This window comes from Marmota monax, unplaced genomic scaffold, assembly GCF_021218885.2.
Source record: "Marmota monax isolate L192 unplaced genomic scaffold, Marmota_monax_Labrador192_F-V1.1 WCK01_AAM20220418_F8-fsc00020, whole genome shotgun sequence".
Lineage (NCBI taxonomy): Eukaryota > Metazoa > Chordata > Mammalia > Rodentia > Sciuridae > Marmota > Marmota monax.
Window position 1 is genome coordinate 21,606,337 of NW_026692912.1, and position 69,692 is coordinate 21,676,028.

General features: G+C 56.0%; 1 long non-coding RNA gene and 1 pseudogene across 8 annotated transcripts; one reads left to right on the forward strand and one right to left on the reverse strand.

The window, feature by feature from the left end:
- Nucleotides 1–1,075: 1,075 nt before the first annotated feature.
- LOC124097122 (small ribosomal subunit protein uS14-like) lies at nucleotides 1,076–1,246 on the reverse strand (annotated as a pseudogene).
- Nucleotides 1,247–25,617: 24,371 nt separating this feature from the next.
- Nucleotides 25,618–34,323, forward strand: LOC124097362 (uncharacterized). 8 transcript variants are annotated; one of them, XR_009227462.1, is made up of 4 exons: nucleotides 25,618–25,704; nucleotides 29,512–32,313; nucleotides 32,518–32,804; nucleotides 32,906–34,323. It is a non-coding gene; the product is annotated as an uncharacterized LOC124097362 (long non-coding RNA). The 8 variants fall into 8 exon arrangements; XR_009227461.1 differs by having other exon boundaries at nucleotides 25,651–25,704; nucleotides 29,029–32,313; XR_009227463.1 differs by lacking the exon at nucleotides 25,618–25,704 and having other exon boundaries at nucleotides 25,865–29,836; nucleotides 30,206–32,313.
- The last annotated feature ends 35,369 nt before the right edge of the window (nucleotides 34,324–69,692 follow it).

A 69,692-nucleotide genomic window follows, 5' to 3' on the forward strand; every position in this document is an offset into this window, starting at 1 on the left:
GTTGACTGCATTCTCTCGCTTCCCCTCCCCTCCCGCCCCAAACCCATCCCCAGAGGTAAGCTCTGCGGGGTCTGGTGTCGGGCCTGCCGGGGCCTGCCAGGTGCTGGGGAAGTGCGCTGGCGACTGGATGAGCCCCCAGCCTCCCCAGGCCTGGGCCAGGCCCCGGCCACGAGCTGCTCCACAGAGGTGACCAGGGAACAAGGAACCGCCCAGGACAAGGCAACCCAGCAAGTCCTTACTGAGCGCCACCTGCACAAAGGTCAAGCCCTGGGTCCGCGGTGGGTGAAAGGGTAAGGAAGACCCAGTGTGGCCAAGGGCCCCGCGCCCATGCTCTGCCCTTCTCACCTCCCCATGGCTCTCACGGAAGACTTCCCCGGGAGGTGACTGTGGGGTGGAGCTTGGGGAGGCTGGGCGCTGGGCGCTGGTCTTGAGAAGATCTTGGACGCAGCTGTCTTTGGGGTGATCTTTATACAGCGCAGGCCTCCTCCGGCCACTGCTGGCCTGTGTGTCTTTTCCAGCAGGTTCTGTATACTTAAGGGGCAGCTCTGACTGTGTTCCTCTAACCCTCCTTTCCTTTCCTCTTGGTATAATTGTTGTTAATGTCAGCATTTAATGGTTGGTAAAGCGAGTAAGATACACAAGACCAACTTTTCACAGTTAGAGTTAATAAGGAGCCACTCTACATCAAACGTAGGAACTCGGCAACTGCGTAGGTCCCCGACCCCACACCATCGTCCTTACACTACAGTCGTCATATGTGAAGGTGAGTTTTACTTTAGAAAGTCCTGTGTATTTTGTAGAAACTAGGAGGATCTTTTCTGTTGTTCAGATAGTTACGCCAGTCCCTTTCCTGAAGACCTTGATTTCCATCTTGTCTCCTTTCTCTTTGGCCCGAAGAAATTCCTTGGAGCATTTCTTGTAGTGCATGTCTTCTGGTGAAAGATTTCTGATTTAAAAAAAAAAAAAATCTGAAAATGAAACTTTCTTTCTTTTGGAATTTTATTTTATGCACAAAGAGCTAGCATGTTCTCCCTCATTGGGTGGCGTCTTGGGCAATCCATTTGAGGAAGACCACTTAGTCCAACTTAATGAAGCCTCTATTTTCAGCGTACTGATGGAAATACTGCTGGCACATGCCGAGGCTGTATATTCTGATGGGACCATGCAGGTTTGGGCTTATGAAGCAAGAGTAAGAACCCTGGCTGAATTTTTATGGGTGGCTCCAATAGAGCTGTTGGTGATCCATTTTGCTTTCAAGGGTGCAATGAGGCAAAAGGCACAACTTTTATTTGCAGAGGATATTTTAGCTGGGTATAAAATTCTTAGGTTGAAGTATTATTTTTCCTTCCTTTTTAAAAACTATTTTTCTTTCTGGTCCCAGGGATTGAACCCAGGGGCTTTTAACCACTGAGCCACATCCCCAGCCCTTTTTAAATATTTTTGTCTAGAGACAGGGTCTCCTTGAGGTGCTAAGTGCCTCACTAATTTGCTGAGGCTGGCTTTGAACTCTCAATCTTCCTGTCTCAGCCTCCTGAGCCGCTGGGATTACAGGTGTGTGCCACCATGCCTGGCTTAAAAAAATAATTACAGATTCACAGGAATTTCCAAAAATCAAACAGAATTCTGGGTTCCCTTGCTAGTTTCCGTCAGTGGTTGTATCTACATGATAGAACAGTATCAAAGCCAGGAAATGGACATTGGTATAGCATGTAGAGTTCTATCTGCTTTGTTATGTGTGCATATATTTCTGTCCCAATCATGATATGGAATTTCACCCTCATCACAAAGATCTCCTGCATGTTGCCCCAAACCCCTGACAACCAATCTTCTGCTCTCTATCTCTATGGTTCTGTCATTTCAAGAATGCTGTGTAAATGAAGGCATACAATATATGATCTTTCCAGAGTGGCCTTTTTACTCAATGTAATACCCTGGAGATCCATTAAAACTGTTGTATCAATGGTCCATTCCCTTTTATTGCCGAGTAATAATCCATGGTTTGTTTAACCACCCACCTATTGAAGGACATTTTGGTTATTTTCAGCTTTGGGCTATGACAAATAAAGTTGCTATGAACATTTACATTCCGGTTTTGGTGGGGATATGTTTTTCACTCTCAGGATAAATGTCCAGGAGCATGATGGCTGGTCATATGGTAAATATAAGTTTAATTTATTGAGAAACTACTAAATGATATTTTAAAGTGATTACAAATCTTTATTCCCAACAGTAATGTGTAAGCGACTCAGTTTCTCTGCATCCTCACAAGCATTTAATATTATTATTATTTTGGTTTTGGTTTTCTTGGTTTCACCTGTTCTAGTAGGTGAATGGCAATATCCCCCTGTGGCTTTAATTTGCATTTCCCTGATGGCTGGTTGAACATCTTACACATCTATTTGTCACCTGTATATCTTCTTTGATGAACTGTCTTTTCAAAAGCTTTGCCCATATCCTAATTGGACTGCTTTTTTTTTTTTCTTTTCACTGTTGAGTGTTGAGTTTTGAGGATTTTTACACTATGTAGACGTAAGTTCTTTGTTAGATGGTTTGTTAGGGGATTTGCAAATACTGGTGGCCTTTCCTATCTAGGGGCTCTGCATTTGCAAATTCAACCAATTGAGGAACAAAAATATCTTTAAACTGTGTCTGCACTGAATGTGTACAGGCTCATTGTTTCTTGTCATTATTCACTAAACAACACATTACAACAACTATTTACATAACATTGAATTAGGTATCATAAGTAACCTAAAGATGACTTAAACTATACAGAGGATGTTCATAAGTTCTATGCAAATACTACATCATTTTATAAAGGGACCTTATTGGTATCCTTGGGGGTCCTGAACCCCATCCCCTGAGGATACTGAGGGGCAGCTCCACTTCCTCCTGATCCATAGGTTGCTTTCCATCCCTTATCACCATTTTTGGTAGAATGAAAAAATCTAAATTTTGATGAAGTTCAGTTTGCTAATTTTTTTTCTATTATGGATTATGCTTTTGTGTTAAGTCTCAGAACTCTTTGCATAGCCCTGGATAATAATGATTTTCTTCTATTTTTTTTTCTAAAAAATTTATAATTTACATTGTATAGTTAAGATTGCATCCATCCTGAACTGATTTTGAACAAGGTGTAAGGCTCAGTCCAAGGCACCATCTCTTTTACCTGTAGCAGTACCATTGCTGTGTCACCATTTGTTCAAAGGGCTATTCTTGTGTTATTGATTTGAGTTTGTACCTTTATAAATGTGATATATATATATATATTTTTTTTTTTGAGGATCTTTTTTTGGTTCTCTGACACCAACACTACACAGTCTCTGCCACTGTAGCCGTATCATGTTTTAAAACTGAGTAGAATGATTCTTCCTACTTCATTATTAGTGTTCAAAATTATTTTAGGTAGTCTATTTCGATTTTTCCATATTTTTTATGGAAAAATTAATTTGGAATACTATTGTTTGTATCCTCAAAATATCTTGCTTGAGGACTGGCGCTGTGGCTCACTGGTAGAGTGCTTGCCTAGCAAGTGCGAGGCCCTGGGTTCAATCCTCAGCACCACATACAAACGAAATAAAACGTGTTGTGTCCAACTACAACTAAAAATTAAATATTAAAAAAATATATTGCTTGAATTTTGAGAGGAATTGCATTAAACTAATGTACTCATTTGGGAAGATTGACTTTTATACTGTTGATGCTTCCAATCCATGAATATAGTTCATCTCTCTGCTTATTTTTAATTTTTTTTCATCAGTGTTTTGTAGTTTTCAACATATAAGTCCTGTGCATCTTCTGTTACTGATCCCTAAATGTTTTGGCTTTTGAGTGATTGTGAATAGTATTATGTTTTTACTCTTAGTTTCCACATGTCCATTACTAGTACATACATACAATTTGATTTGGGTTTTTGTAGGTTAGTGCTGTGTCCTAGCCGGGCATGCCAGGCCTATAATCCCAGTGGCTTGGGAGGCTGAGGCAGGAGCATTGTAAGTTCAAAGCCAGCCTCAGTAAAAGTGAGGCGCTAAGCCACTCAGTGAGACGCTGTCTCTAAATAAAATACAAAATAGGGCTGGGATGTGGCTCTGTGGCTGAGTGCCCCTGAGTTCAATCCGCGGTATCGAAAAAAAAAAAAAATGTGTCCTTTGGCCCTGCTGAACTCATTTATGATTCTGGGAGATTTTTGTAGATTCCTGGAAATTCCCATACAGACCACCATGTCATCTGCAAAGAAGAACATTTTTATTTCTCCTTTTCTGGTTCGCCTGAATTTTATTTCCTTTTTTTTTTTTTGCCTTCTGCTCTTGCAATATCCTCCAACACACAGACAGATTGTGGGCGTGGTCCTCCTCACCTTATTTCCAATCACCCCTAAATGATGTGGATCATAGAGCTGTTGGGAGACGTTTACTATCAGGTGGAAGAAGTCCCCCGTCTTCTAAGTTTTCCTGATGCTTTTTCATTAAGGGGTGTGACATTTTGTCAAATGATTTTTTTCATCAATTACTATGATACGGTGGTTTTTCTTCAGCCTGTTTTGTGGTAGGTTATATTTGTTGATTTAGAAATATCACACTAGTCTAACATCTCTAGAGTAAAACCCACTGTGTTGTGACGTTTGATTCTTTTTACATATTGCCAAATTCTATTTGGTAGCATTTTGTTAAGGATTTGGTCGTCTATACTCATAAGGGATGAATAGAGTATATAGTGTGAGTATGATACGTGGTTTTCTTTAATGTACTGTCTTTGTTTGATTCTGGTACTAGAGTTAAGTAGCCCTCCTCAAATGAGGTGGAGAGTGTTCTTTTTCTCTCCTTATGAATTCAGATTCTTTATCAGCATTTATGTGATGTATTTCGTGTTGTCTGAGTTGAGTGTAATAGCTTGTGTTTTCTAAGGAGTTATCCATTTTACCTAAGCTATCGAATTTATGTAAAAACTTGTCTATAACATTCTCTTATAATCTTTTTGATGTCTTTAGGTCTATGCCGATGTCCCTTGATCCATCCCTGGTAACTTGTGTCTTCTCTCCCTTTTCTCTTCGTCGGTCTTGCTAGATCTTTCACCATTTTATTGATCTTTTTTTTCAAAGAACCAGATTTTTGTTTCATTGGTTTTCTTTATTTTCCTGAATTAGATTTTATTGATTTTGCTCTTATGTTGGTACTTTCTATTGTTTATGTTGGCTTCATTTATTTATTTATTTATTTTTGCTGCCTTTTTCTGGTTTCTTAAGGTGGAGATCAGAAGACGACTCAGGCTTTTTCTATGTGTGGGGCGGACGCGAGGGCTACAGATCTCCCTCTGGGCGCTGCTTTAGCTTCATCCCACAGAGGTCGACAAGCAGGCTTTGGTTTATCCCAGTTCTGTTTTTTGTTTTCGATTTTCTTCCAGACTTCTCCTCCGACCTATGGGTTATTTAGCCGTGTGTTGTTCAGTGTCCAAGTGTCTGGAGATCACCCTGTTATCTTCCTGTTATTGGTCTCTACGTTTATTCTCGTGTGTCTGAGAATGCACTCTGTATGATTTCAATTCTTTTAAATCTGTGGAGATGCACTTGAGGCCAGGATGATAGCATATCTTAGTAATGTTGTGTGAGCAGCTGAGCAGGTGTCCTGTGGTTGTTGGGGAGATGGTTCTAGGAATACCGACTGGATTCTGGTGGTTGATGCTGTTATTGTGCTGATTTGCATCTGGTAGTTCTGTCAGTTGTTGAGAGAGGGGTGTGGCCCCAGCTGGGTCTCCTTCCAGGTCTCTTTGTTTTGCTTCACATATTCAGATTGCTTCATACATTGTTTGATGCGGACTCATCAGAATGACTGTGTCTTCTTAGGACTTGACCTTCCATCCTTATTTACTGTCTCTCTTTGTTTCTGGAAGTCTCTTTGCTCTTTATCTAATATTAATATCGCCACATCTTTCTTTTGATTGATTTTGCAGAGGGTATATCTTCATCCATGCTCTGGCTTTCAGCCTACCTGGGTTACATGGACAGCCCTCGACTTACAATGGTTTGACTTACAAGTTTTGGACTTTACAATGCTGTGGAAGCAATGTGGACTTGATAGAAACCATACATTGAATGTTGATTCTTGATCCATAGGATGACACTTTCACAGTGATGGGCAGTGGCAGCAAACCACAGCTCCCAGTCAACTGCAGGGTCACAGAGTGAACCACCAATATTCTACAGTGTACCGTGTTGCCAAGCTCCAGTGTCAGGTAAGTTAGGTATTTTAAATGCTTTTCCCACTTATATTATTTTCAGTTTATAATGGGTTTATTGGACTATAATCCCACTGCAAATTAAAGAGAATCTGTATTTGAAGTAAATTTCTTACATTTATAGTTGGGTCATTTTAAAAATTCACCCTACTAGCCTGGCGCAGTGGTGCACCCCTATAATCCCAGTGGTTCAGAAGGTTGAAGCAAGAAGATCACAAGTTCAAAGCCAGCCTCAGTGACTTATTGAGGCCCTAAGCAACTTAATGAGACTCTGTCTTTAAATAAAACATTAAAAGGGCTGAAGATGTGGTCAGTGTTTAAGCACCCCTGGGTTCACTTCCTGGTACCAAATATAAATAAATAAATAAATGAATAAATGATTTAACCCTACTACTTCTCTATTTTGATTAATGAATTTAGGCCATTTGCATTTAATGTAATTATTGATTTATTAGGGCTTAGGTCTGCCATTATATTTTTTTGAATTTATTTTTAGTTATGCATGGACACAATATCTTTATTTTGTTTTATTTATTTTTATGTGGTGCTGAGGATCGAGCCCAGGACCTCACATGTGTGAGACATGCGCTCTGCCCCTGAGCCCTAACCCCAGCCCTGCCTTGTATTTTTTAGACTTATGTTTATTTCCTCTCTTGTTAAGTTCCCTCTTCTTTTTCCCTTGACTTCCTGTGGATTACTTAAATTGAAAAAAGCATCCCTTTCTCTAACATTTTAAGGGCTTCTTTAATTATTACCCTATACACACATAGCTTATTGCAATGTACTTGTGTTGATATTTTGCCAATTTGACTGACTATAGAAACCTTACCTCCATTTAGCTTTCTTTACCCTCTCTGTCTGGGCTTATCTTGTTTCTGGTTGGCTCAGCTTCGTGAATCTCTAGGGTTGTATCCTTTGGGCTCCCTAGACCAGCTCCATGGACACTAGTTTTGGAAATATTCATCTATAATTCCTTTTGCCCTTATTCAATCATGATCTCTTTATCTTCTCCTTCCCGAAGTTCTGGGATTCTTTTTTTTCTCTCTCTGTTCTGATTGGGTCATTTCTTCTATCTTCAAGTTTACAGATCTTTCCTTAGATACTCCATTCTACGTGGCTCTCATGGAGTCCATTTTAAATTTTAGTTATAGTTATTATATCTTCAGTTCCCAAATTTCTACTTTTTCTTATTTATATCTTCTGTTTTATTGTTGAGATGTTTTTCTCTCCATTTGTGTCAGGTGTATTTGTGATTGCTTGTTGAAGCATTTTGATGCTTTCCATTCCTGGTGAGATGATTCCAACACTCTGCCTCGTCTTAGTGTCAGCCCTTGTTTATCCTTTTTTTTCTCACTTCAGTTGAGATTTTCTTGATTTTTGGTAGGACAAGTGATTTCCCGTTGCATTCTGGACATTTTGGGTGTAACATTCTGGGACTGTGAGTTTTATTTACATCTTCTGTCTTAGCTCCTTTGACAACATATTGGTGGAGTGGAGAAAGGACTGTCTTAGCAGGTGGGGACGGAAACCCAGTGTTTCTCATCAGATTCTCTTGACACTCAGTGGAGATAAGAAATGCTCCTGTTGGGGTGGACATTTGGGCTCCCTAGACCAGCTCCATGGACACTGCCTGTCTGTGTGTGTGTGTGGGGGGGGCCCCTCATTGCTGCTTCCTCTGGGTTTCCATTGACACCCTGGGAGGTGGCAGGGTGAGTCCTGCTGGGAAGTGGTCAAAGTCCTGGCTCCTCCCCAGGCTTCCCCTGTGCCACTTCAAAGGTGAGAGGAAGGGTGCTGCATTGCCTCAGGGTGGGAGTGAGTCCCGGCTTCCCTCGTGACTTATTGTTTGGTTCGAAGTGACGTCCTGGTGAGAGAGAGGAAGGGAGAAGGGGACTTGGTTGGCCCTGGTGTCTAGCTCCCAGTGTCCTTCTGTTGACAGCAGCTGGCGTGGGGCTGTGGTTTCCCTGTGGTGCTGGTCCAGGTGGGGGTTTTGCTGTTGCTGTTGGAAAGTTCAACTTGCTGGTCTGCGCCCTTCCCGGTGTCTTGGCTGGAGAGCGCAGGGTTTCCTTGGGACTTTCGTGTGTGTCTGCCCGTGTTGGTTTTTCTGGGTTGCAGGTTCTTCAACTTCTATATCTCCAGAGAAATAGGGGGCAGGAGAAACATCCAGGCAGGCCTCCGTTTCCCCTCTCCCCTCCACTCAGGAGCCTCGTGTTGTTCTACAGTCAGGACCCTCAGGTGAGGGGAGGGGAAGGGCCTGCACCGCCCACCCCGGGGACGGGAGCTCTGCAGTGGACACTTTCCCCTTTCAGCGCTGGACGGGCGGCCCCTTTGTCTCCACTCCCATTATTTCTGATGGTGAATGAGTGGAATTTCAGATCGTTGTTTTCTGTTTGTAACGGGTCATTTTTCTCTGGCTTCTTTCAGGATTCTCTCTTTCACTTTTATTTTCGGCAGTTTTAACTGTCAGGTGACTGGGTGTGGTTTTATTTGTGTTTGTCCTGCTTGAGGTGGTCTGAGTCAAAAAGTTTGGATGATTTCTGTCCATTCTTTCTTTTTTCTTTTTCTTTTTATTAGTTATTGATGGACCTTTATTTATTTATTTATTTTTATGTGGTGCTGAGCCACAAACCAGCCCCTACCATTTCTTTTTGTTTTGTGTTTGTTTTTGTTTTGTACTTGGGATTGAACCCAGGGCCTAATGTATGATAGGCGAGTGCTCTACCACTAACCTACTTCCCCAGCCATTTTTTTTAAAAATACATTTTTAGTCGTAGGTGGACATAATACCTTTATTTTGTTTATTTATATGTGGTGCTTGAGGATGGAACCCAGTGCCTCACACACGTTAGGCGAGTGCTCTATTGCTGAGCCACAACCCCAGCCCTCCCCACTCATTTTTATGTTTTATTTTGAGAAGGAGCTGACCTCAAAATTGCAATCTTCCTGCCTCAGCTTCCTGGTTAGCTGGGATTACAGGCATGTGCTAACACACCCACCTGGCCATCACCTCTTGAATATTTTCTTCTGATCCATTTCATGTCGCTATTAAGAAAATTAAATTAGTAGTGGTTATGGTTTAGATATTAGAGTCCCCCCAAAAGCTCACGTTTGTGACAATGCAAGAAAGTTTAGAGGTAAAATTATGAGAGCTTTAACCTAATCAGTGCATTAGTCCCCAGATAGGTACTAACTGGGTGGTAGCCACAGGCAGGTAGGATATGTCTGGAGGAAACACACACCTGTAATCCCAGCATCTCGGGAGGCTGAGGCAGGAGGATCGAAAGTTCCAAGCCAGCCTCAGTAAAAGCAAGGTGCTAAGCAACTCAGTGAGATCCTGTCTCTAAATAAAATACACAATAGGGCTGGGGATGTGGCTCAGTGGTGGAGTGTCCCTGGGTTCAATCCCTAGTACCCTCCTCTCAAAAAAAAAAAATTGTTCTTCTTGGGTCTTTTGGTCACAGCAGTGGAAAAAGCTGATTAAAACAGAAATTAAACGCTTAAATTAGAAACCTCTACACCCAGATGGCTTCACTGGTAAATTCTGTCATCTATTAAGGCAGAACGACACATAAACACTTTCAGAAATCAGAGAGAGAAAAAGCACTGTTGCTTATTAGGTGAGGCCAGAGCAGCCCCGATGCCCAAACCTTCCAGACACGGAAAGAACGAAAACACAAAGACACTGAGCCCGCACCCCTCAGAACACAGAGGCAAACACATTTATAATTAGATATTAGCAAATTTTATCCAGCAAAACACTGTAAGGATGCTACATTTAGACCACGTGGTTTTATCTCAGGACTGTAATGTGTGACACTAAGAAATTCAATTGATGTTACACACTATGTTCACAAAATAAAGGAGAAAAACCATATGATCATTTCAAAAGATAAACTTTTATAGCACTCCATACTCATTCATAATAAAGACTGAGTTAGTCGTTTCACATCATTGTGACAAAATCCCTGAGAAGAACACCTGGTAGACGCGAAGGTTTGCTTTGGCCGTGGTTTCAGTCCACGCCTGTGAGCTCTGCTCTGGACCTGGGTGGGCAGACCTCAGGGTGGAAGGGTGCGGCCCGAGAGCCGCTCACTGCATGAGGCTGGGAACAGAATGGCGGGAGGAAGGGGCCTGACGAGGTATGACCTTCCAGGGCACGTCCCCTTCCTCCAACCAAGCCCACACCTACAGCTCAGCCCCCTCTCCGTAGTGCCATCGCGTTATGGAGCCACCAGCCGATCGGTCACCGTGAGCTCAGAGCCAGGATCCAATCAGTCCCTTCCCAGGGGTCCCACCTTGGACCACGCTGCACTGGGCACCACGCCTTCACCGTGTGAGCCTCTGGGGACATTCCAGGGCCCAGCCATAACATGTAAAACCGCTCGCTAACTAGAAATAAAAAGGACCTTTATCAAGTGAACGGGCATCTTGAAAGCCCCTCAGCTGACATTAGCTTAGGCACCCCTGCCCCGGCCAGGGTGGCGGCCTCTGCCTGTGATTGTCCTGAAGGCCAAGCAGGGCCACAAGAGCCAAGGGGCCAGGAGGGAAGAATGAAGGGCCCGAGGCCCAGCGAGAAGGCAGGAGCTGGCCAAGCTCACCCCACCTCAGCCAGACGCAGGAGCCACCAAGGACTCCAGGACGCTACTGTAACAACTTGAACTTGGCGAGACCCTGAGATCCCGTGTCCGAGGTGTCACTGAGGGTTGTGTATCTCTAGGGGAAACTTACAAACTTTAAATTACAGTGACACTAACAAACGAAAAATTAAACAAATTAGCTTTTAGTAATCAGTTTATTGTTGGAAATAAATGTAACAAAAGACAAAAGTGAATGAAGACCTAAGATCAATGGAGAGAGGTTATCCGATCGTGGATGGGACAACTCAGTGTCCTTAAGTGGTCAGTTGTTCCCGGATGGACGTCTGGTCAAGCCCCATTCCAGGGATAATCCCCGCAGCCTTGTGGAAGTGCACAAATATCAAGGTGGTCCTAATATTTGTGTGGAAATGCAGAGAAGCCAAGTTAGCCCTAAAAGTCTTGCCATAGGTTGGGGACTTGGGGCACCTGATTTCATGACGGAAGAAGAAGGTGAAAAGAACAGATCTGGTGCCGCTGACCCCAGCCACACCACACGCTGCGTTGACAGAAGGACCACAGTATCCCCACGGGAAGGGCCTTTTGAGCAAGTGCTTCTGGAGCAACTGGACCCTAAACTGACAAAGATGAGCCTTGACTCAAACTTCAAAATTTAACTCAAAAATGTATGCAAAATTTTAACTCAAGATGGCTCCAGATAGAAAAGCTAAAGCTACAGCCCTTCTGGAAGTACACGGGAAAGACCCTCAAGCCTGCGAGCAGACAGGTCCTTCAAGTGGCATGGAGAGCGATCAACACTAAAAATTGATAAACTGGGAGGGGGCTGTGGCTCAGTGGTAGAGCACTTGCCTAGCATGCATATGGGTTGATCCTCAGCACCACATAAAAATAAACAAATAAAATGAAGGTATTGTGTTCATCTACAACTAAAAAAAAAATTTTAAAAATTTGATAAAATGACTTCATCAAAATCCAAAACTTTGGCTGGGCGTGGTGGCCACACCTGTAATCCCAGTGACTTGGGAGGCTGAAGCAGGAGGATCATGAGGTTAAGGCCAGCCTCAGCAACTCAATGAGGCCTTAAGCAACTTAGTGAGACCCTGTCTCTAAATAAAATATATATATATATATATATATATATATATATATATATATATATATATATATAAAATGCTGGGGATGTGTGACTCAGTGGTTGAGTGCCCCTGGGTTCAATCCCTGGTAGAAGAAAGAAAGAAAGAGAGAGAGAGAAAGAAAGAAATCCCAAATTTTGCTTACTGTTAAGCAAAAGGTAAAACCGTGCACTTGAAGAAAATATTACAAAACATATTTGATAAAAGACTGGTGTTCAAGGCCGGGGCTATAGCTCAGTTGGTAGAGTGCTTGCCTCACATGCACAAGGCCCTGGGTTCAATCTCCCCCCACAAAAAAAAAAAAAAAAAAAGACTGGTGTTCGCAGTATATAGATAATTCTACACCTCAATAAAGGGACACATACCCAAATTAAAATGCTGAAAAAAAATCTGAACAGACACTTCATAGAGAAATGTATGTGAGAGGCCAATTAATACATTTAAGAGTTCTCAACATCATTAGACTCCAAATTAAAATCCATGAGATGCCACTACAGTCCCACTAGAATGATTAAAATTTTTAAAAAGATTGCTGGCACCAAATGTCGGCAAAGATGTGGAACAACTGGGGCTCTTGTAAATGGCTGGTGGGAACACAAATGGTCACAAACACTTTGGGAAGAGTTTCCTTGGCCACCCACAACGTAAGACGTACACCCCCCCACCCTCTGACCTACGATGCCACCTTTAGGTATTTTCTCTAAAGAAATCAGTGCATATGTCCCCAAAAGGCTTGTCCGAGTATTTTGATAGCTTCTTTACAATATCCTCCGCCTGGAGACCTCCCAGTGTTCACAAGCAGGAGCATGGAGAATGGTCCACACCCTGGGGCGCCCCGGGCCACGGGGGCTGCTCATTGATGAAATGGGGTGGACACTAACACGCAGCACAGCGCAGATGGACGGCGTAGATGGGAAACGCTAGACCCAGAGAGCAAGAATGCTGTGATTCCGTTTCTAGGAATTCTACAGCAGGCAAAGCTGATCAGTGGTGAAAAAAAAAAATCGGAAAAACACCTCTGGGGTGCAGGATTGTCAGGGAGACACAGAAGACATGTCCCAGGAGGTGGGACTCCAACGCGGGGCTCTGTGTCCTGCGGCACAGGGGTGTGGGTTGTGCAGCTCTGTGTCCCCGTCAGAATCCTGACACCTCACTGCCGTGGTTCGCATGTGTGCCCTGAGGGTCCCCCACTGGACTCTAGCTCCCTGCTACAGTGTCCGGAGATGGGACCTTCACGAGGTGGTGAGATCCCTCACGAATGGATGCACACCATTATTTGGAAAGTAAGTTTGTCATCTCAGGAGGCGTCCTGCCCGTGGCCCTCTCTTGCCCATCTGCCTTCCACCATGGGATGACACAGGAAAGAGGCTCTGGCAGGACACCAGTGCTAAGACCCTGGACTTTGCCTCCAGATCTGTGAGCCAGTAAATTTCAGCTCTTTAAAAATTACCCGGTCTCCATATTCTGTTATAGCAGCCTAAAGCGGACCAAGGCTCATAAAACTGGATGTGAAGTTGTGCATTTGTAAATAGGCCTTTGTGCCTGTGTGAATTTTACTTTTAAGAAAATCCCTGAGGGCTGGGGACATAGCCCAGTTGGTAGGGTGCTTGCCCCGTAGGCACAGGCCCTGGGTTCAATCCCCAGCACCACAGAACAAAGAAAAGAAGAAGATCCCTGAACAGCAAAACTAACCCGGGCTCCTCAGCCCTGCACAGGTGGGTCGTGGCACCACGGGACCTGAGGCTGAGAGCCCGTGGCTGGCTCCTCCCTTGGGCTGCCTGGGCCTGACCCTACTTGCCTGTGGTCAGGACCTGGAGACAGCAGCTCCCCGGGCACAGCCACCTGGGACTTTGCTTCCCAGTGGCCGGGCAGTGGCTCTTGCCCCCAGACAGCCACAACTGCTTCCCTGGGCTCTCCTCTGCTGATCCCGCATCACAGGGCCATCCTCGGTGAGCAGGAAGCTACGCCCCAGCCACGTCTCCTTGGGGACCTTCAGCCGCAGGTGAGAAGCCACTGGCTGCTCCCCTCCATTGGGTGCCTTGGTTCTGCCCCCAAGCTGTGAAGCTCCCCTGTGAACCCGCCTCTTGTTCCCATCTCTGTCTCCTTCACACATTCACCACATCGTCACTGAGGCCCTACTACATGCCGGATGCCACTCTAGGTTCCTGGTTCACACAGCAGGCAAAACGAGTGGAAGGACACAGATTATAGGTCCCCCAAAGGGGTCCACATTCTATTCCCCGGAGCCCTTGAGGATGGTGACTTGTGTGCCCAAAGGGACTCGGACAACAGGATTACACTAAGAGTCTCCAGGTGGGGAATGACTCTGGACCAGCTGGTTGGGCCAAATGTAAACACGAGGGTCTTCCTTAGAGGGGGAGAGGCCTGAGTTAGAGAAGGTCATGTGACCACAGAAGCAGAGGCTGCATTTGGCAGAGGGAGCCAAGGCCCAGGAGGGAAGGGACCTCCGGAGCCGGCAAGGCCAGCTGAGTGAACTCTTTCCTACAGACTCCAGAAGGAACCCAGAGCTGCCCACCCCTGGATTTCAGCCTCCTGGGGCTGAGTTTGGACTTCTGACGCCCAGGACTGCAGGATAAGGAGCTTGGTTGTTTCCAGTTTGTGGTGATTTGTTACAGCAGCTGCAGGAAACCGATACCGACTTAAAGGAGCACCTCCCATCTAAGCAGCTTCTCCATGGCATGTTAGAAGGTGGTGGCCAATAATTCCGGGCTCTTCTTTGCCTTAGGGAAAAGCAGCCACGGGGACAGTGTCTACCAGCCCTGTGGAAATTGGGCCTCTGAGTGGGACAGTCTTGAGGTCCTCTCTAGAGGAGAAGCCTTCTGCTCATTGAGAAGAGAGAGCCTGGCCACTGGGGTAAGGTGCCAGCACGGTTCTGACGGCCTCCTGGGACTCGGTTCTGACGGCCTCTGGGACCCGGTTCTGACGGCCTCTGGGACTCGGTTCTGACGGCCTCTGGGACTCCGCTGCTGGGACTCAGAAGACGGAGAATGCTGCTCGCCCGTCCCCACCCGGGGCTGCGGTGAGAGGAGCTTCTGCCACCGTGGGCAGCGGCCTGAGCCTGGCTTCCTGTCCACACCAGGATCAGGGCTCCTCACGCCCAGGGCGGCTGCTCCCACACCTCGGTGGCACTGAGCAGGAGGGAGAGGGCCACCCGCTGGCCCTGGGGCCTCAGCCTCCTGGTTCGGGTCTGGCTGCGTCTCCCAGCAGCGCACTTCCTGGCTACAATCCCAGCCCCCAGCACACGGCCCCCTGCCCCCTTCCTGGGAAGCCCCGCCCCCTGCCCCTTCCTGGGAAGCCCCGCCTCCTTCCCCTTCCTGGGAGGCCCCGCCCCCTGCCCCTTCCTGGGAGGCCCCGCCCCCTTCCCGGGAGGCCACGCCCAGCAGTAGTTTCCTCTTTGAGCAGCCGCCCCACCTCCCACTCCCTGAGAAGCCCGTGGGGGCTGGCGTGTGGGTGGCGTCGCCTTCATTACTTGAAAGCAAAGCTGGACTCAAGGCTGTTGTTTCCCCTGTACCGCAGGTCGGGGTACAGGGTTAGTTGCTGTAACAAAATCCATCACAGCATCATCCTGGACAAGACAGAGTTGGTGTCAGGGACCCAGACTCCTGCTAGCTCGCTGCTCGGCCCCCCTCTACACATGGCTTCCACCTGGTGATCAAAAACGGCTGCTGTGGCTCCTACCATCATGTCCCCACTCTAGCCAGCAGGAAGGGGCCGTGAGGAAGTGGGCTGGATGTTGCACAGGTCACTTCCACTCGTGTGCCTCTGGCCAGAGCCTGGCACATGGGTATCAGGAGTTTCAATAGAGGGTAGGAAATGGGGTTTTGGGTTTGGAGGTCAAGGACCCTGCAGAAATTTTTATTACCCTAGTAGAAAATAATAGATATTTTTTGCTACAGCCCTGGCTTCCACGATAGGCAGAAGCGCCCAAGAATGTTCTAGTCAAGCACTGAGTTTCCCTGGAGGCTGGGGGGGCGAGTATGACCCGGCAAAGACCCGGGAGTATAACGCATGGCTTTCCTCTCACGCAGTGCAGCGGAGACAGCATTCCCACCACCAAGGGTGGCTGCTGGATGCCGTCCAAGGACAGGGTGGGAGGCCCGCTGGGTGAGGGAGGGTCTGAGTGGCCCAGATGTGGACACTGTCTTAGGAGCCACTCCCTCCCGCAGGCCGCCCCTATGGCCCCTGTCCCACAGCAGGGTCCCTCATGCAGGGCTCCTCTCCCTGGACGCAGCTGTGCCAGACCGATATGTGCAGAATTCGGAAGATGCCGAGTCTTTCTCTTTCAAAGCACTCACAGTTACACAATTGTGTCACTTCTCTCTCTCAGAGAATCCCAGTCTTGTTTGAGCAGCACTGAGGCTAGCCCCAGGGGATCAGTCATGAATGGTCCATTCACAGCAATTCCGACAGGTGTGAGCATGTGCCACAAGCCTAGTCAATGACACAGAAAGGGAAGTCACCTGGGGGCTTTCAGGAAGATTGCCTACCCACCCAACAGGGAAAGATCTCTTTCAGATGTTGGTGTATGAGATGTAATGCCTGGAGCTGTGGCAGCCACTTTGTAACAACAAGATGACAAGGATTTCAGAGCAAAAGGGTGGAAGGCACAGAGGTTCTTGAGGCTCTGGGTTAACCCCAGGACTTCTCATCTCAGTAATTCTTCTTATTCTTAAACAAAATTTGTGGCTCAAGCCACTCAGAGTCAGTAATCTGTTCCTGATAGCAAAGCATTCAAACACAGCCACTCTTGTGCCGGAGCTTTTGGTGATTCTCCATTCTGCACAGCAGAAGAGCTGAAGGTCTTAACCTGGCTCACAGAGCCTGTGCCTCCCCTTGCGAGCTGGAACTGTGTCCCTCTCCCCTTTGCTCACTCTGTCCCCTCCACACCGACCGTCTTGAGTTTTCTCCTGACCCTCCAGGTCTCTCACCTGTTGGGGCCCTGGTGCGGGCTGTGCGTTCTGCCTGGAGTGCGTCTCCTGCACCTCTCAGTGTCACCTGGCTACTTCTACAGACCTGCTGGCCTTAATTCTTGCAGCCTCCAGCGAGGCCTTCCTGTGCCTTGGGGGGCTCTGGCTGAGGCAGAAGGAGGCCCTCACTCACGACTCCTAGCCGCTGTCTTCCGGCAGGAACTGAGCTCCCCCGGGCCTCCCGGGCTCTGCTTTCCCACGCAGTACTGAGCACAGTACTGGCCTGCAGCACAGGGGCGCTTCCTGTCTCCCCACCATGGCCAGCAATGAAGGTAGTAGCCCCCCTTTTCCATGGCCAACCACGGTCAAAAGGACTAAATGGGAAATTCAGAGATCGACTGTTCATGAACTTTCAGTAACTTGTATTACAATTTGCTGCTGTAATTGTTTGTATTATTAGTTGTTGTTGTTAATCTCTCGCAGTGTGTCTGATCCATAAGTTCAGCTGTGTTCCACGTACCCATGATGGGGAAACAGTGTTAGTTGCAGTTTGGGGCATCCCCTGGGGTCTGGGAAGGTAGCTGCTGTGGCTACGGGGCCCTGTGTCACAAAAGTCCCACCCTCCCCGTTCCCCTCCGTAGCTGTTAGGAATCTGCCTCTCACATGGCCCACACGCTGCTGTGTTTATCTCACGCAGAATAAAAGTCCCCAGAGGTAGCAGTTAAGACAGCAGAGGTGGCTTCCTGCACTGGTCAGTGATTGGGAGCAGCTGAGCTGGGCGGTCCAGGGCTGTGGTCATCCCTGGGTTTGCACGGGGCTGCAGGACCCGCCCCCAGCAGGACTCTCCAGAGCTGCTCGGGTGACCTATGGCATGGCAACTGACTTCCAAGGGGCAAGGCACAGGCCACAGTCCCCCTATGACCTTGCCCTCTAAGATGCATACTGTCATCTCCCTCCTACTCAGCTGGTCACAAGACCAGCCCTGATTCACTGTCGGAGGAGGCCACACAGGGACATGAATACTAGGAAGGGCCATCTGGGAAGCTGGTTGGGAGGCCTGCAGCTCCAAAGAGCAGGCCTCTGACTTCTGCACCTCTGAGTGTCCCCAGGGCTCTGCACAGGCCCCCGTGGGGGCTGGAGCTCATCTAGAAGAATTCAGAGATGCACTCGGGACCTTATGATAGTAGTGTACCTTCAGGGCCACTGTAAGTGGGAAAATACAAGACATTTGAGAATGGCAAGAGCTCTGTGCTGGACCTTGTTATTGTTTTTTTTTGTTTTTGTTTTTGGTACAGGGGTTGAACCCAGAGGCACTGAGCCACTGAGCCACATCCCCAGCCCTTCTTTGTATTAGAGACAAGGTCTCACTGAGTTGTTGCTTAGGGCCTCACTGAGTTGCTGAGGCCGGTTTTGAACTCATCATCTATCGGCCTCAGCCTCCTGAGAAGCTGGGATTACAGGCTGTGCCAAGACGCCGGCTGGTCCTTTTATTGTGGCTGAAGCTCCTGTCTAAGCAAATCTGACGCCCAGAGGTGGTGTTATATAGGCGGGTGATTCATTTCCTCTCATCCAGCCCAGCCCCTGCGAATTTGGGAGGCTCGGGGGTGGTCCCAGATGGTCTGGGGACTTGGGGAGGGGCGGCTGACTGCTCTTCAGGACACTCCGGGTGCCTGGCAGTGTCTGAGGGGATGCATGGATGGACGACTCCTTGCTTTTTAGTGAAATCCTCCTTCCCTTGACCTCAAGATGGTTCCTGGGGAGGAACTGTCCAGTGGGGCCCAGGAGGAGCAGGATGCGCATGAGCAGTACGAGCCCCGACTCTCCCGCCTGAGAAGTGTGCAGGGGGCGTGGACAGGCCCCCTGGCCTCTGTCCCTGTGGGGTTTTCCGCAGACCCTAGATCTCCTTGTTGATTCTAGTGGCTATTCTTGGGGGCCTCTCGGCCTCACAGGTGGTTTCCATGTTTCCTCTGAGGCCTGGGAGGCTCCCTCCCCCACAGTCGGTGGTCCCCAACTGAATCTAGATGTCATTGAGCTCCATGGAAACCGCCCAGACTCAGTTAATCCCGCTTCCCTTGCTTGGAGCAAACCGGTGTGTGGAAATCACTGGGATCGCAGTTGTAAAAATGCCGTTGAGCCTCGCGCCGGCCCCATGCATTAGGTGACATCGCCCGTGGTTGACTGAAGCGAGCGCTTGATGCTCAGGGCAGTCTTCCTCCCTTAGCACCGGGAGGAACCGAGAAGCCAGCCGCATCTCTCAGGGCTGGACAGAGTGACCACCAAGGCTCTGCCAAGACCCTGCCCATGGCACTGGGCGGAAGGCAGCGGCCGCTGGAAAGCGCCGAAGCTGAGCGGACAGACAGACATAGGCCCCTGGACGAATCGCCCGGCGACCTGAGCCTCAGTTTCTTCATCTGAAAAGTGGGGGTGGTGACGACAGCACTCGGGGCTGGACGTGGGCGCTGGCCTACCGCGCAGGCAGCAGCCGTGTCCCGAGGGAGGGCGGCAGGAGCTGGGTTAACCAACCCACGGTCTGCAAAGCTGCGGGGGCGGAGCCCGCCCCGCCGGCCCGGGCTGCACCCCCCCACCCACCCGCAGGCTGGGCCGCGGGTCTGGCGGGCGTGGGAACAGCGATTGCAGCGCAGTGAGGTCCCCGCGCTTTCCCAACTCTCCAGCACGAGTGTTTATTGCTTTGATAATGGGGGGGGTGGGACCCCAAAGACCAGACAGAGAGCTGGTGACAGAAAGGGAGGAAGGGAGGGGAGAGCCCTGGCGACGCCCAGACGGGAGACCGAACGAAGGCGACGCAGGGTCCGCTGAGCTCGGCGGACCTGGAGGTTTGGGGAGGTGGGCGTGGCCGGGGAGGTGGGCGTGGCTGGAGTGGCTTGAGCGGGTGGGGCCTGAGCGCAACTAAGCTGGGCCCGCCCTGGGCCGGCTGCGGGGCTTTGGGCCAGAAGTTGCCTTCTCTGAGCCTCGGTTTCCTCCTCTGTGAAACAGGAATGCTGGGGATAATGACAGCCCCGCACTCCCCCAAAGAGTGAGCAGCCACTGGTGCTGGGAGCAAAGCAGCAGGCTGTGCAGGTGTCCCATCAATAAATAAAAGCGGAGGTCGCACGCCCCTGTGGACGTCCCACCCAGAGGCCTGCAGGTGCAGCTGCGTGTGGGAACAGGCTGTGGTTGGACTGGGGACTCTCCCCTTCTGTCCCTTCCACCCCTCCTCCCAGCTTGCGTGGCGTGCCCCCTTGTCGCCCGGGAAGGACCCGCTCCCCTGAGGTCCCCCGCAGACAGGGTGGGAATGCGGCCAGTGGGCTGGGAGAGATTTCAGGAGGCCAGAAGCCTCTGCAGACTTGGCCTTGGAGGAGGGAGGCTGAAAGGCGAGGATCTCTCGCCCAGGGGCACAGTCCTCCCTGGGGTAATCAGTCGGTTAGGGTGTGTGTCCGTGGGTTGCGGGCTGGGAGTCCCCTTCACAGATCGGTCCACTGGTTATTGGCCCCACAGAACCGCTGTAGGGAAGCTCACGGTCTCATGGGCATCTTAGCCTCTGCCCTCAGCCCATTGGGAGAAGTGGGGCACAATGATCCCAGGACCCTCTCAGCCCCCTAGGCAGGTGAGCGACTCCAGTGGTCTCTTCAGCTGTCCAAGGGGAGCTGCTGCCTCCCTGCCCCTGATGTTCCGAAGATTCGGAGAAATAACAAGCACCAGGTCTGTGTAGCCCAAAGCTCCGCGATGTCTGCTAATGAGCAGGCTGCAGGGTGGGCCGCAGTGGGAGCCCAGGCCTGGGCCGGGCCTCCCCCGAACTAAGCCAAGCCCATGGGTCCTGCAGCCCCTGCAGGTGCGCTGCCCTTGCTTCCCAGCTGTGTGGGGGAACTTGACCTAGTTAGTGGTCCTCTGTAAAGGCATGGCTCCCAGTCCCTAGGGAGGCCTTGGAACCTGCTCTCTCCCCTCCCCACCTGTGTCAGTGCAGAAGCAGGGGAACCCCTGGGAGGTCTGAGTGGCTCATTTATTGCAAGGACTTGGCTTGTGCCATCGAGGCACGGCTGGGCAAAATCTGAAGGTGGCCACTGGAAAGGGGGGGGCTAGAAATGGCAGCTGACACTGCTGCCCACCAGCAGGATTTCTCCCCTCTGGCAGGGACGCCTCAGCCCTACTCCTAGGCCTTTCAAAGTCACTGCCTGAGTGTGGCCTACCCAGATGATCCAGAACAATCTCCATCCATGAAGCCCACTGATCATGAATTCTAATCACACCTCGAAACACCTTCTCTGCAACACGGAGACTGGGGTTGATTGGAGAACTGAGGACTGCAGGCTTGCCAAATTGTACAGGAAACTGACCATCACTCCGTCCTCCTCTCTGATGATTTCTAGATCCTTCCAGCTTCAACACTGAGTCAGTCAGTCTCAGCCTCTCGCCCCTGCTGGGGATTTGGTGAGGTCAGCAGCCCTCCCTGGCTCCCGGCCCTGCTGGGCTTGCTCCTGGCCCCTGGCCCTCCAGGAATGAATTCCCACCTGGACCTCAGCCTTGGCCCAGCTCCTTCCCCAGCTGTGTACCCCCGGCTTGTGAAATCTCCATTAACTGGCCTGGGGAAGGCCCCCCCGCGAACCAGCCTGGGACTGAACAAATGAGCAGCCTGCCTTGCGGCCCTCAGGGAGCTGCGAGCGTCCTGGGGGAGCTGCAGGGCCCAGGACCAGGTTCCAGGTTGGCAGAGCAGGTCTGCCCAGAGTCTGTGTTGTCTTGGATTCCTGGCCGGGCTCCGGCTGGATCCCCTGGACAGGCCACAGCTCTGGGCTGCAGGAAACCGGCCCATGGTTGTTTGGTTTCGATTGCACAACCCTGGTGCAGGGGCCAGAGCAGACATCTGGTGTTTTGGCGGCCCAGCACCCACACCTCCCCTTCTGGCAAGAGCCCCCCAGTTGCCTCATGGGGAGCTCCCCCAAGTGTGCAGCCGGGGGTGGGGTGGGGGGAGGCTGTCAGTCCAGATGCCCCCATCCTTCCTTGCCAAGGGCTGGGCCTGCAGCCCTGGCTTGGTCAAGGACTGTCCTTCCCTGGGAACAGAGCACATTCCTCATCCTGATGATCAGTCCCTGAGGTGGACACTAGGACCCCTCGCTCTGCTTGCTTCTCTTCCCCTCCTCTCTGAGCTCCCCACTGCCTGATGATAAACCTCTTTGCAGCTCAGGACCAACACAGCCCATTTCCTCGCACAGAAATCTGACTAGGGGGACACTGAATGTCAATCCTGGCTCCGCCCAGACTCTCTGTGTGGCCCTGGCCTCGGTTTCTCCATCTGTACATGTGAGCCCATCTCCAACACCACACCCTACGGCCCCATGGCTGCTCTTGGATCAGACAACAGACGTGGCTGATGAGTCCACTGTTGAGGACCAGCTGGGGCCTTCTCTGCCCTGACCCTAGAGATTATGGGTGTGTTTGGTGGAGAGAGGAGCCCACAGCAGGACAATCTTATTTCCACCTCCTGCCATGGGCAGTAGGGTCCAAGGATCAACACACTGCCTTCCAAGGCCTCTGAAACCGCCCTCCTCTCTGTAAGCCATTGTGCTCAAACGTTGGCGATTCCATGAACACTCTGCAGGTCTCCCTACACCAGCCCCCGCCCCATCTCTCTGTCACACACACAAACATGCACACTTTACAATCTCCAAAGGAGCCTTGGGACCAGCCTTCAGATGCCTCTCCTGACCCTAATGTGACAGTCCCTGAGTGCATATAACAAATGAGCCTGCACACACAAGTTCAGTGGTGGGGCCACCCGGCTGCTGGTGAGCACCAGCTCATTTCAGCCCAGCGGACAGTTGAGAGTGTTTACGTGTTCGCCAAGCCCTGGCTCAGGGTTTTCCTCTTGGCATGCAGTTGGACTGCATTTCCCAGCGTCTCTTGCAGCCAGGAGTGGCCACATGACTGAGCCCTGGCCAATGGACTGGGAGCGGCTATGGTGGGCCCCGCCCCCGGCCTTTTAGCCTGGTCCATAAACATCCTTCCAAGCTGGCCTCCAGTTCGCTCTCCCCTCCACCAGGGTATTGCAGAGGTAGAGAAGGCCCTGGAGAAGGACAGGGCCACAAAGCAAGGGCCCCAGAGTTGAGCAGGACCCGTCTCTCCTCCCCCCAGCCCACCGCAGACTGCAACGGGGATAGAAACTTATTTGGGGGCTGTTTGTCACATCGCTGTGACTCACCTGGCCCAGCGTCTGTATCGGATCCATCCAGGGAAGGAGCTTCTGTTTACAGGACCCCACCTCAGGGCCCCCTGGAGCTCGCAGGCTGCTCCACTACCTTTGGGCCGGAAGTCCTGAGCCGGGGCCTGGGCCCACCCAAACGCAAGGCGTCTTCTCCAGGGCCCTGATTTATGGCAGGTCTGGGCCTCCCCTCGCCCCCAGGCCCCACGGCTTCCCTGTGCTCCTGGCCTTCTTCCATTCTTTGGCCTCCCCTTTATTTGGCCATTGTCTGGGGGTCCCAGAGTTCAGGGGTCAGCTGCATTTTTTTTCCCTCCCCGACAAATAGCTCCCTGAGGGCAGCAGGGCTGGCTCAATGCGGAGGCTCCCCTGCCAGCAGACCAATGTCCACAGCGGCTGCAGAACTGCGCAGGCCCTGCGGCGAGGAAGGCCCTGACCTGGTGGTGCCCCAAGTCCCGCTTTCTTGGGACACCCGGATCCCAGCGGGATGGGGCAGCCTCCTGGCTGTTTCCCCACAGGAGCACCAGCAAGGCTCCAGGAAGGTGGAGGCCAGGGCCAGGGCTGGGCTCCTCCCTCCCTCTGGCCTCATTTCCCAGCCTCCTGTGCTGCCTTTGGTGGAGGCTGAGGCGGCAGTCTCCCTGTGGAACCCCTGTCCCTCAGAGGGAGCCCGGCCTCCCACCATGAAATAATTAAACTGTTTCTAAGCTACCAGTTACCAGCCCCTTAGCCTTTGGTTATCTTCCCAACAATAATATGAAGAACCCGACTACGGCTGCGGCCTACAGGGCCCACGCTCGGCCTTCCCGACCTAGACTTCACCGGTCCCTCAGCCCGTCCTGGGCATGGCGGCCGACGTTACCCCATGCTACAGATGAGGAAGCTGAGGTTCAAGAGCCTCCTCCACAGGCTCCAGGAGCACACGGAAGGAGTGGTGCCATGAGCCAGGAAGCAAGGGACACGGGGGCAGCCCGGGCTCCTGCTGCCATCCCGGGACAGAGAGCTGCTGGAGGGCCAGGAAGGTGAGGTCCCGCCGCCTCCTGCAGCCAGGATCCTGGGGCTCCCTCTCCCGCTCCCGCAGGCTCCCTGCCCTCTGCAGCCCCCCGCCTCCGGCTGGGCCCCCTCCCTCCCAGCTCCCAGCATCAAAAGCTGCTGCGGACTCTGCTGGGTTTCTCCTGAGCATAGCCAGCGAGCTCGGCTGCTCAGAGGTTGTGTGCTCACTTTGCAAAACAGCAGAAATTTATAGCCCAAGTAATTGATCACGGTGCTTCTGCCTCCCTCCATCTCGCTGGGTCTCCTAATTCCCTTCTCCCTTCGCTTTTTTCTCAGCGCGCCATCTGTAGTGTCAGAGAAAAGGAAGCCAAAAAGGGAGGGAGGGTTCTAGTCCCAGTTCTGCCAATTATGAGTCACATGAACCTCAGTTTCCCCAGAGGAGCTAATAATACCTGCTCACAGAGCACTCCACCTGCTGCCGGGGCGGGATGCCTCCACACAGCTGACCACTCTCTGCAGCCTTCCTATGAGGTGGGCGGTGGGACCGGGACCCACTTCTCTGGGCACTGGGGCCCACAGAGCTTGACTCATTCACCCAGAGTCACAGCTGGTAAACAGCAAAACCCAGGCCTGGGACCCCAAGTCCAGACCATTAGGTACACTGCCCCCACCGATTCCAGGACCAATAAGAAAAGAGGTGACACTTGCCCTGTCCGGACTGGCTGCCCTCAATTTCACTTCATCCTGGGTTGGCTGTGGGGATGCCACCGAGGTCACGGGGACAAGGGGAAGACTTTGCAAACCCCAGCATGCTGGGAAGGTAGAAGGAAAGGTCCCCACCATTTCTGTCACTGCTTAGTGCTGTCCCCTTCTTGCCATTAGCTGTGTGGACAGGGGTCTTCCATCAGTCAGGCCCCCACACCTGCCAGCTCCCTGGAAGGCCCATAGAACCTTCCAGAATGACCCACAAAAGGATTCCCAAAAGCACCAGATGCACCAGCCCGGTACCTGGTGGAGCCCTGCGGTCCTGGCTGGAACTCTCTAGGGAGCCCCCTCAGTGTTTTGCTGGTGACAATCCCAACCCTTCTGTTCAGTTCTGGGAGGAGGGTTCACAGGGGGCCACGGCTTGCCCGCTCCCTCTCCTCTCGGCCTAGCTCTGTCTCTGCCCCTGCACGGGCGCCCCTCCCTCTCGTGGCCTCCAGCCGCAGGTAGGACTTGCTTCGCGGGCCGAGGCCAAGGAGAGCTCCTCTCGGCTCGCTGTGCATCCAGGGGCTCAGTGTGCCGCGGCCCAGCCTCTCCCTTCCCCACCCCAACCCAGGGGCTGCGCCCGGAGGCTGGCCGCCGCTGGGGGCCGTGGGCACGTTCTGTCCCCCTTTTCGGGCGGGGACCCGGGCTCCAGCCCCGCGGCCGCCTGCTCGCGCCTGCCTGGCGGAGATGAGAGCCGGCGCAGGGCTCGAGCGAGGCGGCCGCACGCAGAACAAACAGAATTTTTTTTTGCAACTAGAGGGGGAAGCACAGAGCTAAAAATAAAACGAAAAGATCAGTATCTGTCAGCCCGACAGCTGATTGGCTGCTCGGAGATGCATATAATTACCAGCTCCCGGCGCCGGGGAGGCAAAGCCGGGAGAAACTGCTGAGACGAGGTTAGGATTTAACCTTTAAATTCTGGAGCCACCGAAAGCGAGGGGAGGACGACGGGCGTCGGTGCTAATGAGGCTGGGGGCGGGCGGGGGCGGGGGGCGCCGGGTCGGGGTCAGGTCCCGACTCCCGGGGGCCTGGGCCGCCGCCTCCGCCGTGGGACTGGGCAGCCTCCGATTGGGCGGCCCGGAGGCGGGGGCCTTCTCCCCGCCCCTGGAGGTGGTGCCTGCCGGGAAGCCGGGGTCTCACCTGGGCGGGAGCGAGGGGCTGCGGGCCGGGCCGGCGCACCATGAGGCCCACTCTGCCCCCACCCACATTCCTCCACCTGTCCCTGCCTGGTGTCAGTTTCTGCCTCCCGTGGGGGGGGGGGGCTCCTTCCTGCACCCCGAGTCACCCGTCCCTGGCTGTGTCCTGCCCCACCCGGGGAGTGGGGGCACTTCTGCACCTCTGGGTTATCCTGGGTCCCAGGGAATAGACCAGAACCGTGGGGCTGGAGGATGCTGTGCCCTCCCTGAACCCCAGTGACTTCACTTGTAAAATGGGGTGGCCATGGCAGGCCCTCCTGACCCTCCGCAGGCGCCGGGCGTGCTTTGGGCCTGTGGGGCCTTGATCCTCCTGCCCAGCCAGGAGCCAGGGCTCTGGGCTCTAGAAGAGCAGAGAGTTGCTGCCTCTGCTTTGGCACTGCCCTCCCCCAGGGGTCAGTGGGGACCCAGTGAGCTGGTGTCTGGGTTGCAGCCTAGTAAGTGGCACCTGCTGGGAAGGTGAAGGGAAGGTCTTGGGGCTCCTGGAATACCCCCTTTCTCCTGGCTAGGCCTTTGTCCAGCTGGGCCCAGCCTTGACTCTCCTGTGCCTTGGTGCTCTAACTTCCCTCCCATGTCTGGACCTCCGGAAGCGCTCCCTGGGTTTCTGACCCTCCTAGGCCCTGATTCTTGGCCCTGCCCACAGGACTTCGAGCCCCAGGAGGTCAGGAGCCATGTGTGTCCAGTGCCTGGCCCATGGTGCTTGGCAAGTGTGACATCAGAGCCTCTGCTCTGGGGCCTGGGAGCCAGCAGAGGCAAGAACCACGGTGGCCCCATTGCCCAGGCTTGAGGCAGACAGTGGCCTCAGTTGGCGGAGAGCCAGCTCTTGCCAGCACATCCCAGGCCCCAGATGCCACAGAAGGCCTGGCTTGCCCGGTGTCCTCTTAGGCAGGAAGGCGGTCCCAGCCCCTGTTGCCCATTTCTAGGAAGTTTCGGGGTGCGACTGCCCAGTCTTGGCCTCTCCCTGCTGGATGGGACAGTGGGTAGGGCTGCCACGGAGTGCTGGGACCTAGCCAGCCAGGCTGACCTGCAGGGGAACTGCCCTGAGCTCCTACTGGGGTCAGAAGCAAAAAGCAGGTGGGGAGGGGGGAGGAGGCAAAGACTCCTGGTCCACCCTAGCCTGGCCGTGTGTCTGTCCACCTTGAGCACTTGTCAGGGATCCCTTGAAGCCCCTCAACAACCCCTAGAAGGTGGGGCTGTGGTTACCTGCACTTTCAGATGAGGAAACTGAGGCACAGAGTTAAGCCAAGTGCCTGGGGCCCGAGGCCAGTGAGGACCGAGCCTGGATCCCCCCAGTCCATCCAGAGGACAGGCCCAGCAGCCCTGCCTGTCGGGTACAGATAAAGTGAGGCAGAGGGAGGAGGATGTTCGGGGACCTCCCTGTGACCTGGGCTCAGCATCTTGGGAATGTTTTAGTGTGTGGCGTGCAGGGGGTCCCCTCTGGCGCCTCTTTGAGGGGTCTCAGGAAGATTTAAACCTGCTTCTCTATGGTTCTGGACGTCAGGTTGGTGTTGGATGTGACTGGGATAAACTGGTTCCCAGGCAGCCAGGTTTCCTTGGGGTCATGGTGATAGAGATGGTAACAGAAGCAGCTCCCACAGGCTGAGCGCTCACCCAGTGCCTGGTGATGGACTCGGCCTCGGCTTGGACACTCATCTGGAGCCTCACCATCGCCCAGAGAGCACTCTGGGGCCTCTGCTGTTTCCTTATACCCTGTGTCTGAATCTGTTTGTCTCCACACTCATTGTCACCTCCTGTTAGGCATGAACCTGGAGAGAGTCCCAGTCTGGCCTCTCCCATTCATTGCTGAGTTCCCAGCACCCAGAGTCAGTCTGGTGTAGAGAAGCTGCATGATGCAGTTTTGTTAGATGCATTTCAGATGAAGAGACTAAGGGTCAGGGAGGACACATGGCTTGCTAAGAGGAAGCCCTGGATTTGTTTAGCTCAAGGAGCCAAATTTCTGACTAACCCCCTCACGTGGCCACTTGGGAGATCCCTCCCGTCCCCTGAGAGGTGCCTGCTGTCTTCTCAAGCCTCCCACTAAAACCAGTGAGGCAGACTGGATCTGCCCCCGGCCTCTTCCCTGTTTTCCTGGGTACTGAATGGCAGTTGGCCAGAGTCAGCTCGGTCTTGGGGACGTTCTCTCCTCCAGACTCACCCAGTTTGCCTTTTTTCGTGTGTGTGACCTGATTCAGATTTCCCATCTTTGTACCTTGGGTCCCCTCCTGCACCTGACCTTGCTGCATGATTTCCTGACCCAGGCAGATCATGCCTGAGGTTGGTCACTGTTGCTTTTCTCTCTCGTGGTTCTGGGGTGGCATCCAGGGTCTCGGTGAGGCCAGAGGTTATAAATCAGAGCCCTGATGGTTATGCTTAAGAGTCGGCTCTACCACTGAGTGACGCTGGAGGCCTCGTTGAACCTCTCTGAGCCTTGGCCGTCCTTTGTGAAATGGAGACAGGTTGCCGTTGAGTTGGTGTGTGGAGGCCGTCTCCCTCCGCCTGGCCGGAAGAGCGGTGCCGTCCCTTGTGCTTTGCCCAGTGACAGATGCATGTTCAGAGTAACATGTTCCTAGGCTATCTTACCTTTGTGAAAATATCGAGTTCACTTATGCAAACTTAAATGGCCTCTAGGCAATAGAATTTTTTTTTTTTTTTGGTACTGGGGATTGAACTCAGGGGCAATTTACCACTGAGCCACATCCCAGCACCACTCCCCCCCTTTTAAATTTTGAGACAGGGGTCTCGCTAAGTTGCTAAATTGCTGAGGCTGGCCTCAAATTAGTGATCCTCCTGCCTCAGCCTCCCGAGTTGCTGGGATTCCAGGTGTGGCCACTGCACCTGGCCAGGCAATATAATCTCATGGGCCCATGTCTTTCAGGTGGTCCATCGTTGACTGAAACACCGTTATGTGGCACATGGCTATCCCACTGTGCCCTGCCACAGGGGTATCCTGAACATGGACTTCAGAGTCTGCAATTTTTAATCTGTCTTACATGAATGTCCCATGTGTTTTGGTCAATGTCTCTGCAGATGAAAAGCCCCTAACAGGCTCTCTCGAAAGACCACGACCCTCTGTGGGCAGCTGACATCTGAATGGCTGGCCTGGCTGCCAGGTCCTGGGCTCGGCAGGAAGGCAGGACCCCTGGAGGTCACCCCCTCTTCACCTGGCCCTTTGGCAATCGGTTTTCAAATATCCTGAGTTCCTGGTCCAGGCCGTGCTGGCCCCGCCGTGCTGGCCCACTGAGGGGAGTTGGGCCGGTGTTGGTCCTGTCTTGCGCAGATGTCAAGTTTCCTTTTTAGGAAACAAACAAACAAACAAACATGTTTTCCATTACCAATGTCCCCCCATCCTCTTACTTTAAGAGTTGTTGGTTGTAAAAGAAATCCTGGTGAACACAGGAGCGCATGAGCACCTGCCGGCCCATGTTGTGCTCGGCTATCTCGGAAAGCCCCAGGCCCCAATGCCCCACTGTGGGCAGGTCTGTGATCTGGTGGTGCCCACCTTGCCCCCAGGGCATCCCCCAGGCCTCCTCGAGGCGCTGCTGGCCGGTGATCATTTCCTGTGCGAGAAGATGAACCGCTGAAGGTCCCGCAGGAAGGAGGGCCCTCTGTCACCCTGGGCTGGGCTGTGCTGGCCGCAGGCCCTGGCACAACCCGAGGAGCCACACGGCAGGCGGAGGCACGCGTCTCCTGGGGGAGGCGGAGTCTTCAAGGGAGCAGCGAAAACGGGGCAGAGCATGGGCCGTCACGCTGCAGGCCTCCGGGAGAGCCCAGGCCTCGCCTGATGGAGCGCCCTGGCCGCGTGGACACGAGAGCGGGGTCCTTCACTGTGAGCTCGGTGAGCCGGGTCGTCCCTCAGGGCAGGCTGTCTCAGGGTGCCCTGGAAATCCCGCGGCTGCCCTGGGTGGTCCCGCACCTCCCTGGCAGGGCTCTGGATCCGCCCTCCTGATACCCAGGCCCCAAGATACACCAGTCCCCAAATATGTGCCCAGAGGTGACCACGGCGAGCGGCAGTGTCCAGGGACTGCAAACTGCAGAGCCCTGTGCCCGCTGCTCTGGGCGCCCTCACCCCGGCCCCGGGCTCTCCGAGGTGGTGAGGTAGAGCCGGTGGGGGGGGGGCTGCGCCCCTTGGACGAGCCTGGCCGGATGGAGGGAGGCGCCCAGGGCTCCTGCAGCTTCCTGGCCGCAGGCCCCTCCTCTCCTGCAGGTTTCAGCAAGAGTGAGTGTGTCTGCGGCTGGCGTCGCAGACTTCCCCGCAAACCTGCCCACAGGAGCCCACATGCCGTCCCCAGGGACAGCCTGCGTGGAGGACGTGGGCGAGGATGTTTGCACCGGGCCCTTCCCACCCGCGGCCTGTGACCACCAGCCCTGTCCTCTGCGCTGCCCGCTGGCCCCCGGCGGGGGTGGGGAAGTCCTTACTATTTTTTTTTCTTTTTTCAGGGCTGGGGCTGGAACCCAGGGCCTGGCTGTGTTAGGCAAGGGCTGCGGGTGGGCCACATCCCAGCCTGTTTCTAGAGAAAGATAAGAAAGTAGAGGACCCCTCCGGCCAGTCTAAGGGAGCAGGGCCCCTCTACGGGGCAGATTGCTGAGGGCGTCCTCTCCTGGTTCCACCGCCCGGCTGCCGCCTGTTTGCTGAGCAGTGAGCTGCTGGGGTCATCCAGGGCCACTCAGCTCCCAGCTCCTGAGAGTGAACGGCCGGCCAGGCTGACATCCCTGCTCAAGACACCGTACCCCGTGTTGCCTGGGGCAGCCTGGCCTGCGTAAAGGTGCAGTGACCCCCGGGGACTTTGAGGGGCTGTACATATGTAGAGAGCCTTGGAGGGCCCCAGGATACCCAGGCTGAGAAGCACTGGCAAAGCCGGTTGTTGGGGGGCAGCTCTTTGACACCCCTTGGCCATTCTCACCTTCTGTCAGGGAAGTCCTCGCAAAGCTGGGTGCCCAGGGTCTTTCTGAGTGTCATTCACCCTGTGTGACCCTGGGGAGTTGGCTTCTGCTCTCTGACACCGGGTGCCACTGCACCTAGCTGGGCACTTGCAGCCTGGGCGTCTTGGCTGGTGCCACCCCAACCTCAGCGCCCAGCTCCCCCGCATCGGCCATGACCATCACACTGGATCTGGGTGATGAGAGGGAGGCCAGCAACCAAGACGGCTCTCAGGAGCTGCAGCTGGGGCCCCTCTGAGAAGCTGTCTGAGGGGGACAGGGAGCCTGGGAGGGGGACAGGGAGCCTGGGAGGGGGACCGGAAGGCACGCAGCCAGTGATGAGCAGCGGCTGAGGCTGCATTGAGAAAGCGGTTCCAGGGCACCCAGCTCCGTCTGCCCTGAGCCACCTCTGGATGCTGCTCATAGGGATTCTGCTGCGGTGGACCTGGGGGTGCTCCTGGTGATACAGGTGCTGGGCCGGGGCCGGGTGGGGACACTGGGCAGCAGTGTTATCATGGGTTCCCTCCCATCCCTGTGCCCACTGGGCTCTGGTCAGAGGGAGGTGGGCTGGTCACTGGTGTCTGGAAGAAATGATGGTTCTAGAAAAGCTAGAGAGCCCGCAGGTCCTTGCCAAGAAAGCCAACGCAACACGAGGGTAAAAATCATGTTTTTAACACAAGAAAGAGACCTCTGCCTTCCAGCAGGCGGGGCGCCTGCTCCCACCCACGCAGCCCAGGGGCCTGAGGAATGTGGCCTCAGCCCGCCTTCCACCCCGAAGGCCGGGGATTCGCTCTTAAAAAGTTCCCTACAAAATGAGTTTTCTCCATCCGCCTATTTCCAGGCTGTTTTAAGATCGTCGTAGTCACATCCCTCTGAGAAACACCCACCTCTGGGCCCTGGAGCTCAGCTGGCAGCAAACACCAGGGACAGAGAAGACCCCTGGGGGTGCTCAGCGGCCCCCGGGTCACCTGGCTGCTGAGCTCCTGAGAGCTAGGGCTTCCAAGATTGGGGATTCCGACTTGAACCCCCAAATGGACAGAGGTCCATGGCCAGTTGCCGGTGCAGAGCCCTGACCACGACCATTGGGTGAAGTGGGGGGACAGAGGTGGCCCAGGGCCAACCAGACCCTTTGCCTTAGCTGGAAAAGGAGCTGACAGAGGTCCCATCCTGGCAGACCAACCCTCTTGTCCTTTATCAGATGCCACCAGTCATACTCAAGTGCTCTAGGAACCAACCTCTGTGACACTTTGGGTATGTGTCCCAAAGAGGTCTCTGAGGCTCTGATACCGAGTTCCATGGCCAAAGACTCCTGAGAAATGGAGAGTCCACACAGCAGCCTCCTTGCTGGGCAGGCTCTGCCTTGATAGGTCCTCGGCCTGGGATCGCCAGCAGGAGGTGAGTCCCCGTCTGCCTGAGCTGACAGCGGCTTTCCAGAGCCTAGCCTGGGGTCTGTATGCCAGGGAACACACTCTGGGAACCCAGTCAATGGAAGGCCTTCACAACTAAAAAGTCTTTCTGTTTCTGTATTAGTCACCTCCTGCTGCGTAACAAATCACCCCAAACTTAGCAGTTTAAAACAATAAGCATTTATTATCTCAGTTTCTGCGGGTCAGGAATTCAGACGTGGTCCAACGGGCTAGTCCTACTGTGGTCTTTCCTGAGGTTGCAGTGAAGCTGTCAGCTGCTGCTGGAGTCGTCTGAAGGCTTCTTCATGACTCACTCACATGGCTGGTATGAAGGTCTCATCCCTTGCAACTTGGATTTCTCCATGTGGCTGCTCAAGTTTCCTCCCAAGAAGTTTCCTCCCCAGAGTGAGTGATGCAAGACAGCAAGACTGAAGCCCCAAGGCCTTTTATGACCCAGCCCTGGATGGCAATATGCATATGGTAATTTCCTCGAATCCTATTGGTCACACAGTCCAGCCCTGATCATTGTGGGAGGAGACTAGGCTGGCTGTGAATGTCAGGAGATTCCCATCTCCCTTCAGAGACCATCTTGGAAGCTGGCCACCATGGTAACCATCGCTTCGTCCCCACAGTTGGCTTGCTGCCATTCAGTGGACACAAGTGACCTGAGCGGAGCTGTTAACCTGTGGTGGGAAGAGAAGAGGAAGAGGCCAGGAATCCCCGGGCCTCATCCAGCTCAAGTAACAAGAGCTGGGGTAGCACAGCCCCGCTGTCGGGGCCTCAGTCTTGACCAGGTCAGGGCATCGTGCCCTGCGTGCCCCGAGCTCTCAAGCAGCCTGCTCCACCTTTATCTCTAGGTCAGCTCACTCGTTTCTACGAAGTGCATGAGGTGTGTAATATTTGGGTCATGCAGCTCCATCCACGAAGGCAGCTCTCTTCTGGAAGTTCTGAGACACGGTTGGTGACGGTGAGCCTTGTGGGGGCGATGAGCGCAGAGTGAACTCAGGATGGACAGATGCCAGCGATGAGCAAATAATAAATAGATGAAATACTCATCTCATCTCTAGGAGGGGGTTAAGTACATTAGCAAGGCGAGGAGTCGGCGAGCCAGGGGACCCTGGGGTGGCCGGAGCCTCACTGCTGCTGTGAAAACGGCCACATCTCTAGCTTGGGACAGAGAGGGCTCCCTGGCCGGGAGGCTGAGTGGTACTGAGCAAGCGCCTGGCACCCAAACGTGTGTGTCCCAGGCTGACCCTTGGTCATTGGCTGTGCTGCCCAGGCAGGTGACTCCACAGCCCTGTGTCCCTGCTGCAGAGTTGGGCAATGTGAAATGAGGATTCAGAGGGATCACCCCCATAGGGGCTCCAGAATGTGGGTCACCAGCTGCTGGCACCCCAAGTGTGAGGGAGCCTTATAAAAGGAGTCTTATTGCCTGAAGGGTACAATGACAGAGTAGATCCCCACTCTCAGGACAGACCTTCCGTGCTGCCTGGGCCTCCTGCAGTGGTGACCCCAGAGCCTGGAAGGAGCGCAGCCCCTCCTCGGCTGGGAGCATGTAGAAGCACGGAGCCTGCCCAGCCCCTTCCTGTCCTGTTGGGGCACGATTTTCAAGACAGGGAGCATCCTGGGTGTGTTTTGGCCTTGGGAGTCTCAACACGCTCCACAGGACTTAGGGCAACTCTGAGTTTGCTGTCCCAACAAAGGGACCAGGCACGGAGACAACACTCAGAGGACAGGGTGCAGGAGCCAGGGCCTGATCCTGCAGCCGGGCGGGGCCTGGGCATCAGCATGGAGGCCCTGAGGCTCCACCCCTCAGAGCTGTGTGACTGTGGGCAAATTCCTCAGCCTCCCTGGGCCTGAGTTTCCTCACACATCAACTTCCAAGTTGGGCTTGAGAACTGCTCCTCAGTCTGTTCTGGGGACTCGGAGCTGGCCATCAGACAGTCCCGTTTCATCTCCTTGGCTTGTTGGTATCCATTAATAAAGAGGCAGAGGAGGAGGAAGAGGAATCATTCCTACAGCAAAAACAACACAATCCAGACGTTCCCCAGTAACTTGTCTTTACCCCCTTCTCCAAGCTTTAAGGGGAAGAGTGGAGGGGGCTAGGGATGTGTCGGCCCTGGGGCTCAATCCCCAGCACTGGAGAGAGACGGGAGGGAGATTTGCAATTTCCAAATGGTTCTTGGTTCCCTGGACTTGAAGCTCTCTTCCTCTTGGCCTCTGCCCCTTGAGGAGACAGGAGCCTCATGAGCGGTGGGAAGGAGGGGGCTTCAAGTCCCCGCTGTGTGGCATGGAGGCCCCGGCAGGCGGCTCTCTCTAGAAGATGTGCTGTGGGCATCTTGGCTACACGCTCCCAGCTGCCACACCCAGGTCACATGTGGTGGGCAGCCTGGCCAGCCACACCGGCCTCCACAGTGGGATCCTGGGCCAGCTGCCCCTGGGCCTCAGGGTCCTCATCCGTAAAGTGAGGACACTGTGGGCCTAGGTGACCTCAGCTCTTCCCAACGTCGTGGACACTGTCCCCGGGGCTCCAGCTGTATGCAGGGGTGGTGTCGGGGCGGGGGCCTTGCTGACCCTCGTCGGCTGCCTCACGCTGGCCTGGCAGGGCCGGGCTCAGAGTGGCCTCAGGCTGCAGGAGAGCCCAGTGCCAGGCCCAGCTGCCAGGCTGCCATTTGAAACGTGTCCTGTTGGTGGCACTTTGGCGTGGCTCCGGTGTTCCGGTCTTGGATCATATTTGATCTGACCGTGAACGTGAGTTCTGTCTCTCTTCCTATTTGGTTCTCTTTTGCTTGAGGAACTCTCGGTGCTAAACTTGTCCTTGTCCTTCCCCACATGAACCCTTCTGCGGCTCTCACTGCCCTCAGAGGAGGTCCCCAGCTGGGAGTGGCCCCCAGGCCTTTCTGGGGCCTGGCACAGCCTGGTCCCCACCTGGGGCCTCCCTCTCCCCAGACAAAACAAGCTGACCTTTGTCTTCCTCAGGAGGGTCCCTGAGTGTCACTTCCTCCTGGAAGCCCCCCCCCCCAGTCTACCCCCTGACCTCAGTTCAGGCCCGCCCTCCTGGTCACTTCCTGGTCACTTCCTGGTGGGGATCCTCCTGTGCCCATCCCCACCCTGGAGACAGGATGCCTCAGGCACAGGGCAGGGTGGGGGGGCCTGGAAGTGTCTCCGAATGAGTCCAAGACTCAGACCAAAAACACCCTGTTGACTCTGGGACGGGGTTGCCACCAGGTCACTGGAGCCCGGGAAGGACCGGTGGCCGACACCACCTGCTTCCTCGGGCCTGCTGCTCGGGCAGTGAAGGGGTTAAGTGTTTCTGCGGCAGCTCCCTCTTCCGGGCCGCAGCAGCCCGGGCTGGCGAGGAATGTTTGCCATGCAGCGCTGGAGGGAGGGAGGGAGGAGCCGGCGGGGTGGGACCCGCAGGCCCCGGGCCAGGCTCCCCCATTGAGCAATAGGCCACCAGTTCCTGTAACGCCAACCCTCCCTCTTCCCGCCCTGCCGGCTTCCTCCTCCCCTAGTCACGGTGGGAGGTGGAGGGACAGAGGCCCCAGAGCCTGGAGGTCAGAGGTGAAGGAGAGGGACTCCCAGAGTCAGGGAAGGGGTTCAGGAAGCTCAGCCACCCGGCCCAGAGACGGCTGGGCCTTGCCCAAGGTCACACAGTAAGATGCCCGTGAGCTGGGCCCGAGCTGTAGGTTTGGCTTTTTTGTTCCCATAGCACCAGACTGCAACTCAGACACACCGCGGAGGTCACATAGCCACCAGCTGGGGAGCTCAGAACCACAGGAGACCTTCTCCCAACCCAAGGCAGAGACTGGGCCTGGCCTCTTCTCCCAAACCCCAGGATCCCGAGAGCCCAGAGGTTCCCACTGGGTGGGGAGAGCCCCCCAGCACTGCCACTGCCCAGCCAGCCTTGGGGACACTGGTCACCCCTGTCCCTTGCCTTCCGGGGTGTGAAGTACAGGCACCAGGGCCAAGCTTGAGCTGGTCCTCCAAAGCCCCTGGGTTCTCTCCCTCCTCCCTCCCTCTGTCCTTCCAGCCAGGACCTTCCTGGGTAAGGTGCCCCGGGGCCCTGGGGGGAGCTGTTTCTCTCCCCACCCGGCTCCACCCTCCCAGCTCTCCGGGCCTCAGTCTCTTCCTGTGGGGGGACTTCACGAGGTGGGTGGGTGGGCTCGGCCACCTTCAGGCTTTGCTGAGGCTCTGAGCCACCTGGTCCCACAGGTGCCCCGTCGGTGGGGACCTGCTCGGGGTCTCCCATGCTGGCCTGGCCTGGGCCTCAGCACCCAGGGAGGGTCTGCTGTTGGGAGGCCACAGGTAGCTGAGCCAGAGGGAGCTTCTGGGACCCCAGGGCAGTAGGCACTCATGGGCTGGTTGGGCCATCCCTGGGTGCTCAGAGTCACACTACCTGTGGGACAGAGAGAATCAGGTAAGTGGGAAAACCGTGCTCACAATACCCGGCTCCACCTACCTTCCACTCTGCCCCCATTTATTGAGCACTTACTGCATACCAGCAAAGAACTAAGTGCTTTCAAGACAGATCTACCTTAATCCAACAGCCACCCCTCAGGAATGGGGACCCAGATGCTGCGGCTGGGAAGGGCCCCCAAGGACAGATGGACAGAGGGCGATGCCTCCCCCTCCCAGGACCTGCGGGCTGTGTGGCATCCCACCTCCTCCCGAGCATGTTTCCTTTAAGAAACCAGAAGATTGATTTCCTGGCAGGCTGTGCCGAGGAGCCCGTCCAAATGGTTTGCATGTCTGCATTTTTTACTGCTCCGTTTAATATGTATGCAAATGCCGGCCGGCTGCGCCCGCCGCTGCAGTCACACGCGGCGCCCCATTAAAGCGGCCGTCCTGGGCGCGCGCCTCATTCGAGGCGACGGGCTCGGCGGCCCTGATAGATGGGGTGCGGGGACGGAGACAAATGACGGGCTTTGCAATTTCTTTCTCTCTTTTTCTTGGGGGGGGGAGCAGGGGGGTTGGAGCCTGGGAGCCACAGAGGAGATTTAAATATATGCAAATTTGTTTGTGGGTTTGGGGGGCGGGGTGTAGAGACCTGAGCCAGAGCGGACAGACGGGTTTCCTGGTGGCAGTGGCTGGGGGAGCCAGAGAGGCGCGGAGAGCAGGCTCGGCCCAGGGAAGGAAGGACTCGCTGCTTTCAGACCCCCCTCCCCACCCACCCGCTGGGGACCCTATAGGTACGATGTCATCCTCCGTCTCACCCTAACCGGAGGTGGCCAGCGTCACACCCACTGTGCAGATGGCGAAGCTGAGCTGGGGACAGAAGCTCCTTGGGAAGGGTCACAGATGAGCCTCTGTGAAGCTGGGACTCCCTGGCGGCCCACCTGTGACCCCCAGGGTCCTCGGCCACCTCTCCTGCGCTGGGAGCTTTAAAGGAGTCTGTCCTGTTTCTCAGGGTGTCGTGAGGGCAGAGGGCGCACAGAGAAGGCTGCAGCCTGGGGAGAGGCCCGGGCCCACAGCACCCAAGACCCAGAGTCACCCATCTGCAGGTGTGCAGTGTGTGTCCCCAGACTGTGGCGAGTGTGCCCGTGAACCTCTGCTGAGCGTGTGCCAGGGTGTGCACAGGATCGTGGGAGTGTGTGAGCTCCGCTGTGGGTCCCTGTGTCTGGTGAGCACGGGGCTATGTGTACCTGCCTGTCAGTGTGGACACGCGGGTCAGTGCACATGTGCCTGTCAAGGTGACAGCAGCCCAGAGCGCGTGTCCTGGGGCTGGAGACAGCGGGAGCCCCAAGCCCCAAGGACTGCCCGGGTTGGGGCTCGGGCCTCCCTCCTCCCTTCTCCCCTCCCCAAGGGCCTCTGCCCCTCAGCGGCGGAGTGGGGTGACACCCAGCAAGCAGCAGGAGTAGGGAGGGGAGGACCCCGGAGGCTCAGGCACTGGGAGTCAGGGCGCAGCCCCACCTGAGGGGAGCCGAGGAGCTCTGGATGGGCGCCAGGGGCCACCCTCCCCACCCCCCCACCCCAGAAGCTCTCTGTGAGGGTGACATCTCTCCGGCATTCACAGGTTCTTCACTTAAAGTGCCCTCCCCTGGATGGGGGAAGTGGCCTTCCTCAGGGTGGGAGGAGGGTGTCCACAGGGTGCAGTGACATCCCGTCCCTGTGGGAGGAGAGAGCCTGGGCTCTGGGATTGGCCCCCCTGGCCTCCCGGGCCCTGTCCCTGCACCTGTCTCTGTTGTCCAAAGGGAGGCAGCCGGCCCTGGTCCTGAGCCTGTCTGGAGGCGGGACGTGGTGTGTGTGTGTGTGCCGCAGTGCCCCAGCCAGGGGACACACACTTCTGGATTGCAGAGCACTGCGCTGGGGGGGCCTGGAGTCCCGGCAGCTGCCCCTGGCTTCTCAGGCCCCCAGGCCTGGCCCACCGGAGACCTGTCTCTCTGTCTGTCCTTGCCCTGTGGACCCCGTGGGCACTGCGGGTCCCTGGCTCCACCTGGAGATGCTGGCCTGCCCCACCCCCCGCCCACAGCAGCCAGGCCAGTCCTCACACTGGTCCTCCCGAGGCCTCGTCCCCCCTTGGCCTGCCCCATCCACGTCACCCTCCGGCCTGGGTCCTCGGGCCTCCCCTCCTCTCCCCACTCTTGTCTCCCCTCTCGGTGCCCATGGTGGCCGCGTCCCAGGAGCCACTCTCTGGCAGTGCCCTGGCTGTCCTCCCTGCTCACAGCCCCAGCCCCCAGGACCATCGTGACCCCCCGCCTGCTCCTCACCTTCACCACCGTCCCGCCTCCCACCCGCCTTGGGACCCACCTGTGTGTCCACGGCACCTGCCCCCAGGATCCTAAGCCCCAGGGAACCTGGGCTGCAGGGAGGGGGAATCCTGGTGTCCCCTGAACGTCCAGTCCAGGCTCAGCAGGATCCCTGGTCCTCCTGTGGACTGCGGTCCCTTCACCCTGCAAAGCCCAGCAAATTGAGACCCCAAGTCCCCTTAACTCACCTGCGCTTGGAGGTGGCCCGTCCCTCTGTGGGCCTTGAGGTCCCTGTCATATAACTAAGGCACCCAGCGGCCTGTGCCCAGGGGCGTCGCTGCTTTAAGAAAGACCTTTCCGGGGTGGCACACCCTCCGCCCTCCAGAGCACCCCTGGAGAGTCAGCCCCTGACCCCGGCCTCAGTCTGGAGGCCCACGGGGTGGGGAGCTGGGGACAGGCAAGGAGCCCCAGGTCAGGCAAGTTCCCCTTGGCCAGCAGCGCCCTTCCCCTGCTGCAGGAGGGCATCCCCACGTGGGTGGCACCCAGTGGCTGCACAGTGTCCAGCTGCACAAGGGACAGGCGGGCAGATCCGTGGGGCCTGGGCCGTGGCCATGGGGGCTTGGCCATTCCTGCTTCGGGTCCTTCCTCCCCACCTTCCTCCCCAGATGGTGGGGCTGGGACCTGGGCGGAGGCCACCTTGGCTCCTGCTGCTCTGGCCGAGGAGCCGAGAGCGTCTGCGCCGCCCCTTTCCTGGTGGCACTCACGGTGGGCGCTGGGCCTCCCCGGGAGTGTGGGGCAGCTGGTCTCCCTGGTTCTGAGGGCAGCCGGCACAGCCAGGCCAGGGCTGGGGACAGCGGCTAAGTGCAGACGTCTGTTTTCCTGAGCTGAACAAGGAGGACCCGGCCATGTGGGAGGGCTTCCTCCAGCTGCTTGGGTAGGAAAGCTGAGGCCCATTAGGTGGCTCCCACGGCCGGGTCCTCGCTGCCCGAATCAGGGCTTTCCTAGAAAGCAGTGATTTAACTGGACTAGTATTTGGGGGGCACCTGGGCCATCCTTGCCCTTGTGGGAACAGAACAGGCATAAACCTGGCCTTCCAGAGCCCACATGGGGAGACGGATGTCTGCAACTCAGTACTGTGAGCTCCGGTGACAAGTGTGTTCGGGGTCACAGAGCTTCACAACCCAGAGACTTCCACGTGGACAATGGGGGGAAGGGTGTCCAGAAAGATCCCTGAAGAAGTAATGTTTAAGGTGATAAAGAAGCTATGTGGGAGGTAGAACTGAAGGGGGGCAGTGGGGTTGGATGGGAAGCCCATTCCAGGCAGGGGGAGCAGCAGGTGCAAAGGGCCTGTGGCTGACGGGAATGCTGGGTGCTTGAGGGGCAGCAGGGTGATCCTGGTGACTGGAATGTGATGAGTGGGGGAAGAAGGTTGGGGATGGTCAGTGGGAGTCAGTCCCCACAGTGTCCAGCAGCCTGTGAGAGTGTGGTAGACTGTTTTCTGCTGGCAGTGGGGAGCCACAGATGGTTTAGTATACGCACAGACATCCTGGTGGTGTTGAAGGCAATGAGGATAGGTGATCGTGGTAGGAAGCATTCAGCAGGTGCTCACTGTGTGTCGAGCACCATTCCAGCCATTTCACAGGCCAAGGGAAAGGGCTGGGGGGGCAGTGACTTCCAAAGTCCCTGGTGAACAGCCGCGGTGGGGCTCTCACCCTGCATGTCCTGCACACAAAGTTGCCCTGGTCTGGCTGTGGAAGCCCCGAGGCACCAGATGACACCCCCTCCTGCCCCCCGGGGTCCCGCCTCCTCCACACTGTGTCCCAGCCCTGGGTGGGGACTCCAGGTCACGGGCGGACAGGCCCAGCCGAGGTCCTGGGGAAGCTGGACAGCCAGGCTGCTCCCTGGGCACAGGTCCCGCTGGCTTGCCTGGACGTGAGGAGTGTCCCCGGGGCAGGCAGCACCTGCCCGCTGCCTCCTCCCATAGTCACAGGTCCAGGGACGGCAGGACTCCCAAGTCACCGGTGGCATTTGAGACATCTGCGCCTTCACTTATTTTTAAGGAAATGCAAATCAAAGCAGCTGATGTGCTGGGTGCTGGGTGCTGGGTGCTGGGTGCTGGGTCGGGGGCATAGCTCGCCTCCCAGGGGGAGGCCGTGGGCCCCATCCTCAGCACCAGAGAGGCCAGAAACAGAGCCAAAAGCCCTGCAGGGAGCTCCACCTCGACCTGTTAGGACCCCAGGGGGACAGAGGGGGTGACAGGCTGCCCCACGCACTGGGCTGGGAGCGTAAAATGGCGGGACCTTAAAACATCAAGAATAGGATCGCCATGTGATGCGGCGCTTGTCCTTGTGGAAGCCTCGGAGAGAGATGGCGCACTCGCTGGGCAGCTGCGTCATTCCTGATGGCCAGGACGTGAGGCGCCGCGGTGACCCTGAACACACGGACACACAGAATCAGTGCGCGCCACAGAGTGTGTTCATTCACCAAAGGAGGGGACTGACACCCGCTCTAGCGCGCATGGGGACATTGTGCTAAGTGAAAGGAGCCCGTCACAAACGACCAGTGTGGCAGGGTCCTCCTCTGCCAGGGACTAGAGTGGCAAAGTCAGAGAGAAGGCAGAGAGGTGGCCGCCAGGAGCTGGAGGGAGATGGCAGGGCTAGTGCTCAGGGGACAGAGCGTCAGCTTTGCAGGGCAAACAGTTCCACGGATGGGCGGGCGGCGAGGTGGAGGCACCGCGACGAGACTGTACTTACTGCTGCTGTTACACTCGCGGCGGTGGGCACTGAGCTCCACCGCGATCCCAGGGACTCAGGAGGCTGGGGCAGGAGGATCGCAAGATTGAGGCCAGTCTTGGCAGCTTAGTGAGACCCTGCTGCAAAATAAATTTTAAAAGATTCACGATGTAGTTCAGAGGTAGAGTGATCCGGGACCGAAAAAAGGAAAGAAAAAGTTAAGACGATAGGTTCTATGTTAGGTGCATTTTTCTACAATTAAAAAAAAGAATCCTTCAGTTCTCTCAAGTCCTGACAGCGGGCCTTCTTTAAAGTGGCATTTGTGGGGGATGGAATGCTAGGTGGCAGGTGACATTAGAGCAATTAGGGGTGACAGATTCTGGTATTCCTGGGCAAGGGACCTTGCCATTTTGAGCCTCAGTTTCCCCTGGTGACATGAGGACAATGAGGTGTCCTCCTCCTGGGGCCAGCAGGACAGGTCTGTGCTTCCTGCTCGGTGCTCCCCCAGCAGCTGGCCCAGGCAGCACGTGCCACCTAGAGCCCCGAGCCCTGGCCACCCAGAGCCCCGAGTCCTGGTGACCTAGAGCCCTGAGTCCTGGTGACCTAGAGCCCTGAGTCCTGGCCACCCAGAGCCCTGAGTCCTGGCGGGTGTTGTGGGTCCTTTGGGATTTGGGAACGTGAGGCCCTAGGTAAAGGGGAGGAGAGCCCTCGCTTCACCAGCACAGGGAATAGAGGCCAGGGGAGTCTAGAGACCTGCCCAGGACCTCAGCGTTCCCTGAACTGAACCAGGAGTCTCCTCAGGACCAGGGCCAGCCCTCGGCCGTGCCTGCGTCTGTATCTGTCAGCAAGGGCACTGTGCTGCAGTGACAAAGGAGCCCTATGCTGAAGTGCCAAGTAAAGAAAAGTGTGTTTTGCCAACAGCGAAAGCTTCTGAGTCCAGGTGACGCTGCAGGGCACTTGCCCTCCACGGGAAGACTCGGGGATCCAGGCCCCTGCACCTGTGGGCCTCCACCTCCTGACCTCCGAGGCAGGGCACGCAGCATCATGTCACTTCATCCCACAGTGCCCCGACAGCACTGTCACATGGCCTTACCCCATGGCACAGGTGGCGGGTCCCAGAAAGGAGCAGAGCTGGTTGTGGTGACTTCCACAAGTTGCCACTCGCATGAGGGTGCACAGGTGGCCCCTTTTGAAATACAAACCAAGGCTTTCTGTTCCTCTCTGTCCTCGAAGTGTCCGGGAAGGCCCAGCAGCCCTGCGTTTCCAGCAGCCTCCCGCTGTCCCCTGTGTCTTCACGTGCAGGGAAATGGCCCCTCTGGGTGGGCATCAGGCTCCTCTGCTCCAGTGGGCAAGCCACCGCCTTCCCCTGTAGCTTCCTGTGTCACTGTGCGGAGGTCTCCAAGGGACAAACGCCTCTGGCCACAGGACGGGATGCTAAGGAGAGCCGCTGGTGGGCCCGGAACTGGACTGCAGGTGAGCTGTCTGTCCCAGGGGTTTAATGGGACACTGGGGAGGAGCAGCAGGGACCAGGACGACTGTTGGCTTCCCTGTGCCCAACGACCCGCCTGTACCCTTGTCCTGTGTGGTTTCCCATCTTCTCGTCTCCCCGAGAGCATCTCAGTGCCAACAGTTCTGTCTTGTCCACTTAAAATTTCTCTTTCCGGCCTGGGGCTGGGGCTCGGTGGTAGCGCACTTGCCTGGCATGTGTGAGGCACGGGTTCAAGTCTCAGCACCGCATATAAATAAATAAAATAAAGGTCCATTGGCAACTAAAAAAAATATTAAAAAATATATTTTTCTTTCCTTTTTGGGGATCACGACGCGGTTGTTTCTGACAATACTGTGCACCCCGTACCGTGAAACACATAAGGAAACCCAACAACAGTGAAACTGTGAGAAGGTAGAAATCCACCAGGTGTGGTGGTGCGCGCCTGTAACCCTGGCGGCTCAGGAGGCTGAGGCGGGAGGATCGAGAGTTCAAAGCCAGCCTCAGCAACTTAGTGAGGCTGAAATAAATAAAAATAAAAAATAAAAAGGGGCTGGGATGTGGCTCAGCAGGTAAGCGCCCCTGGCTTCAATCCCTGGTACCAAAAAAAAAAAAAATGTAAGAAGAGGGCCACGCCTCGCCCCAGGTCGCTCTGGGGGACCCTGCCGCTTGCCTGCCCCAGAAGCTGACCGGCTCTAAGCACGCCCTCTGCCATGGGCCGGATGGACACCTGCCTTTCTTGCTAAGGGTGGGGCGCGAACCCTCCCTTCGCAGTCGCCAGCCTGGCAGGGAGCAGGGTTTGGGACCAGCCGCCGGCTCCCCGGGGTGGCTCAGCTCACAGGGCCAGGCGGCCTCTTTGTCCCTCCACCTCCTCGCCCGCCTTTGGCAGCCCTGACGTCCTCCAAGGCACAGCCTGGGCCTGGGAGCCCCGAGAGTCTGCGTCTCCACCCACGGGACCTCAGGAGCCCCTGGGGGTGGCCCCAGAGCCCGGGCCTGGGCAGGGATGGGGGAGACACAGGTGGCAGGAACTCACGGGGACCCACGCGGCCCTGCTTCGACCCCTGGGGGACAACATCCACCAGGGAGTGACAGACATGGCCACGCCCCGCTGAGAGGCGAGTGCAGCAGCAGAACCACCACCACAGCACCCTGGCCACCCCCAGTGACTCCAGGACATGGTCACAAGCTTATGTGAGCCTTTGTTGCCTCCCCAAGAAACCCAGGGGATGGCTTGGCACTGAACAAGAGCAGGAAAGAGGTGAGAACCGTGACGTGGGTGCTACGTGGCTTCTTCAGGAGAGCAGGGTCTTGCTGGAGCTGCATTTTGGAGTCAGATGGATTGGAAAGTGGGCTGGTTTTGTCTCTTGCTGGCTGTGTGACCTTGGGCAGGTTGCTCACCCTCTCTGAGCTCCACTCCTCATGCACTCTGGGTACAGCCTCACCCACTTGGAGGGCTTGTTTGAAGGACAGAAGTATCCTCCTGAGCATCTGTTCTGTTTGTCGGCTGCCCTTGGAGTGGCAGCTGAGGGAGCAAGTTATGTAAGGAGGGAGAGTTCTGGAAGCTCCTAGTCATCGACTGTGGGGGGGTTCACACTCTTTTTTCACACTTTTTCCTGCTTCTACCTGTTGTTGTTGTTGTTGTTTTTAATCTTTCTTAAAATAAACCCACCAGGTGGTCAACACTGCCTGCCCCTAGGATCAGCTTGAAACTCACGGCTTCAGGCCACAGGGTCCCTGGCCCTGGAAGAGCTGAGGGCAGAGCCAGAGGGCGGCCTTCCCAGGACAGCCCCCTCCCTTCTCCCAACAGGTAAGAACAGGCAGGAGCAGGCGCAGCCGCCCAAGGTGGCTCAGCTGGGGACAGCCAGGGCCCCTCCTTCCTCAAGGCCCCACCGGGTCCTCTAGGTCCCCTGTGGGAAGTTGAGGAAGCAGGTGGGGACCCTCCATGTCCTCACAGTGGACCTGGCCAGAGCACACCCCTGCACCGTCCAGCCACCTGACCTGGAGCAGGCCACACTGTGAGCCTCAGTTTCCCCATCTGTGGTTTGGGCAGCAGTCAGGCCTGGAGGGGTCAGGGGTGGGGAGGGTGGGAGGAGCCAGCGGGGTCCCAGGCCCCACCCCTGGCACTAGTGGGTGACAGATGGCAGTGGCTGCTGGGGAGAGCAGCAAGAAGGGTCTTCAGGGAGTGGGGGCTGAAGGGAACCCTGGGAATGTCTTCCCAGAGGGGAAAGGACAGAGGGGCTAAGGTGGACGGGCAGGTCAGGTCTGGCCCAGGCCTGCCACCCAGGCTCCTCACCCCAAAGGCTGGGACCCTGGGAGAGTCCCCCTCCATCTGCAGGTCCCAGGGAACCCCACGGCTCTGTCTGCTGTGATGCACACACGGGTCTCTGTGGGCAGGGGACACTGTCCCAGCATCCTCTGTGACCCTCCTTGGGGACAGAAGTGCTGCAGAATTGGGGGTTGGGGCAGGAGGGGGCTGGGTGCCTGGGGCTGAGGAGGGGGCGCCTCAGCTCCTGCCTGGTGGGTGCCCATAGCTGGGGGTCCTCGGAGGAGCCTCCCAACGCCCAGACCCCAGACAGCGCCCTGGGGAGCAGGGCTCGCCACCGGGGACCTGAGGCTGCAAGCTGAGGGCCCGGCCCCGGGCTGGGGAGGCAGGTGTGGCCTCGGCCCAGCAGTTGGGCCCCAGGTCCTGGTCCTGGATGAAGGTCCCTGGTCCCGGTTGGGGGTGCCAGACTGCTGCGCTGACTGATGTGGTCACTCTTACTGACAGAGGAGGAGGGACCCAGAGTGTGGCAGCCGGTCACCTCAGGGTGGCGGCCCCTCCTCGCCTGCCAACCTGAGGAGGAGAGGGCCCCCCCCCAGGCAGAGGCCGCAGTCAGAGGCGGGGGTGGGGGTGGGGGGAGGAGGGGGAAGGGGCGGAGGGGGAGGGGAGAGGGGAGGGGTGGAGAGGGGAGGGGAGAGAGGGGAGGGGAGGGGTTGAGAGGGGAGGGGAGGGGAGAGGAGGGAGGAGGGGGGAGGGGAGGGGGAGGGTCAGAGGGGTCGTTGGGAGCCAGGACAGGAGGGCCAGGTCGAGAGGGGCTTGGGGACGGGGACAGAGCCCGCTCCCCAGCAGACAGGAGCAGAAGCTGCACAGATGAATAATTTACTAGGGAAGTGCAAAAAAAATTTAGAAACTCTCCACTTATAAATATTTATTTTCACAAGGTCCCCTCCCCAGCACCGTCCCTGGCTGGGGGGTGGCCCTCCTGGACGCGCTGCCCCCTCCCCTCCACGCCCCCCCGTGGCCCCTCCTCCCTCCCCTCCCCCCAGCCTGCTCTCTCCACTCTCCCCCTTTCTCTGTCCTGGACTCCCCCTCTCTCGGCCTAGTTGTCACTGCCGGGGGAGCAGGTGTGTTGTCCCTCTGTCCCCTCCTCCACCCCATCTCCCCGGCAGCCTCCCATCCAAGGACCTATGTCCACCCCAGACCAGGAAGATGCAGGCTCCGAGGGGAGGGCTGTTTCCCTGGCGATGGGCCCTGAGCCCTGGGGAGTGGGCGCTGGGTGAGGCTTCGAGGTTCAGAGGATAAGGACCAGTGGTGGGGACAGAGGGGTCTCCTGGGGTCTGGCTGGAGGCGCTAGCAGGCAGTGGGCTGATGTGAATCAGCTGTGGCCCAGCAGCCGACCTGGGCCTCCTGGTGGCCTCTCAGGGAGGCCCCTAACAAGGACATCCCCGCGCCTCTGAGCCTAGGGTCTGCATCTCCATGGGCCAGGGCAGACCCGTCCCCCCAGGCCTGTGGGCAGGTCCTCTGGCTCACCACTCAGAAGGAAGGGGCCCAGGGGGACCTGGAGGGATGGCCATGAACAAGCTCAGCAGGACTCACCTCCTTGCCAGGCCCCTCCTGACGGGCCTGGACCTGCAGAGGCCTCCCCACCCCCGAGCGGCCCACACACTCGGTGGTCCTGGGTTCCGGAGCCCAGACTTGATCCCTGCCCCCAGCTCTCAGGCCCAGAAACGGCTGGAGGTGGGGTGGCGTCCCATGCCAGGGTCTAGAGAGTGAGGGCTCAGCAGGCCAGTCCTGGGGACTCAGGGACTCCATGTCAGGCAAGACCCCAGGGGGAGCAGAGACTGGGGATCCAGTCCTGGAACGAGCTGTGTGATCTCAGGCAAGGTCCTCCACCTCTCTGAACCTCACCAAGAATTAAGGGGCTCAGTTCTACTAATTTCCAGCGGCCCTCTCCCAGCAGAGGACAGTCCCTCCCCCTTTGCAGCCTGTGATGCGCCCTCTCCCGCCCACCCAGCTTCTGGTCCTGGGCCAGCTGCCACCCCAGCCTCTTCATGGCTCCAGGATGCTCCCGATGCCCTGCACCCTGCGAGGGGGCTGTGGGTTTGCTAAAAGTCCCCCTTGTCACCCTTTCCAGGTCAGTGCTGTCCCTTGGCTCCCGCTCACTCACCCCGGCAGCTCACCCCCTCCACCGCCTCTGCTCCAGCCAGACCAGCTGCCTTCCAGGCCTCTGGGCCTTTGCACATGCTGGTCTCCTTACCTCAGACCCACTGTGTGGTCTTCAGGACTCAGCTGGGCTTCCCCTCCTCCAGGGAACTGACCTCTCCTGAGCACTCCTGGCAGCAACCATCCAGCAGAGGCCTTGTCCCCACTGTCCCCCTACTTGTCTATCACCCTATGAGACCATACAGTTCCTTGCTCACCTTCAGCTGGGCCCCAGGCCTGGCCGGGAGGTAGGTGGCCCCTGCTGCGTGGCAGGACGCTCCGTCCCCCAGACTGACCTTGCACCTCCCTTCCCTGGGACGCCCTGGCCTTGCCCCACCCCTTCCTCCCCACCTCACAGCGCTGCACCCAGGGTGCCCACTGTGGGGCCCTCGGACCTGGAGCCCGGTTCTCACCTCTGCATGATGGGAGAGCAGCAGGCGCGGCCTCAGGCCTTGAGAGGATTCGGGAGGAACGTCCAGGCTTTGGCCGTTGCAGGGGCTCAGTCAACCTTAAAGGCTGTCCTCCTTCCTCCCTGGGACCCCGCCCGGCCTGTCCGGGCGCCCTCTGCCCCCAGCAGCCCACGGCTCCCGTCTTCACCCAGAGGGCTGGGGACTGCCCACTGCCCGCCTCCAGCTCCTGTTCAAAGCTCTCGCCACCCATCTTTCTGGATGTTCTGGTGAGGACACCCTGACTAGTGGCCACAGTCCTTCGAGGAGGTAGGGGCTTCCTGGTAGCTGGTGCCCTGGCTCCACCACCCACCCCATGGGGACCTGGGGGATCCCGGGCAGAACTACCAGTTCCTGTAGTCGCAAAGTGGCACTAATACAGTCCCCATGGTGACTGTTCCCCTGTGGGGGTCGGTGAGACCCCAGGGGATGGATGGGGACAGAGGGCTCAGACACCCGTGAGGGACCTGCCTGTCAGCCCAGCCTGTGGCCTCCTCGCAGACCCTGGAGTGAGGCCGGAGTCCAGCTGATCCTCCTCTGAATCCCCAGCTTTGCAGGCTGAACATGACCTTGATCGTGGCCCCGATCGTGGTGTAGGAAAAAGAAAAGCTTAAAAAGCAACAGCTTTCTCCATTCACAAGAGTAATACAGGTTCGTTGTGGATCATTTTGAAATTAAGAAAGACCAGAGGGAAAAATTTGAAGGACCGATATTCATCGCCACCTCCTCCTCTTGGAGAGGTGGGCTCCCAGCCCACGGCGGGGTGGGGGGGTGGCCGTCTTGGAGCACTGGATGGGGTCACGGACGTGCTCCGTTTGCAGCCTGGCCCCCCCGCTTGCCAGCAGAACCCCAGCCTCTCCTCCAGCCCCGAAGCCCTGTACCCACTCCTCGGGGACCCCGTCAGCAGCTGGCCTGTGGGTCAGCGGAATCCGGCCCTGGGGCTAAGGGCTCCAGCTCCTGCCTCCGGCTGGCATCGCCAGGGCTCCTGGGCAGCGGGCAGCTGGAGGACTGGTCTCCATGGCCTTCCCAGAGACAGCGCGGGCCCCACTGTGTGGACACACTCCTTCAAGCCAGTCCCCAGTTGTGGACACCGCGGCGCTCCCCAGGTTGTGGTGTCACCAAGGCCACAGTGTGTGGGTCCCTTGGTGGCTCCTGTCCCCGCACGGTGGGAGCATTTCCTCCTGGGTGAGCTGTGCTCCTGCACTTCCCCCTCTCCTCAGAACCTTCTGGTGGGGTGGGGACGTCCTTGTCCCTCTCCTGCAGAGGATCCTGGAAGCCAGGGGGCGGGGCTGTCCATCTCCCCAGATCCTGCCGTGTCCCCGTCCCCCCGCCCCCCACCAGGCCCTTCCCGGCCTAGCTCTGGGTGACTTTGTCCCCGGCTGCCTGCCTGCCCTGGCCGTAACAGAGGGACCTGCCTGTTCTGGCAACAGGCGAAGCATCAGGGCACCACCGGTAGCCTGCCCCCCCCCCCCCCCCCCGTCACCCCCTATCACCCCCTGCCCCGGGGGACCCAGAGGGGACCCGGGCAGGCTTCAGGGAGGAGGGTAGGAAACGGTCGAGATGCCAGGGGCCTCTGGGGCAGGGAACCTTCAGGCCCGGTGCCAGTGGCAGGAAGCACACCACGTGAGCGCGAGTCCTTCTGGGGAAGCCCTTGGCGGGAGCAGAGGCGGGTGATGGCAGCGGGCTCTATTCAAAGCCCTTCTCATTACTGCGCCCTTAATTATTCATGGGCCTCGGCAAATAAGGATCGGGAAAGCCCAGCTGGGCCTGCTCCAACCCGCCACCACCACCGCAGAGGGCTGTGGGTTCGCGTCCAGGAGACCCGCAGCAGGGGCCCGTGGAGCAGGGACCGCGCTGCCACCCTGGGACGGCGCCACAGCTGCCTGAGGAAGACAGAGAGGGCAGCAGCGAAGACCGGACCCGAGAGCTGGGCCTCGTCCCCTCCCAAGCTGCGCCCCTGCCAGGAGGACCTGGCTGCCCTGCACAAGACAAGTCCCCAGGGGCTCCGTGGGCACTCGAAGACCCACCCGTGCTCCCAGGGACCATCCAGGCCCTGGACGTCCCCCTCTTAAGAGCCCAGAGGGGAGCCTTCTCCACACGGCGGCGGAGTCCACGGTGAGAACTGGGCGCAGAGGGAGGCGGGTTGGGGCTGAGAGACCCCGAGAGCCCACTCCTCCCTTCTGGCCCGGCCCCGCACCATCGTCACCAAACTCCTACCCACCCTTCAAAGCCCCACTCCAGGGGCCTCCTCCGGGCAGCCCTGCCCCGCTGAGCCAGCCTCCAGGACCCAGGCAGGCACAGCCTCTGTCCCGGCCGGGTGGTCAGCTGGCGGGAGCCCCTCAGGGCACTCACCAAACAACGCCACAAACTAAAGGAACCAAGTTGGAGGCAGGAAGCCCAGTGGAGGGCCTCTCCCCCAGGGGAAGTCGGCCCCGCAGAGCAGAGAAGCAGGTGGGCCCTGGGCTGCCCCCAGGCTGTCCCGTGTGGAGGTGCTGGGACAGGTGACTGGGTGACTAGGTCTGGCTTAAACTCACCCCGGTGACAAGAACAACAACTAAAATCCTGGTAGGAGACCCCCCCAGCCAGTGCTGAATGACCACGAAATCAGAGAAGGGTCAACCCTCAGTGGGGACAAAGGCCTGCTGACCTTGTGCCTCTGGAACCTGGAGGAGCTCTGGAGGAGTCCCTAATAGTGACAGGAATGGAGGACAGCGCAGCGTGAGGGACAAAGGCAGGGAGGAGCTGGGCGCCTCTCCGTGCGTCCTTGGCCCAGAGCCTGGGGTCTGTGCCCGCCTGAACCCAGAGCGGATGCCTGCCCCACAGACTGACAAAGGAACGGGGATGACGTCCCCTGGTCATCCAGGGAAGGTGGGCAGGGAGCCGGCTCTGTGGTGCAAGGCATTCTGGGAAGCAAACACAGTGGGGGGCAGGAAGCCTGTGGGGGGCTCCGTGGGTTCCGAGGCCCAGAGCCAGATGGCTGGGCCGGAGTGGCTGCTGCCTGTGCTCAGCACAGGAGAGGGGGGCAGGAAGCCCCGGGGACCTGGGGTGGGCGCAGGGAGCCACCTGACTCTGCTGCCCAGCCACACGCACAGGACAGGGCTCACCACAAACACGCAGCAAGACATGGGACCAGAGAAGGCCCCCACGCAGCCTGTTTGCAGTCGTGCGGGCGGATGGGTGTGTCTTTTGTGGGAAGTTCCCAAGGAAAAGCGTCACAGGGGACTGTCACAGGGGACCGTGGAAAACACCTTCCAGAAGGAACCGCATCAGGAGCGCGGAAGAGGAGCGCGGTGCGTGTCATTTCCCCAGGGAGCCAGGAGAAGGCGGCGTCGGGGACGCATGGCCTTGGGGGAACAGGAGCCGGAGCCCACGAGGGCAGCCCAGGCACCAGGAGGTAAAGAGGGACGCAGAGGCTGTCCCAGGCTGTTCCCCTGAAAGGGACGCCCACCTCCTAATTCCCAGCACCTGTCATGTGAGCTAATTTGGGAAGAGGATCTTTGCAGATGTAATTGGGGCGAGGATCTCAAGACGAGGTCCTCCTGGGCCAACCGGGTGGCCCTGCACCCACTGACAAGAGCGTTACAGGGAAAAGAAGACCCAAACAGGAGAAGAGAAACCCAGAGGTCACGGAAGACGGAGGCCCAGTCGGGAGTTCCACAGCTACAGCCCAGGAAGGCCGAGGATGGCTGACGGCCACCAGAAGCCAGGAGAGAGGCACAGAGGGAATCGCCCTAGCCTACGTTGGCCCGCTTTCCCTCACTGTGACAGCACACCTGAGACAATTAGCTGGATGAAGAGAAAAGACGTCCTTTGCTCACAGTCTTAGAGAGTCCAGTTCACGACTGGTTGGCCCTGTTGCTTTGGACCTGGTGAGACAGCATGTCACCGGGGTAGGGGGTGTGATGGAGCAAACCTGCTACCCCCATGTCCAGAGAGGAAAGCAAGGAGGAGGGAGGCCCAGAATCCAGTCCCCTGGGAGGGCAGGCCCCAGGGACCTCGAGATCTCCCTCTAGACAGACCCCACCTGAGAGGCTCCACCGCCTCCCCATATGGCCACCTGGGGACCAAGCCTTCAGCACATGGGCCTTGGAGCCCACTGAAGGCTACAGCCCAGCCTGCTACACCTGGACACTTGTTCCTGTCCTCCAGGACTGCGTGGACGCATTTCTGTTGCTTTGACCCCCACCCCACCCACAGTGGTCACTTGTCCCCACAGTCCTAAGAAACAACTCCGGCCGGGGATTGCAAAGGAAAGAGCAAACACAGAGTAGAATTAGAGAAAGCAGAAATCGTGGTGTGGGAAGCCGACGGTGGTGGGCAGGCCAGGCTCAAGACCCTTTCTAGACACCAAGAGAGGAAACCGGCTGAGAGGAGGCAGTGAGGGCCGAGGCTGGGGACCCGGAGGCCACAGAGGCGCACCTGGGCTCCTGGGGGGGATTAGAGGGCGATGGATGGAAACACCACAGCCCCAGGACAAACCGCCTGAATGAGCAGTTGGAAGGTCCACTGAATTCTGGGAAAGAGAGAGACGTCTACTGAGCCCCGTAAATTATGCAAATAATGAAAAACGGAGCTTGTGCCTCTAGGAAAGACGGTTACTTATGGAAGAACAAGCCAGGCTGCTTTGGATTGGGTCACGCTGACTGCCGACAGCCAGGGAGGCTTGCGTGGAGGATTTGAAGGCAATACTGAGGCCTTTGCTATGGGAGGGGGGACTCCTGTCACTTGAGACTCTTAAAAGGATCGTCCTGTGGCTTTAAAGTTTGGCCATCCCACTGAGACCAGTTAGAAAACACCAAGTCTAAACAATAGTTACAAATGTCATTTCCAGACTTAATACAATGTCGAAAAACATGCACCTTTTTTTTTTTTGGTACTGGGGACGGAACCCAGGGCCTTGCACATGCTAGTCAAGAGCTCTACCCTGAGCCACTCCCCCAGCCCTTTTTGGTTTTTGATTTTGACTTAGAGTCTCACTAAATTTCTGAGCCTGGCTTTGAACTCGGGATCCTCCTGCCTCAAACTCTGGGAGAGCTGGGATTTCAGGCATGTGCCACTGAGTCCAGCTTCAAAAAATATTCTTCTTTTTTTTTTGTTGTTGTTTTAAAAACAAGTCCCAGAGAAGATGGACCAAACAGCAGAATTGATATAATGTATTACCTAAAATATCCACTTTTTTTTTTAAAGAGAAAGAGAGAGAGAGAGAGAGAGAGAGAATTTTTTATTTATTTTTTAGTTTTCGGCAGACACAACATCTTTGTTTGTATGTGGTGCTGAGGATCGAACCCGGGCCGCATGCATGCCAGGAGAGCGCGCTACCGCTTGAGCCACATCCCTAGCCCAAAAAAATATTCTTAATATAATGTAAAAATAAGAATTTAGTCAGGCAAGGGGGCACATGCTTGTAGTTCCAACTATTTGGGAGGCTGAGGCAGGAGGATCACTTGAGTCCAGGGGATGGAGACCAGTCTAGGCAGCATAATGCAAGACCTCATCTCAAAACTAAAGAAAACACAGCAACAAAAATAATTACACCATCTGGATCTAAAGTTTGAGATCACGTAGTCATAGATCTTAAAGTGGAGGGGACCTGACCTCACTTTAAATGAGAGGCCCCAGGGATGAGTTTCCCTTCCATGGTGCCGATGAAGCAGCTTCAAATGCAAGATTCTCTGTGGGAACTGGGAACATCCAGTAACCAAAGTTGGAGAAGATTACAGAGAAAGACTGGTGGGTAAAACTAACACAGAAAACCAAAGGAAGCACCTAGAAGGAGAATCACAAGAAGACGAGACAGGTTTCTTATGGGATCCAGCCTGTCAGCGTTAACAATGAATGTAAACGCATTAGATTTCCCCAGTAAAATAGCAAAGACCCTCAGAGTGCATAAAACAATAGCTAAGAGGAAAATCCAAATACACTTGAGACCAAGGATCATAAAAAGGTTAAAAATAAAGACTTGAGTAAAGTTATGAGGCGAATGCAAATCAACTGAAAGCAAAGGCAATATTTATGTCAGGTGAAGAAACACAAGCAAAAATCACAAGAGGGAACAGGTCATTTGTACCCACAAAGGGTAAAGTCACAGTGAAAATCTGATGGCCATGACCCTCTTTGACCTACACAGCAATGTGTCCAAACAAGAAGGACAATGACTTAGACACAGGAGGGAAAAAACAAGCCAACCACAAACGGGGAGGAGGTGACTTCTGTATAAGACATTTAAATAGTCACCCCCTGCCTGCCATGATTGGTAGGATCAGAACGCAATTAATGAGGTTGACTTAATAATTGAACTTTGCAGCCTATAACTAAAAGATCCTTATTTCTTTGCCAGAGCCCATCAAACATTTATGAAAATTGATCATATATTAGGCCATAAAGAAAGAGTTCAATAGACTCCCCAAAGCAGATACGGCAGGAGCTCCCTCCTTTGACCGCAGTACAATTAGGCTAGAAATGATTAACAAAAGTTTAAATTAAAAAGCCAACCATTTGAACATTAAAAACCACTTTCGTAAATAACTTTAAAAGCTACATGACAAAGTATTTTGTAGAAACTACACTGCAAATACTGCCTGTCTAAACCGTGGGAAAGCGGTTAAAATGTTCCAAGGAGGACATGCGCACATCCCTCGTAGGAATTTCATGCACAAGAAACAGTGAAAGTCAATAAGTTAGGATCCAACTCAAGAGACGAGGAAAAAGACCCACAAGGGAGAGCTAAGAGAGGAAAGAGCCACGAAAGATAAAAAGTGGAATCTGATAAATTAGGAAAGAGAAATAGGGAATAGCGCTATGACCTGTTTTTTTTTTTTTAAAGTCTAGTAAATTAGAGTTCTAGCAGACCCAAGGAAAATAAGCAGAAAGCATTAAGGCACAGTAAAGGGAAATTTTAAAAATTAAATAATATTAGTAAAGCCTTGTGAAAAAAACATTTGAAAATATGAATGAGTGGATATTTTATGGGGAAATATGCACGAACAAAACTAACTCAGCAAGTAGGTAAAGGCCAAACCCTGTCCCTGCAGAGTAGATTTAAATGGTGGGTAAAGAGCTACTGCCTATGGAAGCCCTGGGTTTCAGTGTTTTTCTTCAGTACCAGGTGTTGAACCCAGCAGCACTTACCCCCTGAGCCATGTCCCCATCCCTCTGTATTTTAAATTTTAAGACTGGGTCTCGATAAGTTGCTGATGGACTTGCTAGGTTCCTAAGGCTGGCCTCAAACTTGTGATCTTCCGCCCTCGGCCTCCTGAGTAGCTGAGACTGCAGGTCTGCACCATCCTGGACAGACAGGTTCTTTCAAATAGTCTGACTCAAGACACAGGCAAAAGGTAGCACTTTCTTTCTTTCTTTCTTTTTAGTTGTTGATGGACTTTTATTTAATTTATTTATATGCGGTGCTGAGAATCGAACCCAGTGCCTCACACATGCTAGGCAAGCACTGAGCCACTGAGCCACAACCCCAGCCCAAAAGGTAACACTTTCACAATCACATTTAGATTATAGCATATGGGCTGGGGCTGGGGCTCAGCAGTAACGCACTCGCCTAGCACGTGCAAGGCCCTGGGTTCCATCCTCAGCACCACATAAAAATAAATAAATAAAATAAAGGTATTGCTTCCTTGGGGCTGGAGCTGTGGCTCAGTGGTAGAGTGCTTACCTAGCATGTGTGATGCACTGGGTTCAATTCTCAGCACCACATACAAATAAATAAAGGTCCATCAACAACTAAAAATATATATATATATATATATATATATATATATATCATAACCAGCCGGCTGCATGCCTATAATCCCAGTGACTCAGGAGGCTGAGGCAGGAGGATTATGAGTTCAGAGCCAGCCTCAGCAACTTAGCGAGGCCCTAAGCAACTCAGCAAGACCCTTTCTCTAAATAAAATTTAAAAGGGGCTGGAGATGTGGCTCAGTGGGTAAGCACCTCTGGGTTCAATAACAGGTACCAAAAAAAAAAAAGAATATATAGCATAACCCTAAAATGAAGAGTTGGCGATAGCATAAAACCACACTCCATTTCAATTTCACATAAACCAGCAAATTATCCTGGTTATCCTGGTTGAGACTCTGGGTCACAAAAAAAAAAAAAAAAATCTACACACAAATGAGCTCAGAAAAGGGGGAGATTCATTATGAGGATTCAGAAACCTCACAGAATTGATGCACAGTCAGACTCCCCTGGCAACAGAAGCCACCAGGCCTGTCACTGCAACACTCGATGTCCCTGTGCCACTCCCTAGATCTCCAAGGCCCAAGGACTTTTCAAGGTAACTTTTAGTGTCTCTCAGGGACCCGGGTCTACCATTAGCAGTGAAGGGATGCTTTCTTGGCATGGTGTTGGTGACATCCTCCACGCTCAAGGACCTTCCCTGTCCTCCTGTCGAGTTAGACTTGCAGCTTCACTGGGATTGGACAGAGCTATGTGACTTGCTTTATCCAAAAATAAATAAATAAATAAGTTGAAGTAAAACGAGCCTCTTCTAGGTAGAAAAAAAATTCGTTGCTGGAAGGGGGCTCTGTGATTCTATTTCCCCTCTCCAGGCAAGCATGAGAGGCCTCCTTAGTGGATATGCAAAGCTAAGCCAGTCATGGCTGTCTTGGAGAATTGCCTGGACCCTTGCAGACTTAGTCTGAGCAAGAAATAAACCTTTCTCAAGCCATAAGATTTTGATGTCGTGTGTTTCTGCAGTAACACTGTATTGGCAGTATTCTTAGCAACGTCTGGAATGTGGCAAGGATACTTAATAAATAAGGTTGTGTTGCTCTGAAAGTTCTGGACCATGCAATAAGACAAGAAACATAAATTAAAGAACAGGGCTAAAAGAGAGGGAGAGAGATAGCTAAAATTATACTTCCTTGTGGATAATGTAATTGTCAACTTTAAAACCCAAGGGAAGCAAATGCAAAACTTTTAAACTGTAGAATGGTTCTACAAATGCGGCCACGTAAAATTCACATGCAAAAGTCCATAGCTCCTCCCAGCCTCCCCTTCTTTGCTTTCTATTAGATCGATTGTGTTTTAATTGCCCCCATTCTTCTCTAAAGTTATACATTTCAATTCTGCCTTTTAGAGATTATTTTAAAATTCTTATTGTGCACAGCTGACTTTATCTAAATCAATATTCTCCACTTTCCTGGTCGACAGTCCAAGGTCTTGGAATGGCCTCCCATCACCAGGTTATGATTGCCTACTATTTTAATTCTTAGTATTTTAATTCCTGGTTTTAATCAACATTTGTTGTTACTGTGGATTTGAACAGCACCCTTATATTTAGATTTTACCTGTGTTTCAATACCTTTGCTCATTGCTTCTTGCACCATATACTTGATGCAGGGATTCATTCTTTCTTCCTCAGGTGATCCTTTACTTGTTTTTCCAGAAAATATCCATGAGTGGTGAAGATGTTTTTTTTTCTCTCTCTCTTTTTTTTTTTTGGCACTAGGGATTGAACCCGGGGGTTTAACCACTGAGCCACATCCCCAGCCCTTTTTATTTTTTATTTAGAGACAGAGTCTCACTAAGTTGCTCAGGTCCTCATTAATTTGCTGAGGCTGGCTTTGAATTTATGATCCTCCTGCCTCAGACTCCTGAGCTGCAGGGATGACAGGCGTGGCCAGTAGCTCTAGAAGTTTCTTGGTGTTCGTCTGAAATGTGTTTACTCTGCGTCACTCTTGAAAGACAATCTAGCTTAAAGACGGCTTAGGTCTGCACATACTTTCTTTAACTATCTTGAAGACGTCGTTATTGCATTGTCCTCTGGCCTCTGTGGCTGCTGATCTTCTTTCCGTCCCGTTGCGACTGGATGGCATCACATTAAAGCACAAGTTCCGGACGCCTCAGCTGCCTGGGCCCAGTCCTGGTCCCACGGTTGATCACGGTGTCACCTGGAGCCCAGTGACCCGCTGTTGGCGATTCCCACGTTGGGGCCAGGCTCAGCTGGCAGGTGCACCGTGGCTGTTGCCCAGGGCTATTCACGTGGTGCTGTCACCTGGGGCTCTACGTGTCTTTGTTTGCTGGACTGCCACGACAAGGAGCCACAGGCTGGTTTAAACCACACGGTTTTATTTTCTCCCAATTCTGAGGCTGTTGGCCTCTTGTGGACCCTCCCCCTGGCTCACAGGTATCTCTTCCCCAGGGTCTTCACATGGTGCCGTCTGTGCCCTAATCACTTCTTATAAGGACTCTGGTCAAACTAGGATCAGTACCACCCACAGGACCTCATTTTACTTTGAATATCTCTTTAGAAGTCCTAAAGCCAAATCCAGTCACATTCTAAAGTACCGAGGCTCCTCCAGAACTTGAATTTGGAAAAAAACTGGGGTGGGGGCTCCAGATGACCTCTCCGGTGGGTCGGGCTGCCACTGGCTGGGTGGTCCCCTGTCACTCAAAGCCCCCCTGGGCTCCTTGGCGGGCGGGCGTGGGGACGCTTAAGACAGCAGAAGCAGAAGCTGCAAGGGTCCCGGGGTCTGGCCCGGGAGGCTGTGCGACACCGTCTCTGCTCCAGGTGATGGGTCCGGGCAAGTCTCAAAGCCAGTCCAGAGGGAAGGGGGAAACGGCTGGGCTTCTCACTCTTGGCCAATGTCCTCTTAAAGGGGAGTGGCTGCACCTCGCCGCCAGGGGCGTGGTCCTTCTGGAGCCCTCCGTACCATTTTGGCAGCAGAAATCACCCAGAGATGTCAGGTGACCCTCCCGGTGCCTTGGCGCTCCGTCTTTAAAGTGAGGATGGTGTTAAAAATACTAAGCGTGTGGCTTGAAGGACTTGTGGAGCGCGTTGAGGATTCTTTTTGAGGGTTGTTAGGCAGCAGGTTCTGCCCCTCGGGGTCCTTCTTTGTCCACAGCTCTACGTTCAGCAGAGCCACCTAGGTGGGGTCCACTCTTACCCCTCGTGGACTTGGTGTCCTTGGGTTGTATTTTTTTCTTTGCGGTGCTGGGATGGAACCCGGGGCCCCCACATGGGAGGGAAGTCTCCATCCCCAGCTGCACCCCCCTAGATCTGAGGCCCGTCCCGTGGAATCCGACCTCTCCGCCATCCCCACACTCTGTCCCCTCCCGGGCTTCTCTGAGGCTTCCTGATGCTTCCCAGTGTCTCTGTTTGCATTCTCTGTCTCTGTCTCTCTGCGGGCTGCATTCTGGGTGATGTCCCCAGGTCCGTCCCGCCAGTCACAGGAGTCTTCAGCTGTGTCTTAGGGAACGTTTTAATTCCGGTGGCCACGCTTTCCTTCCTAGAAGACCTTGTTTCCCTTCCAGTCCGCCCCTGTTTTCATGCACAGTCTCCCGGGGTTGTGCTGTCACCTCGGTTTTTTGGTGGCCGAATCCTCTCCCCTGGCTGCTCCGTGCTCCAGGCCTGGGGCTTGCTGGCTCCGTGGGGCTTGGCCTTTCTGTAGGTCTCCACTACACAAGGGCTTCCTGGTCTGGCTTCTCCTCTCAACCTCCAGCACCGGGAACCTACTTTTTTTTTTTTTTTTGAGACAGACCAGTGCTGTCTGTGGTTGTTGGTGAACTTGGATCCTGGTTCTCTAGCAGGACAATGTCACATTCCCACGTCTAGATCACTGGAACCAGACGTCGGCTTGAATATATGACAAAGGCATCATTTAAAAGCAGCAGGGGAAAGAGGGCTGTTTATTTAAGGATATTGAGACAACGGGTCAGTATTGGGGGCCGGGGGAGGAGGCCGTTCACCCTAACACACACCATGACGACAATAAATCGCAGAGGAAACAAAAACTTAAATATAAATGTGGAGCTGTAAAAGTGCTATAGATGGAAATAATGTGATGTGAAAAGCCTGTTTAATTATTCAACTGATGGCAAAAATCCTCCTGAAGCTGTGACTACAAAAATGTTTAGAAGTTCTGAACATTACTATGAGCAAATCCACAGAGCAAGGGACCAGTTGGGAAGGGAGTCACATGAGATGGTCAAGGCTCAGCGTCCTGGTCTAGTAACACTCCCTCATGGCCCCGGAAGACAAGATCTCGCAGGGAAGCTGGCAAAGGAAATGGACCAGTAATTCACAAAATAAGAAATATAAAGCATGAAAGGGTAGGTTCTCCTCCTCTAATCTCGAAACACCTTAAAACAAGATGTCATTTTACCCTATTGCAAGTGTCAAAAAGATTAGACTGTCCTCTGAGGACGGAGAGGGGATTCTACAGGATCCTCTTGCCTCAATAGGAGTGTGGAATTCGGCAGCCCCGCCCCCACCCCATGTTTTAATCCTAAGAACCCCTGAATGGGACCTTATTTGGAAATAGGGCACGTGTTCTTAATAAAAGGAAGTGGAGGGTCTGGAGAGGGTCATGGGGGATCACCCACGTGGGGCCTCTGTCCTGCACAGGAGAGGAGGAGGCAGAGGAGGAGGAGGCCACTGACTGTAGAGGCTGAGGTCAGAGTGCCCAGGCCACGTGTCCAGGATCAGCAGTGGGTGGGGGCTGGGGAGTTCTAGAAAGGACCCTCCCCTAGGACCTGCAGGGGGACTTTTTACCTTCAGAATTGGGAGGTAATAAGTTTCTGCTGTTCTCAGCCACCCCGATGTGGCCGTGGGCATGGGAGCCACGGGAAACCCCTTCAAGTGCCCCCGGAACGTTCTGGAGGGTAATCTAACACGTGCCTCTCTAGAAGTCACTCGAGATGAGGAACTGAGGATTTGTCAAAGGTTTCTTGGCAAGGATACCTACGGCAGCCTCCTTGAAGGGAGCTGGGTAAACAACCTGCACACCCGACAGCAGTGGGCTGGGAGTGACTGGCACTTTTCTGTATGACGACAAAGATGAAAACCAATGGCAGCCACTGATGGGGAGCTCTCGCTGCACAGAGGGACACCGTGAGCACAGAGGTGCAGGCCACCGGCCCAGGGTCACACAGCCAAGGGGCCCGAGCCTCCGGCCCCAAGCCCCGTGCCGTGTCTTCACCATCAACGGGAGTGTTCGAGGTGCAGCCCTGGACACCGCGATGCCCACGACAGGAAAGGCACCGAGGGACATCAGTGGCAGGCTGTTGGGGAGAAAGCATTCGAACACCTCCCACTTTTGCAAAAATAAAAAGTACATTCAGTGTGAGAGAAGAAAGGCTGGAGGGTTCACTCTGCGTGGAGCAGAGGGCTCCCCCGGGGCTGGGTGGGTTTATTTTCCACAATGAGCACATGTCGCTTTTATAATCAGAACAAAATATCCAAAGACAACTCCCCCCGCCCCCGCCAATGGACCTCACCCACCTCCCAGCTCAGGCACCCGGCGGGTTGGGGACTCTGAGCATGTGACACCCGGGCCCACCAGGGTCTGCTGCCCGCGCCTTCCCCACACCGGCTCTTCCGCAGCATCGATTTCCCCATCCTTCAGAGGAGCCCTGAGGAAAGGGAAGAGCATCTTTGGATCAATGAGCCCTGCAGCTGGGGGTGGCGCCCAGGCCCCGCTGGCTTGTCACTGCCCTGCCCAGGACTGGGGGGAGCTGGTGGGTGGAGGAGCTGGCTGGGCTGTGGGGTGCCAGGGGGTACGTGTGGCAGGGGCCGGGGATTGGCCCGGGGTGGGCGAGGCGGGGGCCGTGTGTGCTGGGGGGCTGTGCACAGGGTGGAGCAGGGGAGTGAGGGGGCGCTGCTGCTTTGTGCTGGGAGCTCTTTGCCTTGACAACAGGGGCTGGCCCCGGCCTCCCCTGTGAAGCAGGAGATGCTGGTGGCCACCCGCTGCCCAGATGGGGCGATGGGGTCGAGGGTGGGGAAGGCAGGAGGGCTTTGCTGTCGGCCTCCTCTGGGCTCTGCCAGCTGCAGCTGGGGACCTGCGGGGACCGCTAGGCTGACAGCCATGCTGTGCGCTGGGCAGAGGGGTGAGGGGCACGAGGGCAACCGCGCCTGGCCCCAGGAGCTCGCAGCGGGGCTGGGGTGGGCGGGGGGTGCTCCTGGGCCCATCTGGCCAGCGGACCCCCATCTGCGCTTGCTGGCCCAACAGGCCACTCTGGGCCTCATTCACATGTCCCTTCCCTCCAGTCACACGGGCCTCGCCCTTCCTGCCCAGACCAGCCAAACCCCTTCCTGACCTGTCTGGTGACCGATCCCTGGCCCCTCGTCCATGGAGATGGGCCTCCTCTGCAGCCCCCACGTTGGCTGCCCAGGCACCCCCACATCTCTGTGTTCCTCCTCCAGGGCGAGGGACAGTCCTTAGAGATCCTGGTTCACCACTCACTGCGCATGCGTCCCCCAGACTGTGAGCTCTGGGGTGTCAGGCTGGTCTGCAGGGTCCTCCTGGCTGGGTCCGCAGCAAAAATGACCCAGCGTGTTCGTGGGGTGGATGAAGGACCGTGACCCTGCAGGAGAGGGGTGCGCGTCCGGGCGGGTGTCCCACGCGGGTGCTGTAGGCATGCTCCAGGCGTGCCCACGTGCACACAGGACTTGCATGTATGTGCCATGTACATTTGCACACCCACGCGTGTGCGCTGGTGCTCACCTGTGTGCACACTGCTTCTCGCTCCAGGTGGAGGCCGATCCGTATCCCCATACTCTCCTCCTTCGCCTGCGCCCTCCACTGCCGCCCACCCGGCGGCCCAGCCCCAGCCCCAGCCCCAGCCCATGGGAGACTCACCGGACTCCAGGTCTGACGCTCCAGCAGCCAGGCCTGGACTCTCGGGAGCAGGGCCGGGCCAGAAGGTGCCAAGAGTACAGTCTCGGCAGAACCGGTGTCTCCCGGGCTCCTCGTCTATGAAGTGGGGAGAGAGCCCCGAGCCCCCCGGGAGACCAAGGCCCACCTGGCAGGAGGGCAGCAGCGTCCACCATGACCCACTGACAATGACGATGGTGGTGACATTCCAGGGCTTAGCCCTGGAGCCAGCCGGAAGCCCAGGCAGGGGGGACCCTGGCTCTGGCCCCGGAGCGTCCCTGCAGCATCCTGGGGCAGGGCTGGGAAAGGAGGCGTCGCAGAGGGACGGGCTCCTGCCTGTGCCCATCCCCAGCCAAAGGCTGGCACCTGACAGGGAGGGAGGGAGGATGGACAGAGGCCGGCCTGTCCCAGGCCCAGGCCTGGGGCTCACAGCTGCCCGCCCTGCCTGCTCCACAGCAGCCGCTGTGAGGTCCACCCTGAGCCTCCGGCCCGTCTTCTGCCTCTCACACACCAGGCTCCGGCCTCGGGGTCTGCGTTTGCCATCCCTCTGCCTGGTGCCCTCGACCCCCAGATCCTCCTGTGGCTGACCCCTGCTCAGCTCAGAGGTCCCCTCCCCAGGTGACCTTGCTAACCACCGTCTCCCAAGTGCCCAGCCACTGGGAGGATCTGGGGGTCGAGGGCACATGGCCACAGTGTCCACGACCCTAGCGCTTTTGGTCAACAGTCCTGTTGAGTCTTCATGGCGGGTGGACACAGCAGGGTGCAGTCCTCGTGCCCTCTTTAGCCAGCACCCACTGTGTCCCACCTCCTCTCAGCCCCCGGTCTGACCATCCTCAGGGTGAAAGGGGGTCCCAAGCCCCTGAGGGCTCCCCACTTAGGCCCTGAGGGTGTCCCGGGCTCTCACAGAGCTGGGGGCCTCTGGCTCTCCCACGTCAGGTCCAGCCTCTGCCCAGACTGGCAGCAGCAGGGCTCGGGGGTCAGGGGGAGGCCCGAGTCGGCCTCGGGTTCCGCTGGGGGCCTCCGCCCTATCCCCATCCGCGCCAGGGCCTCCGAGTAGAGGCAGGTGCCGGTGGCTCTCACAGGCCTCCCACCCGCTTGCTCCCCCCACCCCCCGGGGGGAGCCCCTCTGTCACTTGTCACTCGGGGTGTCTGTGCTGCTGCAACCTGCAGAGCTCCAAGCGGCAGCCCGGGAGCTGGCCGAGGCCTGCAGGGGGGAACCTCCTGGCCACCTGCCTCCTGCCTGATGTTTGTGGGAGGCCGGCCTCAGTGCCCGCCTCAGTTCCCCGGGGACAGGCCTGGGTCCCGCTGGCTGGGGCCAGGGCCAGTGGCAGGTCTCCCGCTCTCCCCTCCTCCCCGGCTCTGGGAAAGGCTGGCACCTGACAGGGAGGGAGGGAGGGTGGACAGAGGCCGCCTGTCCCAGCCCCAGGAGCTGCTCTTGGCTCTGGGGGCTGTCATCTAGGGGTCCCTCGGAGAAGGCCGGGCTCTGGCCAGGGCCCCTCCACACCCACCACCATAAGGCCTTGACTCAGAGACGGCCGTGCAGACCAGTGGTCGGGCTGTCGGAGGGCCGGCGGGTGGGCAGAGGGTCCCCTAAGGCCCGAGGGCTCCGCCTGGCCCCGCAGCGGGCTCCCGGGTCGGGAACTGCATGCGGTGGCTGGGAAGGGCAGAGACTGCCAGAAACGGGGCGGCCTGGTCGATGCTGAGCCCCAGGGGCGCGGGAGCCCAGGGACAGCAGAGTGGCGGTCGTGCCAGGCCCGTGCCCCGGGCTGTCTGCGGTGCCCTCTCCCTTCACTAGGGGCTGCTCACTGTCACTTCACTCTCGCCGCCTGCTCCTCTGATGGCTCATGCACAGCGTTCCGAGGCCTGGCAGGTGCCACCTCCCCTCCCCCGCTGCGGCCGCTCTGTAAAGGACCGAGCCTGGCGCCACTGAGGGGCAGGGAGCCGTATCCCGCAGGCCGGGCAGGAGCCATCTACTTGAGGAAGCACAATTTGGATGGCGCTGGGAAGGGTCTTTCCAGCCTCCCTTTACCCCACCCTGCTGGCCTCTGGACAGGCCTTGTAGTGTACCCCACCTAGGGCCTTTGCACAGGCTCCCAGCTCCAACCTTCCAGAAACCTCCATTCCTTGTTGGCTGTGTGGCCTTGGGCGAATTACCTAACCTCTCTGAGGCTCCATTTCCTTTGCTGGAAAATGGGCTTATAATAGGTGTTTGAGTGTTCGGGTGGTGACCAACACAAAGCACTGGTCTCAGACAGCCAGGGTTGCCCCCCTCCCTCAGGGACTTGCTTCCCTCCGCCTCTCCAGGCTCTGCCAGGGTCTCTGCAGGGCCTCCCTGGCTGATCCTCACTCTGACACTCAGCCTCTGGTCACCACGACCAGCAGATGGAAATAGAAAGGGGACCAGGTCTGGAGACCAAACTGGGTTCACATTCTGGAAAGTTCTGCCAGGCTTGCGTGCAAACTGCTGCTGTTTGCGCCCATCTGCCCCGGATCAGGGGCAGCCATCCAGGCCTGGGTGTCAGCGGGATCTGAGGGGCACCTGCCACCTGTGTGGCCGGCAAGCCACCTCCAGGAACGCCGGCCTGCTAGGTCCCTAGCTCTGTGGCCTCTGCCACCCTCCAGCAGCCAGGGAGACTGTGCCGCAGATGGGAGTGCCCGGCAGGAGGACGCCGTCCCCACGGCTGTGAGGGACCTTCCCACCCCTGCCGCCTGCCCGCTCCCCCCGCCCCTGGGCTCTCCGTCCTGGGAGCTGCCCTGGAAGTCCCCACAGGGTGCTCCACAGAGGTCCCCCTTTCCCAGCTCTCCCCTCCGTCCCAGCACTGACCGTGGCTCTTCAAGCACGAACATGAAGCCCTTGTTTGCTGGACGGAGAGAGACCACGCGGATTCCAGTGTGTGCCCATGGAGACCACAGACAACACACAACCCGCACATCCGAGAATGGGAGTCCCCTCGTTACATGCCCTGCAAAACAGCGGCTGTCCACAGTGGGGTGAAGGCCCTTATCTGTTTAAACTCTCTGAGATAAAACACAGAAATCTAATCTAAATAGAAATTCTGGGCTCAGTTAATGGAGTGATGCAGAGGGGTGGTGGGTGTCAGGCATGGTTTGATCCAGAGGCTCATGGTGTTGCAGGCCCTCCTCACTAGGTCAGTTAGGTGGGTCACTCAGGGTAGCAGCCATGGCGGCTGGGGTCCCAGGACGCCTTTCCTCACCCTGCACCACCATGAAAGGCAGGAGCATCTTGCTCTCGGCCCCTGAGGAAGAGGAAGGAAAGCTGTTTGTCAGAGGGGCTCTGACCCACTCTGGAGAGGGCCAGGAGGAGAACTGCCTGCTTTGGAAGAATGGCCCCTGGGGAGACTGGGGCCTCTTTCTCAGGTGCAAAAGCACAGTGCCCTTTTACAGCTGCGGAACGGCTCAGGAAAACGCCATGGGGGTGCCAGGCAGGCTGCCCAGCGGGCGCAGGCTCCGGGGTCCCAGGCAGGCTCCCACTCTGCAAGCTGCGCCAGGCCGAGCCCAAGCTGTGTGACCTCAGGGAAGCCCCCTCATCCCCTGGGCTCAGGGAGGCGGGTGGGGCCTGCGGCCAGGACCACAGTCGCATGGGCACCTCTGCTGTCATGACCACTGTGGAGAGCCCTGGGCGCAGTCCCCGTATCCAGCAGGTGCTCAGAAATGTTCATCATCGGCTCCTGGGCCATGTGACCCCCACGCCCCAGAGGAGCCAGGTGGCCACAGCCCAAGGTTAAGGGGGGCCCCTCCCCCATTCCCCACCTCTTGTGTCTGGGGGGGCTCCCAGGCTGCAGCAGGCCCTCCCCCCTCCATCGTCTGACCCTGGGCAGCGTCGGCCAACCTGCCGTCCCTCTTCCTCTCTGGCAGGCCAGCCATTAAGCAGCAGGCCCCCAAAGCCCCAGCCTGCAGCCTCAGCACTGAGCACATTTGCAGCCATTAGCAAGAAGCCCCAGCCTGGCTACTCAGGGCTAATGCATGGCCCCCCCTCCCCCCCCTGGGACTGCCAGTCAGAGCTCCATCTGCAGGGAAGGAGAGAGTCTGGGAAGAAAACATGGGGGCTGCACGACCCACATGGACAGTCGTGTAGGTTGTTCACTGCACTAAGATGCTGCTTAGGGGCGAGCAGAGCTGCAATGCCAACAGCTCTCCATGGGCCAGGCTCGGACCCTGCCCAGGCTTCATCCTACATGGGAGGTGGTGCCCTTTTCTCATCCATTCAAAGGCACCCGAGGGGAGGGCGGTGGCCTGTGTGTGGGTCACAGGCAAAAACTATCCAAAAACTCCAGCCCCTGCATCATCTTTTTAAAAATCTCATCCATGGCCACTTTTTTTGGGGAAAGAGTTCTATGAATTTCCTCATTTATACAAATCTGTGTAAATTGATGCCACAATCAGGGTCCAGAACAGGGTCCCCCCCACTTCCCCTCAGTGTGGCCTTCTGTAGCCCCCCCCACCCCGGCAACCACTGATGTGTTCACTACAGTTTTCTCTTTTGGAGAAAATCATATAAACAGGATTGCACAAGACAAGACTGGCTTCTCTCACCCAGCAGGGTGACCTTAGGAGCCATGAGAGGTTGCACAGATCCTTGTCCTGCCCCTTGGTGTCACTCGCAGTCCCCTGTACAGATGGACCCCAGTTGGCGCATCCACCTGCGGCAGAACCGGGCTGTGCTCTGTGTGAGACTGTGGTAAAGCAGCTGCCGGGCCAGCCACGTGCGTCCCGCACCACCTAAGCCTGCCTCTCTCCAGGACCGTGCTGGGAGCCAGCAGGACGGCCAGTCCTGTGGTGAGCAGGCGGGAGGGTGGCTGGCTTCCTAAGAGCACGCCCAGGGCCACTCCCGCTCCACGGGGTGTTCTCGCCAGCAGGGCTCGGGAGTTCCAGTTGCTCCACCGACTCGTCAGCCCTCGGTATCGTCCTCTTTTTATCTGAGCCGAGCTCGGGGTCTGGCATACCAGCTTGGCTTTGGTCTTCCTTTCCCTGATGGCCATGATCCTTTTGTGCCTGGCCCCGCCTCTCTTCTCTGGTGGAGGGTCTGTGCAGGCCTGTGGCCCCCTCTTAGCTGAGTCCGTTTTGCAGGTTGAGTCGGGCAGTTCTTTAAGTACCCTGGACCTCTCCTTCAGATTTGTCATTTGCAGACATTTCCTCCGTCTCTGAGTTAGCCTCTCCTTCTCATAGCAGGACCCTTCTTGAAGAAAGTCTTTCACCATGATGAAGTACAATGTGTCAATTCTGTCTCACATAACCTCTGCTTTCTGGTCCTGAGTCAGAACTCTGCTAAGGCCAAGTGCCCAAGAGTCCTCCCCCGTTCCCTAAGTTGGGTATATCTCACCAGGACCCCGTGACCCACTGCAACTCGATTTTTGCATGTGGCGTGAGGTAGGGATCAAGGGGCTTTTTTCCCTCTTTTTTGCATGTGAATGTCTGATTGTCCCTCAGTATTTATTAAATGCATGAGTGAAAAGCACAAAGGACCTGGTGGTGAGGTTGACCAATGGGGAGGTCAAGATTGCTATTTGGTGGATAAAGGATACTTTTTCAACAAATGGTGTAAGAATATTTCAATATCCCATTTTTTGAACAAACCCCAACCTACTCCTTGGATCTTGTACAAAAATAAACACACAGGGGTTACAGACTTAAATGCAAAGCATGAAGGCACTCAGCAGTCCATCTCCATCCCGTGAGATTCCCAGCCGGCTCAGGACAAGTCAAGGGAGAGCCTTCCACAGCGATCCTGAGGGTCCCAGGGATTGGGGTGGGAGGAGGGACCCCACGCTTTCCTCCAACATGACCTCCGCCCTGCGTTCTCCACTGCCTGCTTTCTTTGCATCATCTCATTTAATACTAAAATAAATCAGCAAACTTTTGGAGGCAGGAGTTTTTATTTCCACTCTGTGGGTAAGAGATGTGAGCAGCTTAGAGAGGTTAAGGAACTTGCCTAGGGTCACACAGTAAACAGGGGAGCAAGCTTTGAACCGGCATGTGGCCCTCAAAGCAGAGCGTGGTCAGGCCAAGCATGAGGCCACATGCCAGGCCTGGGCTCTGCATCAGTCCTTGGCCTGGCACTCAGGTCCTTGGCTCCCCCAGCAGCCCACAAACTTTCTCTTCTCAACTCCCACAGCTGACCCATCCCGTCTGGTTCCAGATGGCCTCAGAAGCTAGCGGAGGTGCGAACTGCCCACGTGCTCTCAGGGATGCACCTTCCGCAGCGTCACTGCACAGCACACAGCGACCTCCAGGGAGGCCGAAGCGCCTGGGCCTGGCACAGGGAGTCTGGCGGGGAGCACGGGGAGCCCGGTAGAGCCAACCCACCACGCCCCTGCTCTGAGCTCAGCGCTGGCTGAAGTAGACGCTCGGTCAACATCGGGGCTGTGTGGCTTCTCTCTGTCCGGGGGCTTTTACTTTTATTATCCAGCCTCGAAGGACCTTGTGGCTTGAGGTGGAAGGTGAGCGGCCCCGCCCACCCACGGGCACGCCCACCTCCCCTGCAGGACCCCTGCGCCCCAGCTGCTCACTGCAGCTCCTACTGTGGGGGGACTGGGGTGGCCAGGAGCGGGGAGGGGCTTTAATTCCTTTCCCCACTCAAAACCCCGAGCTGACCCTCAGGAGGGCCCTGAAGGGGCCTCAGGATGCCGGGCTCCCCCAGAGGGGAGAGGCCCTTGCCTCATGGAGGCTGCCCAGAGCATAGGTGCCTGCCGTCCACTAGCGTCTATGACCCCAGCAGCCCACTGGACCCTGCCCACCTCCAGCCTCAGCAGCCCCCAGATCCCCACTGTGGCCACGCCTGCGCCGCCCCTCCCGGCCCTCCTCTCCACCCATCCTTGGCCAGTAGCTGAGGACACCCCTGTAGGACGAAAGTCCTCGCCCCACCCCCACCCCGGGGACCTTCAGCCTGGCTTCTCCAGCTCTGGACCCCGGAAATCTGTCAGAAT